The 60944-nt window shown below is 51.1% G+C and overlaps 5 protein-coding genes across 23 annotated transcripts; all 5 read left to right on the top strand.

Moving 5' to 3' along the window:
* Positions 1-1037: 1037 nt before the first annotated feature.
* Positions 1038-6587, top strand: LOC144011529 (protein fantom-like; the record flags this gene model as incomplete). Its single annotated transcript, XM_077511649.1, has 11 exons — positions 1038-1331; positions 1600-1713; positions 2344-2461; positions 2525-3132; positions 3767-4528; positions 4596-4746; positions 5213-5313; positions 5392-5578; positions 5889-5973; positions 6045-6181; positions 6334-6587. Coding segments are annotated over 11 exons (2685 nt in total), but the record flags the coding sequence as incomplete, so codon positions are not given.
* On the top strand, positions 6486-13601 carry LOC144011534 (NADPH oxidase 5-like). Of its 6 annotated transcripts, none has more exons than XM_077511670.1 (18): positions 6486-6507; positions 6632-6738; positions 7112-7270; positions 7360-7510; positions 7618-7828; positions 7903-8140; positions 8375-8528; positions 8606-8778; positions 9154-9336; positions 9458-9590; positions 9672-9799; positions 10193-10372; positions 10433-10477; positions 10553-10677; positions 10754-10838; positions 12137-12236; positions 12302-12468; positions 12681-13601. In XM_077511670.1, the coding sequence occupies exons 3-18, from the start codon at positions 7151-7153 to the stop codon at positions 12810-12812; spliced, it is 2325 nt and encodes a 774-aa protein (XP_077367796.1). In that variant the 5' UTR covers positions 6486-6507; positions 6632-6738; positions 7112-7150; the 3' UTR covers positions 12813-13601. The 6 variants fall into 6 exon arrangements, with proteins under 6 accessions (XP_077367796.1, XP_077367795.1, XP_077367793.1 ...); XM_077511669.1 differs by having other exon boundaries at positions 8234-8528; positions 9672-9847; XM_077511667.1 differs by lacking the exon at positions 6486-6507 and having other exon boundaries at positions 6645-6738; positions 9672-9847.
* Positions 13602-13980: 379 nt separating this feature from the next.
* Positions 13981-25964, top strand: LOC144011532 (activating molecule in BECN1-regulated autophagy protein 1B-like). Of its 3 annotated transcripts, none has more exons than XM_077511663.1 (19): positions 13981-14135; positions 15491-15665; positions 15732-15790; positions 16717-16900; positions 18012-18184; positions 18939-19008; positions 19088-20364; positions 20434-20520; positions 20598-20804; positions 20879-20959; positions 21507-21610; positions 21693-21803; positions 21869-22057; positions 22141-22295; positions 23879-24018; positions 24196-24306; positions 24385-24566; positions 24651-24755; positions 24941-25964. In XM_077511663.1, the coding sequence occupies exons 2-19, from the start codon at positions 15528-15530 to the stop codon at positions 25327-25329; spliced, it is 3762 nt and encodes a 1253-aa protein (XP_077367789.1). In that variant the 5' UTR covers positions 13981-14135; positions 15491-15527; the 3' UTR covers positions 25330-25964. The 3 variants fall into 3 exon arrangements, with proteins under 3 accessions (XP_077367789.1, XP_077367790.1, XP_077367788.1); XM_077511664.1 differs by lacking the exon at positions 13981-14135 and adding an exon at positions 14144-14555 and having other exon boundaries at positions 15493-15665; positions 20649-20804; XM_077511662.1 differs by lacking the exon at positions 13981-14135 and adding an exon at positions 14144-14555 and having other exon boundaries at positions 15493-15665.
* A 150-nt stretch (positions 25965-26114) lies between these two features.
* Positions 26115-28368, top strand: LOC144011535 (muscarinic acetylcholine receptor M4-like). Its single transcript, XM_077511671.1, has one exon. The coding sequence runs from the start codon at positions 26563-26565 to the stop codon at positions 27649-27651; it is 1089 nt and encodes a 362-aa protein (XP_077367797.1). The 5' UTR covers positions 26115-26562; the 3' UTR covers positions 27652-28368.
* A 1287-nt stretch (positions 28369-29655) lies between these two features.
* LOC144011530 (PHD finger protein 21A-like) lies at positions 29656-45316 on the top strand. 12 transcript variants are annotated; one of them, XM_077511657.1, is made up of 18 exons: positions 29656-30129; positions 31712-31750; positions 33090-33138; positions 33220-33309; positions 35202-35234; positions 35339-35404; positions 35938-36072; positions 36295-36534; positions 38030-38341; positions 38419-38529; positions 38596-38647; positions 38734-38813; positions 39271-39331; positions 40333-40573; positions 40659-40911; positions 41085-41160; positions 41227-41330; positions 43013-45316. In XM_077511657.1, the coding sequence occupies exons 3-18, from the start codon at positions 33097-33099 to the stop codon at positions 43586-43588; spliced, it is 2472 nt and encodes an 823-aa protein (XP_077367783.1). In that variant the 5' UTR covers positions 29656-30129; positions 31712-31750; positions 33090-33096; the 3' UTR covers positions 43589-45316. The 12 variants fall into 12 exon arrangements, with proteins under 12 accessions (XP_077367783.1, XP_077367781.1, XP_077367782.1 ...); XM_077511655.1 differs by having other exon boundaries at positions 33087-33138; XM_077511653.1 differs by lacking the exon at positions 29656-30129 and adding an exon at positions 30163-31638.
* Positions 45317-60944: the final 15628 nt, after the last annotated feature.

Raw genomic sequence — 60944 nt, 5'->3', positions numbered from 1 at the left:
TCTCTCTTTTCTCTCTTTTCTTTCTTTTCTCTCTTTTCTTTCTTTTCTCTCTTTTCTCTCTTTTCTCTCTTTTCTCTCTACTCTCTTTTCTCTCTTTTCTCTCTTTTCTCTCTTTTTTCTCTCTTTTCTCTCTTTTCTCTCTTTTCTCTCTTTTCTTTCTTTTCTCTCTTTTCTCTTTTCTTTCTTTCTCTCTTTTCTTTCTTTTCTTTCTTTTCTCTCTTTTCTCTTTTCTTTCTTTTCTCTCTTTTCTCTCTTTTCTTTCTTTTCTCTCTTTTCTTCTCTTTTCTCTTCCTCTTTATCTCTTTTCTCTCTTTTCTCTCTTTATCTCTTTTTCTTTCTTTTCTCTCTTTTATCTCTTTTCTTTCTTTTCTCTCTTTTCTCTCTTTTCTCTCTTTTCTCTCTTTTCTCTCTTTTCTTTCTTTTCTCTCTTTTTCTCTTTTTTTCTCTTTTCTCTCTTTTCTTTCTTTCTCTCTTTTATCTCTTTTATCTCTTTTATCTCTTTTATCTCTTTTCTCTCTTTTCTCTCTTTTCTTTCTTTCTCTCTTTTCTCTCTTTTCTCTTTTTTCTCTTTTCTCTCTTTTCTCTTCTTTTCTCTTTCTTTTCTCTTTTTCTCTCTTTTCTCTCTTTTCTCTCTTTTCTTTCTTTTCTCTCTTTTCTTGACCCCGCCCGCTCACAAGTGGACACTCGTGAAAATGCTGTTCACCAAATTGCGTGCGAGGATGTTCGGGACGCCACATCAGACGCAACTTCTTCAGGCCTTTTCACACTGCACTTAGCCATCTTTCAGCTTTCATCCTGACTGACCCGTCACCCAGAAAAAAACAAGTGCAGTGTGAAAATGACTCGAAAAGTTTTGCAACAACTTCCTTGTCCAAAACTTTGGGGTGTCCGTTCCTAAAACTATGGAAGGGAAAAAAAACAAAACCAAGCACGTAAAATGGATGTGACGTGAAGCCACGCCCACTTCATATTTGAGCAAAATCTTCACCTGCGACCAATCCGAACTGCTGATGTGGCGCTTTGAATGATCATCATCTTCATCATCTTCATCATCATCCTCATCATGCAAACGATGTCGAGGTCGACGTCATCGTCGACTCCAACGTGACATTTGGGAGCGCGGCGGCCATTTTGCACCGAGCCCCGCCCCCCCGGAGGCCAGGTGGTGTTTGTCAGCGTGCCCCGCCCACCTGATAAGAAGGCGTGTCCTTTGTTCAGATGCGTGCGAGAAGGTCCGGGAAGAAAAACGCGACTTGGAACGCCAGCTGGCCGATCGCGAGCGGGAACTCGATGAGCTTCGACGACGCGACGGCGACGGCGACGGCGGCCAGGTGAGCGACGGCGGCCGCCATCTCGACTTCCCCGCTTTGCCTTTTTGTGGCTCGGTCGGCACGAAGCAAATTGTCGATTTGATTGACGAGCGAGGCCGTCGATAAGGACACGTTGACGTCAAAAGAAAAGCGATTTCCACAACATGTGCCGCGCTTTCCAAAAGGTTTTTTCCGTCCGGCTCGTCGCCGCTGAAGATTTTCGGCACGTCGGACGCAAACGCATGTGCAAATGATTTGCTTTCCCGCCTTTGGCGTCGTCTTCCCGCAGGCGGGCGGAGGGCGGAGCTTCCCGACGTCGCCGGCGGACGCGGAACTCGTCTTGGAGCTGGAGAAGGTTCGCCGGCTGCTGGCCGTGGAAAGTCGCATCAGCGGCGACCTCAAGGTCAGCGACCGACCGACCGACGTTGTTGGCGGTGGGCGGGGCTGCAGCGGCGGTGCTCAGCCCCGCCCACATCTTGTGTTGACGAAGGACACGATGGAGATGCAAACGGGAAAAAAAGAAGAAAGATTTTCGACTCTTTTGGAGCCTTTCAAAGGCACCACATGTCACCAAATGTCAGCGTGTTGCGCAATCGCGACACGTTTCCTCTCTTGCCATTTTCTGTCCTCGAGCGTTGTCAATTTTTTTTTTTAGTCTAAAATGTGCTTGCAAAGGGAAATGACGAGTCGACTTCACATTTGGATGAGCAGCAAAAAGTTTCGTTCATCGGACAATCGGCTTGTTTTGGTTTGCCGTCTTTCTTTGAAAATCGGCATTTCGGACAGAGCAGAATTGCAAGAATCGGAGCGGCCGCTTTCTCCGTTGCCAGCACATTTTCACATGTTGCCTGATCGAGCGCTTCTTGTCAATTTCTTTCCCCTGACGCCATCCAAAATCGTGTTTGTGCGTTTTGCCTTTTGCGAGCAATTGTCGCGAGCGTCAGTCGGTTATTTTGGCGCTCAGTGCGGCTCCGTTTTGCCGGTGAGAAGGAAAGCGCGAAATCTGCCGGCTCTTCATTTGACGTGTTTGCAGCTGGAGCTTGAAAGCGCGCGGAAGAAAATGGAGGCTGACGAAGGATTGCGCGCGCAGCAGCTGCAAGTTCAAGCGCAGACGTTGGCCGCCAAGGACGGCAAAATGCGCAAACTGGAAGGTAGGCGTCGTCGTCGCCGTCGCGGCGCCGCCTTGGCCTCACGTCCCGGTGGCCGCTCCACAGCTCGGCTGCGAGACGCCGCCTACGGCGCCGAGGACGCCGAGGACGCCGAGGACGCGGACCCTCTGAGTCCGCTTCTGGAGGAGGGCGAGAACCTGGTGGAAGTTGAGGTGGCGGGCGCCACCCTGTCGGCGGACGCCCTGGAGGTCCTGGGCGACCCGGCGCCGGCCACCTTCTGCACGTACGCCTTCTACCGCTTCCACTTGCACGCCACGCCGCTGGCGACCGGCCCGGCGCCGCGCTACGGCTTCACCTCGCGTTACGCCGTCAAGCTGGACCGGGACTTCCTGGCCTACGTGGGCCGGCGCCCGCTGCTGGTGGAGATGCATCAGGCGCTGGGACTGCGCTGGAAGACGGTGGCCTCGGCGCGGCTGGATCTGCGCCGCCTCCTGCGGGACGGGGACGCGGCCGGGACGCTGCCGCTGCTCGGTGAGTGCTTGCCGGCGCCGCCCGCCGCGAGTCACCGCCTTGTCGTTTGGCTTTCAGGAAACGGCGAAGGCGGCGAAGGCGGCGAAGGCGCCTCCTTCGGCTGGCTGGAGTATCGGCTCAAGCTGCGGCATCCCGTCGGTGAGACGGAGCGGCTGGCGGCGCCCGATGCCCGAGACCAGCAGGTAGAAAGTCGCCTTTCGAGCCGCAAATGCAAAAGTGGCCGCCGGCGAGAAAGCGATTGAAACGCGTCGCCAAGAAAGCGGGAGACGAAAACTCCCGTGAAACCAAAACCGCGTGCCGATGAAGCGATTCCACTCGTCTGCCAGCATCGTATGAAATGAGGATGCGCCGCAAATGAGATCAATTTCGTTTGTTTGCCATTTTCAAAACGGCCCATTTGAAAAACGGGCCTGACGCGGCTTTGCCGAAAGAAAATGGACTCTTCTTCCGGTTTTGGGAGCGAGTACACGAATGCTGGACGAATCAAAACGTCGTGACAATCGTTGCAAACAATCGTTACGAAGATCAAGTTAAAGCTGGAATGTTCGTTTGTCTCGACAGTTTGTCAAACGTTAAAAAATGTTGCTTGGCTTTATTTCACTCAAATCATCATCGACCGCAATGGCTGCAAAATCATTTTTCTTTTTGTTGGCCCCAGCCCAAATTAATTGTCAATTTTCAAGCAGCTGCTGCATCCAACAATCCATTTGAGCGGAGCTTCGTTGCCGCCCTTTGTGGCCTCGATTCCGCCGATTGGGGCGGCCGGCGTGCTCGGAAGTGCCGGCGGCTGACTGTGAAAGCCGCTTGTGCTTCCAGGCGGAGTCGGAGGCGGAGCTTCTGGTGGAAGTGCGCGGCTGCGGCGGCCTGCGTTCCAGATGCTCGGCGCTTCCCAGTCCCTACGTGGTCTACAAGTTGTTCGGCTTCCCCGACCACCCCACCGCCACCGTGCACGACTGCCGCCAGCCCAGCTTCGCCGACGTCCGGACCTTCCGGATGGCCGCCGACGACGACGAGCTCCGGCGCTACCTGGCCTCGCGGGCGCTCGCCTTGTACGTCTTTGACGAAAAGGAGCCGCAGGCCGACCGCTATTTGGGCAAAGCCGCCGTCCCGCTGGCGCCGCTGCTGCGCGGCCGGCGGATCGCAGGTGAGCCTTCTTCAGGTGCGCGGCCGCGGCCGGATTCGGCTTCAGCCGCAAATGCAGCGCAACGCTTTTGCTTCCAAGGCACCTTTGACCTCCACGACTCCAGCGGGTGCCACGTCGGCCATATTGACGTCTCCCTCGAGTGGAAGTCGCCCTTCCTCCACAGCGGCAAAGCTCCGTCGCCGCCGTCGCAGCCTTTGGAGGCCGCGCCGGGCCGCGCCTTGTCCGAAAGCCACGCCGAGCCCTCCGAGTTCGCCGGCGGCGGCGTACGGGAGACGCCGGCGCCGGCCCCGACGCCCGCCATGAAGCTCGCCGGCAGCAGTGACGGCGGACGGGAGGCGGCGACGGCGCCGACGTCCGCCAAGAAGCTCGCGGGCAAAGACGAGCAGGTTGCCAAAAAAGTCACCTTCCGAGAAGCCCCGCCCCCTGGTCCGCAGGTGAGCGCAAGCGCAGCAAACAGGCGGTCTGGTGGGCGGGGCCTCCTCATCAACTTCCTGTTTGCAGGTGGCGCCCGGCAAGCCGCTGCAGCCCGTGCAAGAAGAAGAAGAAGATGATGACGACGACGAAGAGTCTTTGATCTCTGAAGGTCAGCTCCTCATACCGCACCCGCCGTTGACCTCTGACCTCGCAGAGCCTGAACGCCGCCTTCCTCCTGGTGAGCATGACCTCGTGACCTTCCGGGCCCCTCATCACGACTTGCGTGTTCCGTGGCCGAGCGGCCAATGGAAAGATTTGCGTTGCCACGCCCCCAAAAACCACAATTGGGTTTCGGCATGCGCCGATCTTTCTTTCATCGTCTTGACAAGATTTTGCAGCCGTTGTGGCCAAAACGCGTCACACTGACTGCGGAACGGACGTGGTGCGGTTTCTGCCCGGAATCGGCACCGACTGCAAGTCACACGATTGTGTTGCGTGTCCGGAAACGTGTTTTGGAAAGGTTTTATTTTGAAATCTACCTTGACTTCCTGTCCGGCTGGCGTCATTTCTTCAGCTTGATGAAAATCCGCCCAAAAATTGTAGAAAGTTACAAAACAAAAAGCAAGATATCAAATCCGTATCGATTGATTTGTCGTCAAGCGAATGTGAAGTGAGCAAATGTTGCGTTGACGTGTCCTCGCCAGCAGGTGGCGGCGGCGCGTTGGAGTCGGCGTCCGGACGCCACGCCGGCGCCTCCTCGACATCCGACAGCGACGACGACATCCTCCGCCGACGGGCCTCGCAGGTCGGCGCCGTCCAAGGTGGAGGGCGTGGGGGCGGAGCCAGGCCAGTCACGTGTGCGCGTGTGCGTGCGTGCGTTCAGGGCTCGCAGCGAGTGCGCGTGGAGGTGACGTGGCTCAGCCTGGAGGCGGAGTCTCGCTTGCGCGCAGACGGCAACGTGGTGCGACTCTTCGTGGAGTTCAACTTCCTCGACATGGCCACCGAGGAAACGCCCGTCTCGCTGCCAAAACCGCCGCCGGGCAGCAGCCTCGCCTTCAACTTCAGCAGAGGTTTTCATTTTCATTTTCATTTTCATTTTCATTTTCATTTTCATCCGCTCGTCGCACGTTTTGGAGCATCACGAGGATTTGAACAAAAACACAAAAAGCAAAGTCAAGCCAAGTGCAATTGTGCAAATTGGAGCAAAATTGTCATCAAGCGGTCGTCACGGCGACGGCCCGATTGATTTCTTGCTTTTCTTCATCATTCTTCATCTCGTCGTCACGGCAAATCTGTGGAACGCGCAAATCCATCGACGTCGTCGAGCGGTTTCGATCCATCGGCTGACGCGTCTCATTGACCTTTGTGATTGGTTGTCAGTCATCGCGGTGGACGCGGCCGGCGCCGCCGCCAGACGCCAACTCCTGAAGGACGTCCTGCGAGGACGAAAGCCCGACATGGAGAGGTGAGTCCGGACGTCGGCCTTTTCGACGCTCCGCCCACCCGCCACTCGCCGTCCTCCTTGTTGCCGGGCAGGATTCGTTTCACGGTGGTGAGCGAGCCGCCGGAGGAGGAGGAGCAAGAGCGCGAGTGCGAGGACGTGGGCGTGGCCTTCCTCAACATTCCCCACCTGTTGACGCAAACGGATGACGTCGTCCGCGTGGACCTCCCAGGTGGGACCGCCTGCTTTTCTTCTTCTTCCTTCACCTCCGTCCGTCCGTCTGTCCCGCATTTGCGCCCCTCAATGTTTTGGGTGAAAGCGGAAGCTCAAACACGCCAACCCGGCGGGCAGCTTGCTGACGCTGACGCCAAACGTGCGTTGCAGTTGTGGACGTGGAGGACGCCGCGTCGCGACTGGGCAGCCTCGCCGTTGCATTTGAAGGAGTGCGGACGCTGCGCGCCATCTTGGACGAGCGCGACGACGGCCGGCCCGGCGCGCTGCCGCCGCCGTGACGTCGCATCCTGTCGCGTGACAGCAAGATCCGAGATCCTGGTGCAGGTCTTGGACTCATGTTGGAACAATTGCACTTTTTGCTTGACTCATGATTTTATGTCAAATAAAAACATCTTTTCTATGTTTCTGGCCACGACCTTTTGTATTTGCATACACACACACACATAAGACTCCGCCTCCATCTTATTGGGTGGCTCCCTGTCACCTCCAGCTGACGATGAAGCCGCTGATGAAGATTGTCTGGCAGCTGAGGAAGACTCCCGACAGCAACAGCAGGTAAAAAGTTTGCTCGCACATCAAGCGTGCGCGCGTGCGAGTAATCTGACACGTGAGTTTGCGTCTTGTTTGCGGCGTGTCGAATTGTTTGTGCTTGTTGACGCTTGTCACTTCGGACCTGCGTTTGAAAATGGCTTTCCAGCAAAATATTTTTGCCAATTATGGTTCGGATTATTTTTGTTGGCACTTTCAGCAGTAAATTGACGGACGAGCGTTTTTTGTTTTGGATCCGTCATGTCCACTTGATGTGGCCTCGATGACACGGAGGACTGTACTTGTGTCCTCGTGAAAAGCTTTGAAAGGGTTTGTGGCTCGTCCGGCCCGCTGCTGGAGGGACTCGGTAACACTGCGCGGCTTGATTTGGACTTTGCAGACCCGAGCAGACCTGCAGGTGGTCCTCAAGCGGTCCGCGATGAGCGCCGACGAGGACGCGCGCTGGCTGGAGTGGGTGACCAAGCAGTTCGAGAGCATCGCCGGCGACGACAAAGAGATCGACCTGGACGAGTTCAAGACGGCTCTCAAGGTCAAAGAGGTCGGTCCGCTCGCTCGCTCGCTCGCCGTCCGAGGGCGTCACGTGACCCCGCCCGCCGTCCTCCGCTCTTCCTCCCTTTGCCTTGCCAGTCTTTCTTCGCCGAGCGCTTCTTTGCGCTCTTCGACTCGGACGGGAGCGGTTCCATCAGCCTGGACGAGCTGCTGGAGGCGCTCGACCTTCTCATCCACGGCGGCGAGACGGACAAGCTGCGCTTCCTCTTCCGGGTGTACGACGTGGACGGTGATGCATTCCATTTCCCCTATTTGAAAGATGCCGAGCGTGTCGTTCCTGACTGCCGTCTGCCGGGTCAGCTCATTGATGTGCTCCAGATTTGGCCGCTCCCACAGGAAGCGGTTCTATCGATCCGGATGAGCTGCGCACGGTGCTGAAGTCATGCCTGCGCGAGAGCGCCATCTCTCTGCCGGAGGAGAAACTGGACGACCTGACGTTGGCGCTGTTCGAGTCGGCCGACAAAGACAGCAGCGGCGCCATCACCTTCGAGGAGCTCAAAGCCGAGCTGGAAGACTTTCCCGAGGTGATGGAGAACCTGACCATCAGGTGGGTGCGGCCTCGCGGCCTCGCGGCCCCGTCCGGGCCCGGCCACTCCGCCGTCTTTGTGCCTCCTTCCTCAGCGCCGCAAACTGGCTCAAGCCTCCGGAGGCGGAGCGGAAGCAGCGGCAGACTCCCCGCTACCTGACGCCGACCTACTGGCAAAACAACAGTCGCAAGCTCCTGTTCCTGTGCGGGTACGCTTGCCTCAGCCTGGCGCTCTTCGTGGGCGCCGTCCTGCAGCATCGGCGCGGCAGCGCCTGCTACATGCTGGCCAAAGGATGCGGGCAGTGCCTCAATTTCAACTGCACCTTGGTCACGGTAACAGCCAATTGCGCGCCATCGTGTCCGGCGTGTGCCACCGTGCGCGGGCACGTCCGTCTGCCCCGTCGTTGACTGACGACCTCGTTTTAGGACGCCAAGCTTGGAAAAACTCCTGGCCCCGATGGTCCGCCGCTTGGAAGGGAATTTTATTCCAGGCTTGGCGTCATAAAGCGTTTGGCGGAAATGCGGGCTCTGCTGATGTGCGTGCATGCGTGCGTGTGCTCCTCCGAGGTCCTGATGCTGCGCCGCTGTCTCACATGGTTGCGGGCCACCTGGGTGGTCCGGGTTTTGCCGCTGGACCAGAACATTCTGCTACATCAGATTGTGGGCTACGCCATCCTCGGATACACGCTTGTGCACACGGCCGCGCACGTCCTCAATTTCGGTACGCTCGTCGAGGCGGACTTCCTGGAAACAACCCCCGACTGGTCCAACGACTGCTCGTGCGTGTTTGTCTTCCAGTCCAGCTGGCGGAGCGCAGCGGCTTCAGCGTTTGGGAGTACCTGCTGACCACGCGGCCCGGCATCGGCTGGGTGAAGGGCACGGCGTCGGTGACGGGCGTGGTTCTGCAGGTGCTCATCTGCCTCATGGGGCTCTGCTCCAGCACCTTCGTACGACGCGGCGGCCATTTTGAAGTAAGAGGCTTCCACGCAGCAACATCATACAGACACCGCACCAGGACATGCGCCGATTCGCTCCAAAAATGACATTCTGAAAAGAAATGAAAGATCATCTGCAAAAAACACCTTCCAAATAAATGTTTATCAGCTCATTAGCAAGCTCCACGGAGGCCTGATAATGATCCTGATCAATCATTTGAATCGGGTGTGTTGGGGGAGGGACACATTTCAAACTAGTGATAAATCCCCCACGACCGGATTTGGACCACATGCTAAAAACAGAACTGTACAAAGAACTAAAGTCATGTCGTACTTTGACAGTGTCCAATTTGTTTTGAGTGCCTGCCACTGAAGTCGCCCAGTCATATGCTCCGCCCCTTAACCTGGCAGGTGTTCTACTGGTCTCACTTGTCCTACGTGTGGGTGTGGTCACTGCTCATGGTCCACTGCGCCAACTTTTGGAAGTGGTTTGTTGTTCCGGGTCTGCTCTTCTTGCTGGAGAAGATCATCGGGATCGCCGTGTCCCGGATGGGCGGTCTCTACATCGTGGAGGTCAACCTGCTGCCGTCCAAGGTGGCCGACCGACCGACCGACCGGCGGGCGCCATCGCCAGCCGCTCCATTACGTCCGCCGTGGCCTCCCGCTACGGCCGCGCGGTGACGAGCCGCTTCAACAAGTCTCGAGTCTTCAACAGGTGACTCATCTGGTCATCAAGCGTCCGCAGTTCTTCCAGTTCAAGCCGGGAGATTACGTGTACATCAACATTCCGGCCATCGCCAAGTACGAGTGGCACCCCTTCACCATCAGCAGCGCTCCGGAGCAATCCGGTGCCACCTCCGTTCGGCATCTCCTTCCCCCGTGGTGCGGCGCTCCGGCTAACCTTCGCCCTTGTGTGTGCGTGTGCGCAGACAGCCTGTGGCTGCACATCCGTTCCATGGGCCAGTGGACCAACCGCCTGTACGAGTACTTCCGCCAGCCGCCGAGTCCCAGGAGGCTGGCGGCGAGCCTGCGGAGCGGACGGCTGAGCGAGACTCGGGTGGGAAAGGCGTCACCGAGACGTCTGCGTCTGCGTCCCTTCTTCAGGGTTGGGGCGTCGAGCTCGCACCAACAGCAGCCTCGATTTACAAAAGAACAACAAAGTCATCCGCTGCTGCGGAAACAAAAAGTGCTCCTCGTAACTAAGTAACAAGTTAGCCAAACAAACAAACGAGAGAGAACAGAAAAGAAGTGTTCTTTATTCCAAATTAAAAAAAAAAAAAATGAAAAAGGAGCCCCTCGTTAATTAGTGGATTGTCATTGGCAAGCGCGCCACCGTTTGTGCTCAGGCCAAAGCAATCAAGTTCGGAGTTGATTCGGGTTCTAACTTGATTGCTTTGGCAGTAAAGAGAAAAGAAAGCGTGGCCGACGACATCGTTGCATGCGCCCGCAGGCGGACTCGTCCGGCTCGGCGCACGCTAACGCCGCCGTGGCGTCCAACCAGGACAACGCGGTGGAGCTGACCATGTACCGACACAACGGCTCCCGGGCGGCTGCCACCCCGCCGCTTCCTCCAGACCAGGCGGGGCCCGCCGAGAGGGGCGAGGCCCCGCCCCTGAGAGAAGTCGATCACGTGAGTTTCCGCAAGCGATCGCTTCGCATCACCCGCTGACGCAAGTTGCTGTGCTTGAAGGTTTCTGGCAAATTTGGCGAGAATCACCGCTTCTGCAACATCAAGGTGAGCAAACGCTGGCTGGCTGGCCGGCAGGCAGCGCTTTGACGCGGCGGTCACGTGAGCTCCCGCACGCCGCAGTGTTACGTGGACGGACCCTACGGAACCCCCACCAGACAGATCTTTGCGTCCGAGCACGCCGTTCTGATCGGGGCGGGCATCGGCATCACGCCCTTCGCCTCCATCCTGCAAAGCATCATGTACAGGTGCCTTCCGCTAGCCGCCACGCCCGGCCGACGCCCACATCCTTCACGTCAGGCCGTGCGCTTGTGTGCCCACCAGGTACCGCCGCAGGAAGCAGAATTGTCCCAACTGCAACTACTCGTGGTGCGAGAACATTAAGGATAGCGAAATGAAGCTCCGCAAAGTAAGTCCGTCTCGAAATTTCGTCCGGGTCGCCGAAATTGGCAAAAGGTGACCCGACAGCGCTTGTTGATTGAAAGCTGTGCCAAGGGGTTTTCAAGCGTTTTGAACCATCAACACCCTCGCGACAAAATCCATCACTTGGATTCTGACCTCACTGATATCAAGTTGAACACTTGAAAGGTTCGAGTCTTGCATCTCGCTGTGGCATTTGATACGGTAGATCGTACTCTACTGTTGAACTGGTTGGAAACCTGGGTAGGACTAAATGGGGGGAAAAAATCCAAAAATGGTTCAGGTCTGACTTGGAGCAAAAGGCTTGATTTGTGAGACCATTGGAAGTTTTGAATCCGATCGAATGGCCATGACGAAGTGGCGTCCGTCAAGGTTGAGTTCTTGGAGCCCTTTCATCCATCCTGTTTGCTATCATTGTTCGAAAGCTTCACGACTCGAATGTTGGTCGTCGAGACAAAATACAGTATACACGGTTATATGCACATTGATATTGATAAACCATATTTACCATTTCATATGTTCCGTGGATGAAATGGTGCGATCGGGATTCTGTGAGCGGCATGCAAAGCTCGTCACCGGCTCTCGTTTATTTGGCCGCATCTCCGAGCCAACGGCTGGCCGTCCTCAACCGGCTGGCGTCGCAAGCCTTCTGCCGCCATCCCCGAGGGGGGAGGGAAGCGCCACCGTCGAGCCGGCGAGGATCCGGGCTGGGGCTGGAGACATCTCATTCCCGGCGTCACTTCATTGCGTGCGCTCTCAAAACGTATGACCTCAAGCTCGACCTGTTCGACCAGTGAAATGTATAAATATGTATTGTCGGTATGACGGTATGACGGTGCCGGTAGTCAGCTCTTGTCTGTCTCACTGGCTTTGAAACCAGGAAATGGACGTGTGCATGTCGGCCAATCAGAAGACGGTGATGTCACGGCCCCGGTCAGCCTGTGTTTTAGAACAACCGCCTCGGAGGGCTCCAGATGACCGAGTGGTACCGTTACTGGCCTTCGGTGCAGGTGGCGAGGGTTCGCTTCCCCGCCCGGGAGACCATGTTTGTACGCGTGCGTGATTGTGTGGGGTGAAAAAAATACAAATAAAAAGAACTGCTTCCGAGGAGGTTCTGAAAAGCGGTTCCAGCGCTTGTAACAAAAAAAAAAATCTAATGGCAACGCGACCACTCAAGGCCAAGTGAGTCCATTTCGCTGACTATCGGGTACAGAGGTAAAGACTTGGGTGCAGATGTTGGCCCTTTAAACAGAGTCCCGCCCACACAGGTTTGTGCTGGTCTTTCAGGTTGACTTCATCTGGATCAACCGCGACCAGAAGTCCTTCGAATGGTTTGTCAGCCTCCTGACCAAGTTGGAGATGGACCAGGCCGACGGGGAGCCCGAAGGTGACGCCCGGCTGCGGGTGCGGCACCGACGGCGTGTGTGACCTCAATGGCGTCTCCTGTCCTAGGTCGCTTCCTGGAGATGCACATGTACATGACGTCCGCCCTGTGCAAGAACGACATGAAGGCCATCGGCCTGCAGATGGCGCTGGACCTACTGGCCAAGAAGGAGAAGCGAGACTCCATCACAGGCCTGAGGACCAGAACGCAGCCCGGACGACCCGAGTGGGCCAAGGTGAGAACGAGAAGCCGTCAAGCGCCAACGTCGCCGCTCAGCCAAATATCAGCCTGCGCTAAAAATGGGCGGAGCTGGCGAATGCTCATTTCCACTGGCTCCTTTGTTGAAATCATTCAAATCGACATGATGTCGTGTGGTCACGCTACAACGTTGTGTGTGTTCGTTGTGTTGTGTCGTGTCGTGTCGTGTCGTGTCGTGGTCGTGGTCAGGTGTTCCAGAAAGTTTCGGAGGAGAACAAAGGAAAAGTTCACGTCTTCTACTGCGGTTCTCCAGCGTTGGCCAAAGTCATCAAAGCTCAGTGCGAACACTTTGGCTTCAACTTCTACAAGGAAAACTTCTGAAGTCAAACGTTTCCATCTCGAAGTTCTTTGTACTTGCGTGGCAGACGAGGGCGGACGGCAGCACATCAAGCGCATCTTTACAACCGCCAACGGACTTGACTGCTTTTAACACTGAAAGATGTACTGCACTCGAATAGATTGTGTTATGTAAAGCTTGACCGCCACCATTGTGGGGATGAGCTTTTTGGATCATAGATAACGTTTTGCATCCAACTTCAATAGGGCACTTTTGTTTTTCTGCTTTGGCCGTGCGGTCTGACTGAAGCCGCGTCCGGCCCTCGCCGACGCGTGTGGCACGCAATTATCAAAAGGTGTCGTTGTGACGATCCCACACAACTCTGCCCTCCATGCAGCCTCAATGAAAGCAAGCTAGCGTTAGCACTGCCAACAAGCCAACGTTAGCTAGCCACAGCTGATGCGTAGCGCTGCTAACATGACTCATTTGGAATCGTTTTCTAGCGGTGGTGGCAAAATCCCGTCCTCAAGGGCCCGAGTCCTGCATTTTTTCCACCTTTCCCACCTTCCACACAGCTGATTCATATTTAAGCTCATCAGCAAGCTTTGCAGGAGCCTGATGACGATCCTGGAATCAGGTGTGTTGGAGTCGAGAAACCTGGAAAACATGCAGGACTCGGGCCCTCGACCAGATCTTGACACCTGTTTCATACATGAGACTACATTTTGAGTTTTTGTTTTCTTTGCAATGTGCTATAGTAGGAATTCTTCATTTTTAATGTCAACAGTTGTAATCATGGCAGTTGCTAAATACACCAAAATGCTTTTGGTGAATCATTGGTGTCCATTTTGTGAGAAAATTTTGTGATAATATATGTAAATGTGTTTTTCTATTGTTATTTAGATAGTCCAACAAATTCAGGAGATTTCTCATTTACAGTCATGGATGAATTATTATTGGCACCTCGGGAATTTTTCTCCCAGAATTTGTTGCAAATGTTTTTGGTATCAATGTGTTTCTGTCTTTGATGTGCATTGGAAATACACACACACACACACAAAAAAGTCAAAGTGGACACAATTTTACACAGAATGCAAAAAAATGGGCCGAACTAAATTGTTGGTACCCTCAACTCAATATTTGCTTGCACACACTTTGGAAGAAACTCCACTTTATTTATAAAGCACTTTAAAAGAAGCATGTCTGTATACAAAGTGCTGGACGTGAAACAGAACATGATGCAGTAAAGAGCAGTCGACGTTGCAGTCATCTGACGTATCGAGCTGTCTGCGTATCCATTCGAAACGACACTTTATGTCGATCGTAAAAATTCCAACGCTTTAAAGACGGCACGATTCTCTGGACGGGTGCGTGAAATCTCTCTCTCGCTCTCTCTTTTAAATGTATTTTTATTTATTTTTTTTCAACTTTATTCAATACTCTTGTGAATGACACGCTAGTTTGGATTGCGTTGGTCGGTTCGTTCGATGAGTAGTATTCGGCGCTCTGTTGGTCAGCCTGTTTGGCGTGCGGCTAGCCGTTAGCTAGCTGGCTACGCAGGAGCCACTCGGCGCTGTGCAGCTTGTCAAACTGTGGACCAAAGTGTTGGCGAACGCCGTTTCTGTGCCTACACAAAATGCTCACGTTGTCTGTTCGGGGAAGTGGACGCCGTTGCTGAGCACAAGACGCCAGAAGATCGACTTTCCTTTTCCAACCGACGCCTTTTTCCCCGTTGTGGTTCGAGCTAGCTCCGTGGCTAACGTTAGCATCCCCAAAGATGAAGAAAGGTAGGCCTTCCTTTTAGACACCATCATCATCTTCTTTATCTTAACTAATCGTGTAAACTTAAGGCCGACGTAAAACACGTTTTCACCCATGCGATTGTCCAAATTTGAGATTTCGGCGACTTAATGGATGTAGCTGCTTGAAAGGACGAAAAAGAAAATGTCGCCGAGCGGCTTTGAACCGACCACCACATTTTGTCACTTTTCCGTTTTTCGTACGTGACTGCACCATTTAGTCGTCTTTACACGACATAAGACATAAATAGCTTATCTATCTATCTAATTTGCGTAATTTCTGTAATATGCCACTCCAGAGAGGCTGTCAAATGCCAAACCATATTTTCATGTTATTAAAATAGGCTTATTGGCAGCCGTGAAAATACGAGCAACACATTTTCGGAGAGGATGGTAGAAGGAATAGGTCGTCGCAGAGGAACATGTATAAAATAGGCAGTGGCTATTTTGCCGTGACCAGCAACTCTGCTGCTCGCGTTATTTTTACCGTGAACGGCTCTGATTGGTTAATCGTCGGACAGAGCCAAGCACCGGGCGTGCCTCTTGCCTCGCTTCAAAGTTTTCATTTGGTTTTGTCACCGGCAAGAGGCAGTTATCCGCATTACCGGCCTAACTACGGCGTAACTCTCAGAGCCAATTAATCACGACACATTTCGTCTGTTCAAAGGCAGCAATCGCGTCTGCGGAGAAGTCAGCAACACTTGAATTCTTCAATAAATACGTGAAACAAAGCTGCTCGTTTGCAACTCCCGATTGCCTCAAAGAAATTGTTCAAAAATAAATAAATAATAATGTAGTATTGGATTCGAACCCGTGACATTTCATTTTTGGGGCGATCACTGTCATCAATGACTTCCGTCATCAAGCGCATTTGTCCTCGTTGAGTTGTCTTAACGTCACCCTGTCGCCTCCCCGCCCGGAAGAGGAAGCCTAAGCCGAGCCGGAAGCCGCCACTCGGCGATGGCCATGTCGTCCGGTCCCAGGAACTCGGTGCACCTCCTGCTGCGGCGGGAGCGCGGCTGGCAGACGTGCGGCTCGCAGCGCCTCCTGCACTTGCTGGTGGAGGAGAAGGTGCGCTGGATGAAGTGGCAGAGTCAGGTGAGCGCCAAACGTCTTGTCTCGTTGTCCGCTCCGGCTCACAATTTCCTCTTTGTGCTGGCGCAGAAAGTTGAGCTGCCCGACAGCCCCAGATCCACCTTCCTGTTGGCCTTCAGCCCCGACAGGTGAGGATGGCCCGTTTCGCTCTTCTTTCCTTCCTTCCGCTCGCTCGCATGAAAGCCGTCCCAAAAAAAGAGGTTGGGCCTGTTTTGGTCCCCATGTTGACCCTTTCCCAAGCAAATTTGGATTCCTCCAGTTGGCAACCATGCGACTCCACTTGACTTGAAACATTTTCAACAGATTGAAATTTGAAGGGCAAGAAAAGCTCTTGCAAATGCTTGCCAACTGATGACAAATAAACATTTGCTGCCTTTACAAAATGTGACGCTTGAAATCCGTCCATTTATTCTTTGGCTGTCTTTCCGGAAGGAAGGCCGAAAAGCTCATCTGACGCTTGTTGGCAGTAGATGACGATGGGCTGTAAATGACGGCAATACTTGGCGTCATTTGTGGAAGAAACGAGAGCGAGAAACAAGTGACAAACGTCGTGTTGCAACTTGCAGCACACGCTTGCGCACATTGACGAGGTGACTGGCAAGATGGCGAGCTCCGGATTTTCACACTTGACTTTATTTTTTCATAATCAGATCATGCCTTTGAGATTTGCACTATTGTGTATCCAAAGAAAGACAATCCCGTTTCGGTGTTGTGATGCTTGAAGATGCAAAAAAAAAAAGTTCCTTTGAGCTTTGAATGGTGATGTCGTTTGCTTGCCGATTCTTGAGTATTCTCCGAAGACAAGTGTGTGCAAACGACTTCATCTGTTCACAAAAGAAAAAAGAAGCAGTTTGAGGCGTGTGTGTCTTGAATAAGAGGAATGAATTGGTCTGCAAAATGTGTGGCTGATGACATGACCTGGTCCAACGTAGTCTCGGGGGTGCAAGTACTGCACAGGGGACAGGACTTGGGTCTGTATAACCGTCAAGTCCAGCGGTTGTGTCTGGAGCATAACGACTTGTTTGTGTGTGTTTGTATGGCAACGCTCTTGAAGGACGCTGATGGCCTCCACGCACGTCAACCACAACATTTACATCACGGAAGTCAAGACCGGCAAGTGCCTCCATTCCCTGGTGGGCCACCGCCGGACCCCCTGGTGTGTGACCTTTCACCCCACCATTCCTGGCCTGGTGGCCTCCGGGTGCCTTGATGGCGAAGTTCGCATTTGGGACTTGCACGTGAGTTCAGCAACACGGCCCGAGACTGGCCGGGCCTCCCCGCCATCAAGTCCGACCTAACCGTACCCTTTTTTTTGTTTTTTGTTTTTTGGTAGTATCGTTATTGGGTCCCATAACCACGTTAGAGTGACGGGAGCACAAGACAAAATGAATCGGCCATGATAAACAAGAAACCGTCCGCAACGTCGTCGAATTTCTCGCTTATCTGTCGATGTCGCAGTGCAAGCAAGTCAATTTCGTGACTTTCACGCCGTCGGCGTTTGTTTGGCAGACCAATCGCCGTCACGCTTTCGTTTAGAATTGGGAAGAAGTAAATGTGCTTTTTCCATCCCATTTGAATGACTGTATCATCAATTGCATCACATCGCTAGCAAACAGCCAATCCGACAGTGGCCGATGATGATGTCATGCTACGGCAACTCCAAACATTATGAACCATAAAAAAAAAAAAAAGGTTCTGATGTGCTACTTTATTGTTTCTATTTGTTCCTTCAATTCACCTTGAACTGTTGTTTCTATGTTGGAACTAGGAATTTTTTATTTATTTATTTTTTAATTCTCTTTGAAATGAAAATCAGTGTTCTCAGTTTAGGTACTTTTGCTTTTATGACACATTCCCTAAAGTCTGTCTTGGTAGAAGAATTATCAAGTATAGTTAAGTACATTGAAAACAAAACAAAACATTGTACTGTTGATAATGGGAACGCATATTGGCAATCTAAACGTCATCTTTTCCTTGTGTAAATTCATTTGAGTATGTTGAATCATGTGACCATTTTATTTCTAGTGTACAGTAGATTTATTTACAGGGCCAAAAAATATCAGCACTAGTATTGCAATATTTCTATTTGGAAAAATCCATCTTCAGGCATGATCTCCCACAATAGAACGGAAACATGTCACGATTGCTCAAAGACCCTCGTTAGGCGATAACTTGAGCAGTTGCAAAGGTTGCGTTTGACTTTTCAAATGTTCAAATCATTCTTCAACCGAGAAAGTCACTTAGGACTCGCCGCAGACAGTAAAATTGTAGCGAAAGGAAACGTGCACGCTGGAAGTGCGTTTGCCGGCCGCTTGATCCAATGTGCTGAGTGTGTGCGCGCGTTGGCAGGGCGGCAGCGAGAGCTGGTTCACCGACAGCAACGTGGCCATCGCCTCGCTGGCCTTCCACCCGACGGCGCAGCTGCTCCTCATCGCCACCAACAACGAGCTGCACTTTTGGGACTGGAGCCGACCGGAACCCTTCGCCGCCGTCAAGACGGCCAGCGACGCCGAGCGAGTGCGGTGGGTCGCCGCCGCCTCCTTGCGCCGTGATCACGTGACTTGACACCAGCGCTCGGGCGCGACAATTCGGCCAAATGTCAACCAAATTCGCACCTTTCTCAAAAAGCTTTCTCATGGCACAAAAAGGATGGTGGTGCCGTGTGTGCAAACTGTGAAGGGACCCTGAAGGCACCACCATTGTGGTGCTTCTGCCATCCCCGTTCATCAACTTTCATCTTCTACACTTTGCATCATGCACGCATGGCACCACACTGCCCCTAAGAGGCCAACGAGTATAAACAGGAACAGCCGTTTGGCTTTTTCTTGCAATTATTTGTTGAAGAGGATCGTTGACAAGGTCCCAATAGGATTGTGACAATCCAAGTACAAGATGAAATCAATGAGATTGGAAAGATGTCATGCGATGCGGCAGATTGAAAATGCAGGAGGCTTCAATTTCACACAAATCAACGTGAGCCAAAGAATGTCATGTTGAACCCGATGATGCGAGTTTGGAGGAGTTGACGAGACTTCTGCCATAAAATAATATGCAATATTAAATCATGACTTCAACATGGGTCCAAATGCTGCTGCTGATGTAGTTTTTTCCTTTCTTTTTTTGGCACGCCATCACGTCCAGTCTCGCTTGTGATTTTCTCGATACGTGAAGTTGCTCTCGGCACTTCCTGTTGTGCGGCGCGTCAAGCGTTTGCACCGCGGGAGTGACATGCGACCCGGTCCATGACGTGCGTGCGTGCGTGTGTGCGTTCCTCAGGTTGGTGAGGTTTGACCCGCTGGGTCACAACCTGTTGACGGCCATCGTGAACCCCTCGTCCAATCAACAGGTGAGCTGCCGGCGACGGCGGGGGGCCATTCCGGGGCCCCGCCTCGGTCGGCCGGTGCCAACGTTTGTGCGCGTTTCAGAGCGAGGACGACGGCGAGGTGCCCATGGACAGCGTGGAGCTGCCCCACCCTCACTTCCGCCAGCGCTCCTTCTTGCCGCAGCCGGTCCGCCGCACGCCCATCCTGCACAACTTCCTGCACATCCTGTCGTCGCGCTCTCCCGGCGAGCAGGCGCGGCCCCCCCCGGCCGACGCGGCCGAACCGCCCGCCGCCCCCCTGGGCCACTTTGCCAGGACCGAGCGCGGCTTGTCCTTTGTGGGCTGCACCCGCTTCCTGGGCATGGCGTGCATGTGCGGCCACTGCTCGGCCAATCGCGGCCCGGCGATGCCGTCGGACGCCCCCCAGGCCCCGCCCACCTCCTCCTCTGCGGCCCGCACCGAGCCCCGCCAGCCCTCGGAACCCCGCCCCTCCGCATTCACCTCACTCTACCATGGCGGCGGCGGCGGCGGCGAGCCCAACTCGGCCTCCGGACCGGGACCGGACTGGACGCGCAGCTTGCTGAGCGTGAGGGAGGGCGAGGCGGGCCCCAACGTGGCGCCGCCCAGGACCTCGTCGTCGTCCTCGCTCAGCCTCCTGGCGGTGTTGCGTCAGCAGGACGGCTCCTCCCACTCGCCGGTGTACACCTCGGCCAGCGATGGGCGGGGCCTCCACCAGCCAGGGGACGGCTCCAATACCAGCAGCGGGCACCACCCCCTGTGGGACGGCTCCCGCTCCAACCCCGCCTCCTTTCGCAACGTGCTGCAGTGCAATCTGAGCCGCTACTTTCTGGAGATTGAGCGCATGCGGGACCCGGAGCCCCCGCCGGGGGGCGCCCAGGAGCACAGCCGAGAGCTGGTGAATAACAACGCCGACTCGGACGGAGCCGGACCCTCCTCGTCCGCTGCCGTCATCCATTACCAGCCTCCGGCCCCGCCCCCTCCCGCCTCGGACCCGGGCGCCCCCGGCGGGGGCTCTCGCGGGCACCTGAACCGCTGCCGGGCGTGTCACAACCTGCTGACCTTCAATCATGACTCTCAACGCTGGGAGCGCACCAACCAGACGTCCTCCACCTCGTCCGCCTCCGCCGCGGCATCCTCGCCCTCTCCGGCGCCCGCCCAGCCGGTCCCCAGCGCCGGGGGGGCCGCGGAGGGCGAGCGGCAGTCGGAGCAGACGGTGGGCCTGGTGTACAACCAGGACACGGCCCAGTGGGAGCGGGTGTACCGACAGGCCACCGCCGCCGCCGCCGCCGAGCCCCCCGAGGCCTTAAGCCAGGAAATGCCCGTGGATGCCACCGCCCTGGACGACGACGACCTCAGAAGGTAGGCGGGGTGGGGCGGGGGGCGAGAAGTCTTTGCCGATGCCCGTCTTCACCTCTTTTTGTCTGCCAGGAGACTTCTGGAGTCTTCGCTGATGTCTCTGTCTCGCTACGACGTGACGGGATCTCGGGACCACCCCATCTACCCCGACCCGGCGAGGTAAGCCGCTCGGTTGCGTCGGCCCCGGATGAGCCGCCGCGTGCGCTAACCCGCGCGGCTCATCCGGCGCCGTCCAGGTTGTCCCCGGCCGCGTACTATGCGCAGAGGATGATCCAGTACTTGTCCAGACGGGACAGCATCCGCCAGCGCTCGCCTCGCTACCAGCAGAACCGCCTGCGGGCCATGTCGGCATCGTCGGCGGCGTCGCCTTCTGACGGGCCGTCCGCGAGCGCGCCGGCGCCGGCGTCCGTGGACAACGCGGACGTGGACTTTGATGAGCTGGAGTGAGTCGGCCGGCGCTGGTGACGGGCGTGGCCGTCGGCGGCAGCGGCTAACCGCGCCCTTGTTGTTGTTTCAGTGATAACGGCGAGCGAGCGCGGCACAGGGCGCCGCGGAACGCCAGGATGTCGGCGCCATCGTTGGGTCGCTTTGTGCCAAGGTGAGTTTGCAGCCGTCATTTGGGAAAATGACACACGGGTGTGTTTCTGGTTCAGTCATCAAAAACTCATTTCCTCCCAGACATTTTAGAAAATGTCCAAATATTCAGTACCCACACGATATTCTGTTCAATAATTAGATGTGAACCCAATTTGCCAAATGACAGAGTAAACTCTGTCCCCTTCTTTTCTCATGGAAAATGGAGGATGCAGCAAATGACTCCCATGGACCCTCAAACTGTCTTTATTTGGTATCAAATGGGGAAAGATTGTCATCTACTGCTGATGTGCATTAGGAAAAAGATGATGATGATGATGTCGTCTGGCGAGAGTGCCGCTTATAGACGAGATATGTCGGGTCCTCGGCGCACCGCGCGGCTCATTTGCAAGAGGAAGCGGTGACCGCTGCGCAACCTCTTTGGAAACGCACCGATTGAATTTCAACATTTCCAAAGACAAGTTTGCCAAATGCGCAAGCATCTTTTAATTCTGCTCGATTGTTTTCTGGAAACGCGTCACCAGATTGATGCTGTGATTGTTTTGGCGCAGGCGCTTCCATCTTCCCGAGTACCTGCCGTACGCCGGCATCTTCCACCACGAGCGAGGCCAGCCCGGCTTGGCCACGCACTCGTCCGTCAACAGGGTGCTCGCCAGTAAGAGCGCCCGCCTCCCTTTCCATTGCAAACGCCACCGGAGACGACTCGTTTGACGTCCGCTCGCTCTCTTCCCAACCAGGCGCGTCCATCGGCGACGGCCAGTCGGCGGTGGCCAGCAACATCGCCAACACGACGTACCGCCTGCAGTGGTGGGACTTCACCAAGTTCGACCTGCCCGAGATCAGCAACGGTACCCGAGCGCTAGCTGATGCGCCATCTTGGCGAGCTGCCTGTTGACGTTTGTTTTGCGCGCAGCCTCGGTCAACGTGCTGGTGCCCAACTGCAAGATCTACAACGACGCCAGCTGCGACATCTCGGCCGACGGGCAGCTGCTGGCCGTCTTCATTCCCAGCAGTCAGCGCGGCTTTCCCGACGAGGGAATCCTCGCCATCTACTCCCTGGCGGCGCACAACCTCGGCGAGATGCTCTATACCAAACGATTCGGTAGCGTTCCCGTCCTCGCCTCCGTCCGTCCGTCCGTCGTTTTTTTCATCGCCGTCCCGACCGTGCCGCTTTTGCTCCCGCAGGTCCGAACGCCATTTCGGTCAGCTTGTCGCCGCTGGGCTGCTACGTGATGGTGGGCCTGGCCTCTCGCAGGATCCTGCTGCATCCCACCACTGACCACATGGTGGCGCAGGTCTTCCGGCTGCAGCAGCCGCACGGAGGAGAGACCTCCATCAGGGTGAGTGCCATGGAAACGGACAGACAGACGGACAAAGAGCGCTGCTGGCATCCCTGCAAAGCAGGCGTGCCGAATGACAACAAAAGCGTTCAAACAAAAAAAAGGAAGCCTGCGCGTTATGGTTAGTAGAGGATTGACAGCTGTTTGTACATGCAGGTGCGGGCTTTCCCCACCACATTTTATTAGCCCGCCGGCCCACCACGTGTTCCTCGGCCCCCAAATACTGTCAGTAATGACTGGATGTTGTGTTTTTTGTTTTGTTTTTTCTCCACGCCCACTTTGGTGAACATGATTTCTGATTTGGGCATGTGCTTCTTCCTCCCCAAAGCCCACAGCCACATTATCACGGGAGGAACTTTGTCCGTCCGTCCCCAACCACCAGGCTTAGCAAGTTTTCTGGCGGAAACCTGCAGGTGCATTTCAGTCCACACTTGCAGATGTGACGACATGTGGGGTGCCGCAGGGTCCAAAATTCTGGATACCATTTCAATGGTAGGGGGCCAAAACCTCGTACCTCCAAAAAGGTCACTTTTCACGAGAGCCCAAAATCGACGTTTTTATTAACATTGCATCATCGAAGAGAACAAGGCATGTTCAAGACTTTGGATTGGTCAAAATGATTTTTTTTCCCCCCTTCCTCTCTTCAGTCAGCTAGCAGGGTTGGCATTGGCTCATGAAACTTTTCAGCCAATGTGGCTAAACAACATAAAAATCTCCTAGCTGGCCACGACATCACCTGTTTATGTGGCAAAAAAAGTGAGCCTATTCCTCCTGTTAAAGGCAGGCGATGTTGACAAGCCACCAAGGTTTGACAAGGGTTCGTGTCCTGGACTGGTTCAATAGTTGGTCTGCCGTTTCATCTTTTTTTATTTGTTTTTTTTCTTCCCAACCTGTGAGCGGGCCCAGGGGCTCATTTACACTTGAGTTGTTTGATGCCACTTGGGGGCAATAAGTTCCGTTTTGGTGCAGAAACAAACGCATCCTTCCTCAGGTCCTAACAGAACGACTTAGACTTGACTTTAGTGATCCCTTTGGGATGGCTCCCTCTGGGAAATGTTCATGTCCAGCAGCAATAAGAACAGAGAATCAAATAAAACATAATTGAATCAATCAATAAACTTGCTTGCTAGCTTGCTAATGCTCGCTAGCATCAGCATGCTGCTACCGGCAGATGTAAACAATGCATTGCTGTCATTGGCCTTGGAGCAACGTTGATTATAATGCAACCAATCATGTGCCGCGTCGAGGATTGTGGGATTACTGTGTGCAATTTGCATACGGCCATGTTTTTTTGTTTTTTGTTTTTGCACTGCGTACAATGTATGCCTGGCATAGCAATATTTCCCCCAGTGCAATTTTGCCAAATCGGCTGCACCAAAGTGGGCAATATTTCCATCACCTTTTGACCTGGTCAGCGGCGAGGTGACGCGGCGAACGGGGAGCACGCATCCGGCGAGCTTCAAGTTCCTGTTGTTGACGTGCGTTTGACTGAAAGTTGCCAGCTTTTGGTGGAAAATTGAGCCCTTGTGCAAGAAATTCCTGCTTTGTTTGCTGGCTGGCTCGATGATCTGAATGTGTTTCAGATGGTCTTCAACGTGGTCTACCCCATGGCGCCGGACCAGCGGCGTCACGTCAGCATCAACTCGGCTCGCTGGCTTCCCGATCCCGGGATGGGTCTGGCGTACGGAACCAACAAGGGCGACCTGGTCATCTGCCGGCCCGTGTGAGTGCTCACGTGCCGCGAGCCAGCGGATGCCGTGATGCGATTACCGTTGATGCTCACCGGCGACGGGAAGTCTGCTGCCTCGCGACCTTCAATTTGCTTCGTTAACGTTAACGAGGTCGACGCTTCCTGCGTGCGCGCGCGCGCGCCTTCATTAACACGCGTGCGTCTGTTCAGGTTCTACCGCAGCGATGGCGAAAGTCCCGCCGAGTCGGGCGCGGAGCCTTTGTTCGCAGTCAACAACGGCGGAGGCGGCGGCGGGCGGACGCGGGGTTCCGACCGAGCCGGGTGAGTTACGGGCCTCGTCCGCCGGGGCAAACGCCCGCCACGCCAACGCCAACGCCAACGCGCTCGCTTCTTGTTCAGGCCCAGTCGTTCGGGATGGAGGCTGGACCGCGACATGGGATTGATGAACGCCATTGGTCTTCAGCCCAGAAACCCCGCCCCCTCGGTGACGTCGCAAGGAACGCAGACGCCCGTGGTCCAGCTGCAGAACGCCGAGACCCAAACGGAGCTTTCCGAGCCCGGCGACGCCCGGCCGCAAGCCGGTACCGATATTGTGTCTGGCGTGCGCGCTCCTCGCACTTTGACCTTTCCGCTCATCCGCTTTCCGTCTCCTTCCTTTGCTTTAGCCCCGCCTGCGCCCGCCGCTGTCGCGGCCGACGGCCAACTCGAGTCTCGGGACGCGGGAGGACAGGACGGCGGCCGAGCCTTGGCGGAGGTCGCCGCAAATGCAGGTACGTGGCATGCAACGGGAGGGCGTTGGATTTTGAGGTGCGCTCGGCACGGTTGTGTTTTTGAAACGGAATATCACGTGGCGGCGACATCTTTCGAGGACGGCGGCTCGCCTGATTTCGGGCATTAGCTCAGGTGGCCTTGAGACGGCCGTCTGAGGACGCGTTGAACGTGTTTTTGGTTGCAGGCGACCTTCCGGAGGGCGGAGGTTCCGGCGAAGACGCTCTGGCTCGAATCCGCCGCCTGATCGCGGAGGGCGGCATGACGGCGGTGGTGCAGCGCGAGCAGAGCACCACAATGGCGTCCATGGGCGGCTTCGGCAACAACATCATCGTCAGCCATCGGATCCACCGCGGCTCGCAGACGGGCGCCAGGGCCGGCAGGACCGCCGGCAGGGCCGCCGCCGCCGCCTCGGGGTCGTCGCTCGTCGGCCGCGACCGGCCCGAGCGCCCGGCGCCCTCCTGGGGGCCCCGAGCGGACGAGGACTCGCCGTCGCCATCGCCGTCGCCGTTGGGTCCCTCCTCTTCTTCCCCCTCCCCTCACAACAGTTTCCACGGCGACCCGTACAGCAGGTAGTGCCCTCGACGGACCTTCAGTGGCGTCGGCGCGCGCTTGCCGTCACTCCAAAGCGGCGCCAACATTCCTGCCACCGGGGGCGCCGGCTCGAGCGCCGCCTTCCTCTGCCGACCGTTTTTGCGTGCGGCGCCATGTGACCTTTGAACACTTGCGGAACACTGTGACTCCGCCTCTGCTGACGGTTTCTTCCGACTGAAGCTCCTCCCATTTCCGCAAGTGGCACGTGTGCGTGATTTAGCCGCAGCTCGCTGACCTAATGGATCGGAGAGGTGCGAACGGGATCATGTGCCAAACGTGCCGCTCGCGATGCCTTGGCTGTCGGTCGGGTCCCCTGAGCAGAGACTTGAGCGTAGGCCACTCCCCCCTGGCTCCTCTGACTCCTCCCCAATCAAACTAGAAAGGTTTGGCGTTTACATTTCCTCTTTGAAGTACGTGTGCGTGACCGAATGGTGATTGTCAGGTCGCAGGTGGCGTTTCCGCGGCAACCTGGCCAAGCTCCTCCTGGCTTTACTTGATTGGTTAACACTGAAGTCAGCTGGTCACAGCGCCGCTCCCGCTGCCGGCTCCCCAACGCCGCTCTCGTCAGTCTTTACCGGGACGATTAGATGTGATGTCATTAAACAAGTTGGACACTTTTCCTCTCTCGTTTTCTTGTCCGCACTTGACGGATGGATGAGTTGAGCGTTTGTCCATGTCAGCTCTTTGATCAAAAGCAGACGTGATGATGATGATGAGGAGGGAGGAGGAAGGACACGCCGCCGCCTGTTGATGTGAGGCAAGCACGCGACTGCAACTGCTTGAAGACGCGCCGCTGCTCTTCTGCGGGTAAGTTTGCTCGTTTGCCTTCTCCACTCGCTCGACGGCGTCCTCGTTTGCATCTTTGTCGCTCTCGTCCTCGCACCTGTCAAAAAGGTCAATGCAGGAAAAGTTGATTCGGGTTGCAATCATGAGTTTGGAAAAAGTCAACGTTACTTTGAGTTCACCACAAACAACGTGCAAGATTTCAATTTGGATCATTGGGACACCAAAGAAAATGGGAAATTTGAGGATGCGAAATGTTGTGGCTTGTCCTCGTCAAGTGTCTTTGGACTTGATGTGGGCGAGAGGCGCGCTCTGCATTTGGGCCCTTTTGCCAAAGTCTCTTTTGGAGCCGCTTTGTGTTCTTGCTGCTTTTGGAAAACGAAAGCAATGTGACGACGTTTGCTTCCGTCTTTTGTGCGCTTTGGAAGGAAAATGGCAAACGGGTCGGACGCGTCCGCCTGGCCCCGCCTCCCGGTCAACGCCTCCCGCCAGTCCGCCGGCCGGCTGCTTCTGCTGACCGCCGTCGCCGCGGCGCTGAGCGCCGCCACGGTGGCGGGCAACTCGCTGGTCCTCCTGTCGGTCAAGGTCAACCGCCGGCTGCGCACCGTCCACAACTGCTTCCTGCTGAGCCTGGCGACGGCCGACCTGCTGCTGGGCGCCGTCTCGGTCAACGTGTACGCGCTGTACGCGGCGCGCGGCTCCTGGCCGCTGGGCGCCGCCCTGTGCGACCTCTGGCTGGTGGTGGACCGCGGCGTGAGCGCGGCGGCCGTCTTGAACGTGCTGCTCATCAGTTTGGACCGCTTCTTGTGCCTGTGGCGGCCGCTCAGCTACCCGCCGCGGCGCACGGCCAAGATGGCCGGCCTGGCCGTCGCGCTGGCTTGGCTGCTGTCCTTCGCCCTGTGGACGCCCGCCATCCTGTGCTGGCAGAGGGCGGGGGGCCGGCGCCTGATCCCCCAACGGGAGTGTTACCCGCGCTTGCTGGCCAGCCCCGCCGTCACCCTCGCGACCACCCTGCCGACCTTCTTCCTGCCCGCTTTGGCCATGCTGGGCCTCTACGGACACGTGTCGGTCGCCGGCCGCCGGCGAGTGAGCGTGCGCCGCCGCCGCCGCCTCCTGAAACGGCGAGGTGCGGCTTCCGCGGCGAGCGATCCGTCGGAGCGGACCGCCGGCGAAGACGGTGACTCGGCCCGTTCCCGAAGGCACCGCGCGGCCTCGGCGGCGTTGTCCGCCTCCGGCCGGGCCCGGCGAGGGCGCGGGGCGGCGGTCAGGGAGAGGAGGGTGACGCGCACCATTCTGACCATCCTGCTGACCTTCGTCATCACTCGGGCGCCGCACAACGCCATGGCGCTGGTGGCGGCGTTGTGCCGCGTCCGCATCCCGCACGCGGCGTGGCAGGCGGGCCTGTGGCTGGTCTACGTCAACAGCGCGCTGGACCCCGCCTGCTACGCCCTGTGCAGCCCCGCCTTCAGGGTCACCTTCCGCCGCCTGCTGCGATGCGGCCGCCCCGGCCCGCAGCTCTAAAGGTCAGCGGGGTCGTCAAGCTGCCGTTGAAAACGCGGCAACGGGAAATGACATCATCTGCGCTTCTGTTGGGAAGTGACGTCCTCCATGTTGTCAGTTGCTTTGATGAGTGGAGGCGGGACCTCCCAAAGACGCAGATGATCTTCATTCGTTTGTGGCTTATTTCATGTCTGTCTGTTTGTTTGTTTTTAAATTCAATCCAATTTCAGCTCGAGCATGTTGCCATGAAAATGTCGTTTGGCCAGCGCCTTCAGAATCCCGAGTGGAAGTCGCGCACAATCGTTGAAGTGAACGGATCACAGTTGTCAGATCAGTTCCTACAATAAACCAATTTTTAAAAAAAAAAATAAAAAAAAAAAGGAATTGACTGTTGTGTTTCCTTGCACGTTTATTGTTTTTGTCTGTATTTGAACGCACTATGGAAATAAACAAACTGGTTGCTAGCCAATCCAATTACCGCCAGCGTTTGATGTGTATACCCGCTCATAGGGTCCAAATCCAAAATGGATGACGGGATCCGTCCTGCCTTATTGCACTTCAAAGTTGTTTCCTAAACTCAAAATGGCCATGTATGACATTTTGAGTTGAATGTGTTGAGGAAATTGGTAAAGGCTGCAACTGTCGAAGTTTTTGGGAATGATCGTCCCTCATCCCCTGCACACCTTTTAATTAAAGAGTTGAACAATAGAATGAGACCATAACACCAGAATGTTGTGCTTCATTCAAACATTTCCGATCAAAGTTTATACTTCAATCCAAGATTGTTTCGAACAAGCCAACCGGTGTCAGGAATTGGACGCGCTCTGTGATTGGAGCAATTGATCATCATCGGAGCCAAACGATCACTGGCGATTCAAGATGGCGGCTTGAAACCTCAGTAAGTGGTTGCTTGGTTGGTTATGTCAACTCAACACTGCCGCCCAGTGGCAGCGGTATGACTTGTCCGGACGCCACCGTGCAATTTGGAGTCGTTTTTCTAGTCGACAGAAAGACTCATTAAGAATGTTCATGAAAAAACTAGTTAATGATAATGGGCAGACTGTTAAATGTATAATTGCCGATGTGACATTATGAGAATTTTGCTGTGTAACTGTTAAACTACTGCTCGAGTTCCATTGACAATTCCGAACATCCGGGCCTTTCCGGTTTTTCTCCAATGAAATGCAATTTAAATGCCGAAAACAAACATCGGGTTGTTCTCGCTTTTGGCTGTGACTGTCCCACTAAAGTTTGTTGTAGCAGTCAAATGACGTTGCATCACATTTTGGAATCATCCTCACAAATCAAAGATCTCAAGTGCAATGCTTTTCAATTTCATCGAGGAGGGAGGGAGGGAGGGAGAACGGCATTTCAGGCATTTCAGCGAGTTGACCGTCCTTTTGACTTGGGACGGAAGCTCGGAAGTTTTTCCTTGAACCCCCGATGACATTCTGATGCGAAGAAAAACCTCCCTCCTTGTCCCTTCTTTTTGTTGTTTAGGTCCAAGCCTTTATTTGTGTAGGCACACTGCGCACCCATTGTATTATCTTTGTACGTTGTGGTCTTTATATTGTTCACATATACTGTTATTAATAAAGCAACTCAAAAAAGTGACTCTCCCAGCTGTTCTTTGACAGCATATAAATGCAAATTCAGCTAAATGATGAAATCATTGAAATTATTGGATTGAACCACAGCAAGCAGTTTTATTTATTGATTGATTGATTGATTATTTGTATGTTGTTGAGGCGACTCTCCCCTTCACGCCGGAGAGAGGCTGCAGCGGCCCCTCCTGGCATAGGTGAAGGATGGCAAAGGGAGTCAAGAGTGCTCGAGTTGTGTTATGAGTCGGTCAGGCTCTCGTGACGTGAGTGGCTCCGCGAATCGCGAGAATTCAAATCGGCAGCCCTCCGATTTTGATCCCCGGGTGTTGAAGCAACGACGCGCGCGCACGTGGAAAGGCGAGCGCGCTCACGAGGACTTTCTCTCGGTAGTTTCACTGAGTTTACATCCGGGTCTTTTCCCTAGGCAATGGGAGTCGCAGCACCGCCGTTCCTTAGGCAAAGTGAAATAAATTCGCCGCACCGACACAAAAAGTAGTCCGCTTGGAGAAGGCGTCTTTTTGCGGGGCCGGCGGCATCGATCGACGCCGCCGGACGAACTTTGGGAATCAGCGTCACCGATCTCGACGACTCGGCGGCGGCCAAAGTGGTTTTATGGAGAAGGACAAGTAGTTTTGCTGGGCCTTCGTGTAGCTCCGCGGCGGAGGGATACGAGCTGTGCGCAGGCAGACCTGAATGAGATTGAACAAGAGTTCTTGTTTTGTAGCTTCAGTTTGTGTCTTTTCTCACTAATTTGCCCAAACTACGTCCAAAATTGAGCAACTAAGTCAAGGGGCTTGGGAAGGAGCGAGCGGGACTCTTTCTAGGCTCTTGTTCCATCGTGGATCGCCTTGTTGGAGATATATATTTAATTAATCTGGAGGAGGACTGCTGCTGAGTAAGTGCACATCGAGCTTTTTCATTTGCTAACTTTAATGTCGTCCTCGGTGGCGAGTTGACGCGCGTCCCGTCTCCGTCTCCGTCTCCGTCTCCGCGTTCGCGTTCGGCCTCCGGGCTCTTTTCGAGGGGCCTCGTCGCGCTCTTTGCTGCCTCTTTGCTGCTTCTTGTCGGAGTTCCTGCGGTGGAGGAGGAGGAGGAGGAGGAGGAAGACGAGGAAGAGGAGGCCGACACAAGTTGGACAGCCAAAGGCGGCTCGTATCCTTCGCAGCCTCGGCGGTGGCCGGCCGCATTGGAGCAGCCTCGGAGGCGTCCTTTAGCCGCCCTTCGGCCGTCGTGGTGTTGTTGCTCGTCCGGCCTCCTCCTCCGCGCTCCCGTTCGCCTCTTCTTCATCTTTGGGAGAACTTAGCCGCGTTAGCTCGCCAAGCTAACGTGGCGCTAGCGACACGTTAGCTTAGCGAGCTAACGTTCACGTCCACTTGTTCTCCGGCTTTCGGCGCAACTGTCACTTTGGACCTTTTGGAACGGTTGAGTCTTGAAGCGGTCGCCGGAACCGCCGGCGGCGGCGGCGGCGGCTGCCCGGGATGGTTCGGAAGGAGAGCTGGAGCATCCAGCTTTTTCCAACAACAAGACAAGACGCCTATCAAACATTTATCGGAGCACTTGACTCGAGTGCTTGGAGAACAAAGTGAAACCTCCATTTTAACCTCGTCCGTGTTGGCGGCTCTTCGCCCGCTCCGTCCCCAGTCGTGTCGTCCCATCCCGGCTGCAATTGCTCCAATTCAGCCGGCGGCGCGGCGGGGCCGCCCCCTACCTGGGCTCACCTGTGTGGAGTGACGTGCGCAACTTGTCAACTTTCAAAGCTGTCATTGGGCAGCAGGTTGACTTGCAACTTCTTCTCAAAGTTGAGGACGCGTCGTCTTGTTTTTGAGTTCAAGGGAAAACATGAAGAAAATCTGCCCGTGACGTCACGGAAGTGATTCAAACTATCGTCAATAGAATAGAATTCATTTTTTACACACAGCGATACGTTTTTGTGTAAATGCGAAGGGTTTTGTTCTTTCTTCTTAGAGAGGCAAAGAGAGAATTGAAATATAATTGAAATCATTTATTGGGCTGACACAAAGGCGGTAAAACAAGATGGTGTCACACCATGGGAAGACCTTTTAGGACTTGATTGGCTCGAAACATGTCGCCTTTGCAAGTGTAATAACTGGACGAGATTTTCATGATTGCAGTTGCACAACTTGCAGCAGCCTCGTCGTGTCTGACACCAATCAAACTTGGTGAAGTTTGTGAACATCTGACGCAAAGTGAAGCACATTTATGGATTGAGATTTCTCCAAAGTATTTGAATAATATGCACTTGGAAAAGTGATATGTTGTGTAAAATCAGCTTGAATTCACACACATCATATCACTGATCAATACACTCATTGGTTGACTTGGCTTGTGGATTAACTGATGGATCACTTATTGGTCAGTCACCGATTGACTGAGTGAGCTTAATGTATGTCTTGGTTGGATTGATCTGATGCTTTCTTGATTCCACGTAGATTGTACATGTATGTTGTGTTGTGCAGGGAAGGGCGGACGGGTGGAGTCCAGTCCCACAGCCGGTGGTGAGTCCCAATTTATTCCTCAACATTGCAACAAGGACACTCCCGCCCGCACTTGATCTTGCTATTGTGTGTTGACGTGATGTATTCATCCAACCTAACCTTGAAGACAAGTGACATGAGATGACTTTGATTTCAAGATGTCACGCATCTTCCTGCACTGTGCGCTATCTGGGACTTGTTGGATTTGGGCCCCTTTGGCACACATCGTTGGAGAGGCCACTTGAGGCCAAGTGGCACACGTGCTCGTTGAATATTTTCTAATGTTAATGACTGGTTCAAATACTGCTTGTTCCTGCACGTTTTGACCTCTTAGGGGCAGTGTGGTGCCGTGAATTCTTACTCATTTTTTTTTCCCCCCCGACAAATTGGGAAGAATTTGTGCCTTTGAGTCATGTTACCTTACCTGTTGGGTGTGTGTTTCCACAGCATTTGTGTGTGAATATTTGTTATTTGAAGGACTATCACTCCTCAACGTTCTGTTAGCATTTGAGTGGGATCCGCCATCCTCTTTAGCATTAGCACAGGGCGAGCCATGTTTTAAAATAAACGTGTCGTAATTTCAAATACAAACGACGTACTTCTCCTTGTGGCGTGTTTAATGTTACCGGCGTGCCATTAAACATCTTAAAGGACGCTTAGAGACGGCAAAATGGCACTGATTGCTCCATGGTGCGTTCAGGGTACTTTCACAATGTAAGGAACTTGTAAAAACACACGTCGCGGTGTTCTGCACATGAATCGTCTTTCTTCAATCATTCAGTTTTAATGATGGAGAGAAGCCAAAGTGAACATCTGGATCAAATTTGTGTGAATCGTCAAGCACGAGTCTCATGTGGGTATTAAAAAATGTCACTTGTTCTCAAATGTCTGCCAGCGAATGAGTTTCAAGCATGAAAGAGCGGTGGGAAATTCCCTCCAAACTTTTCCGACTTGAAAGAAACCATTTTTGTGTTGATGAGTAAAAGGAGGATTGACTCATGTTGGTGCGGTCCAATTGCGTGCGAGTGGCAGAGACGGCGGTCAAATTGCCGAAGCTTGTCAAGGGCCCTGTTGGTCAGAAGTGGTCCTCCAGTACTCGTATCCGGACGCCTTTCCATGTCTCTTTCAGCAACACACCTGAGGAGAAAGCTATCGGCTTCACGCAAGCTTGCTGATTAGCTCATGCGTTGAAACATGTGTTGGCTGCGGGAGACATGGAAAACAGGCTGGATAGGAGCACGCTTGAGAAGCACAGGTCAAGGGAAAGGTTCAAAATGCTCTTGATGGGTCAACTAAATGGACTGTCGAACTACTCGAGTGTTCGAGCTTGAAGACTTTTTCATGTGTTTTGTCACAGCAGCACGTTCATGCTTCAGTTGGATGCTTTTCCCAGCGGAGACGGCGTTCAGGTACGCTAGCGGCTCACCACATCACTTTTTTTGACGGTGAGCACCTTGCGCTAAGTTTTCATTTCTGCTTTGTGTCCTCAGGCTGATCCATCGGCTAAAAGACTGACTGCATCAATGATGGAATTACAGACGTTGCAGGAGGCTCTCAAGGTGGAGATCCAGATCCATCAGGTTTGTCCCTTGACCTTCGCCACAACTGCTGCTTGACAAAGAACAAGAGTTAAGTGTGCTTAGGACCAATGGGTGCGCTTGAGGCGGTGCTTTTCAAATGGGCGGGGCAGGCGTGTGACCTCATCAAACGTTTGATTTGTTTTTTTGGAGCCATTGCAGTGTCAAGGTGAAGGTGCATGGTGCAGTTTCACATGTTAATGTTCAAAAAATGTCCATCACGCATGCCTCACTACAACGATTTCTGAACTGTAACCGCTAGGGGTGTGAATTGCCTAGTACCTGACGATTCGATTCGTATCACGATTCGATTCGATGCCGATTAATCCCGATACCAATTTATAAGTCGATTGTTGCGATTTTTTTTTCATTCAAATTTAGAAAATACTAATCAGTACGCTTGTAGAGTGTAAGATTTATATGAAAATGTATGATTTATTTATCTGAAATTTCAGTCTTATAGAGGTTGTAATCTGTTTGATGTTTGAACAGCATTAAAATAAAATATTAAGGCTTAATGTTCCGTTCATATAACATTCTTCCATGCTCAAGGTGTGAATCCTAACCCGAAGTCAGACGTTTTGTTGAATATTTTTCCATTAAAAATGAAAGTTTAAAAATCGATTCACACACACAAAAAAAAAAAAAAAAAAAAAAAGGCAATGATGATAAGACGTTGAATCGGTAAGACTACCGAATGAACAATTCTGAGCTCTTAAAAAAAAAAAAAAAAAAAAAAAACGATTTATTTTTTATTTTTTATTGAATCGATTCAAGAATCGCGTGATGTAGTATCGCGATATATCGCCGAATCGATTTTTTTTTAACACCCCTAGTAACCGCACATATCAGCTCGTATCTTCCCTTCGGCGCTATGGCTGAACGATGGATTGCATTTGCGGTTAAACCGCGGTTTGACAAACGCGATGATGTCATCGTGCTTGAAATACAAATTGAAACGGAGTGGAAGGAGGGAAAGAAAGAAAGAAAGAAAGAAAGAAAGGGGGGAGCGGGACCACCACCGCTGTAACTAAAGTCTAGCGCCGTAAGTGCATGTCATTTTGGTGATTTTTTTTTTTTTTAAATTTTTTATTTTTTTGTCTCATTAGACCTTGAGACGTGCGTCGAACATGTTTCATCTGTTTGAGCTTGCTTTTAAAACAACACTTCACTGTTGTGACTTTTCGGCTGCCGTCGCGTTGCGCGTTTTGTTAAGTGAGTGTCGTGTACACGCAAGAGTGCGGCAGCGCCTCATAAGTTTGAGTTGTCCTATATTTTGAGGCTAAATATGTGGCCATATGTTGTAGGGGTGTGCTCAAAAAATCGATACGGCAATATATCGTTGCGGGCCTCATTACAGTAAGCGTATCCATACGCAGGCATCAGAATCGATATTGCTCGTTAACTTTAAATGGGCAGTTAACGTTTGCCTTTGCAGCTTGCATTGTGCTTAACAAATCAAAACCAGCAGCGTCTTTGAAGTTGATTGCCTTCAATTAATGCAAAAATAGCTCACCAGTTATTGGACACTGCGTCTTGCTAAGATAAACGAACGCAAGGAAGAATGTCAATATTTATTTACTTGTAAATTTAACATGGCACGCGTGTCTTAATGTACCAATTTTTGTATATTTTGTTTAAAAACGAAATAGAATGTATTACATGAATAAAATGATCTTTTTTTTTTTTTCTTTCCCCCAAATATTTAAAATAAGCACATTTTAGAGCTATAATTGTAATACTTGGATATTTTTGCTCATATCAGCTCATGTCTGTTAATAAATGTTCCTGGTGTGTCTGTGAAAGCTGCTCCTTGCTCTGCAGTAAGATAAGATGAGATGACAAGTCGTGTGCTGATTGTTGTGCTGACTGTGTGTGTGTGGTGTTGCCCACAGAAACTGGTGGCCCAAATGAAGCAGGACCCTCAGGTAATAAACTGGGCAGAAACAAGTGGTCACATGACCTACTGTTTTGTTGTTGTTGTTTTTTTTCCCTTTCCTAATGTTTGTCTTTGCTCCTCCTTCCCCTCCAGAACGCAGATCTGAAGAAGCAACTTCATGAACTTCAGGCAAAGATCACGGCGCTGAGTGAGAAGCAGGTAGCGACACGTCCTCCAGGCGGCGCCGTTGTGCCGGCTTCAGACCCAACGCCAAATATGGCGGTCGTGTCTCGCAACTCCGTCGCTTGCTCGGAGTGCCTCCTTTCATGGCTAGTCCAAATTTGCGCTCCTTTGGCCACTTGGTGCTCCCGTGGGCGACAAAGCACCTTTCTTGGCTTCAAAATGCTTGATTGGCGCCACCGGGCCGCCACTACCGGGCATTCCGGTCTGGTTGCGCCAACTGTGAAGCGGCGTTGGGTCTGCATGACGAGCCATCACAGCCGCACAATTTTGTTGTTTGCGGGTTAGATCTCCAGGAGGTGGGTTGTCCTCTTCATCTGGTACTGGTTTCCATGGAGACCGGCACTCAGGAACAGGTCACAAGTCTATTGTGTTTGTTAACGTTGCGTACGGAGGTCAAAGTTCATCTTTGGTGGTGCCCCCGAGCCGACTTGTGCATGTGCTTGCGATGTGACGGATGAAAGACGATCCTGGAAAGAAGGCTGACGACGGGCGTTATTGTGTTGGGACAGAAAAAGGTGGTGGAGCAGCTGAGGAAAGAGCTGCTGGTCAAGCAAGAACCGGAAGCCAAAGTGCAGCTGCAGGTCCACGTGCCTCCTGTAGGGGGTGACGTCAAGCCCACCAATCTGGTGCAGACCCAGCAGCAGGTAGGAGAGCTGAATGACTTTGAAAACTCGTCTTGATTGTTGGGCTGTCAAATATTTGCTCTTCAGATATGCAACAGAAAATCCTCTCAATTAATGTTTGAAACTTACCAAGCCACCAAAATGGAGCAAGATTTTGAGATTAGGTAGTGGATTGGAACGTGACGACTTGTTGCGGTTGAGTGATGGTGTTTTGTTTTGTTTTGTTTTGTCGGACTTGGGCAGACGCTGACGGTGACGCCGGTCCTCACCACCAAGACGCTACCTCTGGTGCTGAAAGCCGCCGCCACGCCCTCCCTGCCCGGCTCCATCCTGCCGCAACGGCCGGCGACTGTCACCATGGTAACCACCGCCGCCATCTCCAAAGGCGACTCGCACAACGCCCCCATCAACCTGCAGGTGGCGGGCAAACTGAGCGCTCACAGCTTGGAACCGGTCCGCCTCCTTTCCAAGAACGCCATGCTGGTACGTGCCCGCGTGCGTCGGTCAAGGTGTATTCAGACCTGCATTGTTTGCTCCGCTTTAAACGGACCAGAATTTGTTTCCCACGCTTGTCCGGACCTTTTGTGCAGGTCTGAATACTTTACACACAAACGAATCCTGTTGCGGACCGAGACCCACTTTGCTGCAACAAATATGCAGCGCGTCAGAATTTTCACGTTTTCCGCTATTTCCGGGTTTGGAACGCGCACAGCCCTCGTCATTTTGTCCAACGGGAGCACGGATCGTCACGTGGGTCGACGTGATTGCGCAATATAGTCCACTTGCAAGAAGCACAGTGTGCATATGAACCGCACCAAACTTAAAAAAAAATAAAAATAAAGTCCACTTTTGGTCCAGACCAAACAAGCGGACTAAAGGACTTTTCTGGTCTGAATACACCCGCAGTGACGGCGACTAACATGCACGGTTACGATTTCCTAAGCTGACTTGAAACTTGTGAGCGTGCGTTCAGAAACATTTTGGTCCAGTCTGATCTGGTCAGCAAAAAGTCGTACGTGTTTTCAAGGTTTTAGTTCTTCACCTTATCGTCATGGAAAAATCATTTGATTGCCACCGGCGAGAAGCGCACTGATGAATGGGCAACATTTCCTCAGTTGCTTGTTATAGCGAGAGTCGGTCCACCATATGTGAAAACCGTGTTTGACTTGGACCCCAAAAGGAAGCAGGAAGTGATGTCGGGAAGTCAGCTGACTGCAGACACGCCGCGCGCTGTGCTTTTGCCTCAGCTGCAGGCCGTCAGCGTGCAGCCTATCAAAGTTGTGCGCCCTCCACCGATGACGCCGGCCGTCTTTCACATGCACAAAAACCCGCCGGCAATGCTGTGTGCGCGCGCGTCTCGTTCATTCCAGCAGAGGGCGACAAATACTCCTGCTTGGCTTCAAGGCACTAAATGTTTGAGGTGGCGTGTGCGCGTGTGTGCGTGTGTGCGTGTGTGTGCGGGGGTTGCCCAGGGTTTCCCCCAGTGCTTTACTAGCCAGCTCTTCTCCCTCACTCTTTTTCTTTTCATTTTGTGTGTCTGTGGCTCGCTAGCGTGACGACTTCCGTCTGGGCATTTCATCGCGTTTGGTCCCTGGGATAATCGACGTGCTTCCATGCAGCTAAACTTTGTTTAGCATATAGCTGATCAAGCACACGGCGATGACGACAGCAGCAGATAATGGCAAGAAATGCCAGGCAGTCTCCATGGAAACGAAGGTTGCCATTGTATGAGACTTGGTGATTGTTGTGCATCATAATACTTTCCACCTCAACAATCTCACTTGAACGCTCCACTCCAAAAACAAAGCTAGTTATTACTCTCACGGCCAGCAGGTGGCAGCAGAACAAAGGAGCTCGACCAGGGCCAATTGAATTGAACATGCATCAAGTTTTCGGTGGCAACTCGTGACGGTTTGCAAGATTCGGCAATGAGGCAGGGGTGATTTTTGTTTTCTGATGGCGCGCGCTTCATCCGCAGGTCCGACCGAAGGCCGCTTTGCCCACCAACGTCCCCATCGCCCCCGCCCCTCCCCCGCCCATGATGGCGGCGCCCCAGCTGCTGCAGAGGCCCGTCATGCTGGCCACCAAGCTGTCGCCTTCGCTCTCGTCCACCACGCCCATTCACCAGCTCCGCATCGTCAACGGACAGCCCTGCGTCAAGACGGGCTCCGCCCCTTTGACCGGCATCGTCATCACCGCGCCCACCACGGCCGCCTGCCTCGCCAGCCCGGCGCGTGCACCCGACCCCGCCTCTGTCCCCGCCCAGCCGTCTCACGCTGCCGAGCTCAAGGTAGGGAAAGCGGCGCCCGCTCCTGTCATGTGACTGTCCGGCAAGTGGCCTGACTTCCTGTTGTCCTTTCCTGGCAGACTGTTAAAGCTGGGGGCGGAGCCGAGCATAAGGTGGCGGCTACGCTCCCCTCTTCGGCGACTCCGCCCCTGTCTCCTCCTCCGAGGCCCAAGAAGGAGGAGAGTCCGGAGGTAGGTGAGGGACGGATGATGACGCTGTCAGCACGCCGCTTGTCTGATTGAACGTGTCGCTTGTAGAAACTGGCCTTCATGGTGTCCTTGGGTCTTGTAACGCACGACCACTTGGAAGGTGAGCTGCCCGCCCGCCCGCCGTCGCGCTCGCGTTGCTTGATAGTCCGTCTGCGCAACACGTTGCCTGCCTGCTGCCGTTTGCAGAGATTCAGAGCAAAAGGCAGGAGAGGAAGAGGAGAACGACGGCCAACCCGGTCTACAGCGGCGCCGTCTTTGAGCCCGAGGTGAGTTGCCGTTGAGCTGAACGCGTCGGTCCTGGTTTTCGTGCCCAGCCAAAGTGGCGCTTGTGGCGTGAGAGGGAACACAGCCCACTTGTTTGCCATCCAATGGAAAGGGCTCCCCTCCAGTCCTTGAACATTCCCGGCAGGCTTCGCCGCAATTCTTGCTGGATTTTAGCGTGTACAAAGCAAATGAGGTGAAGGTGTCCGCCTCTTAAACCGCTGGACAGGCACTAGCAAGGCCCCGGATGTGCTGGAAGACCCAATGAGGCACAACGGCGTCCGCCAAACTCCCAATAGGCAAAAAAAAAAAAAAAAAAAAATGGAAGATGCGCCAGTTTGGACGCTGATGTATGAAAATTGGCCCGTAACGGCGATCCACTATTGCAGCTTGTACTATGAATGTTGCGGTTGCAACAAATGGAGAGTTGCCCATTGATTTTGCTTGCCGTTTATGTTTCAGAGGAAAAAGAGCGCAGTGAGTTACCTGAACAGCCCTCTGCACCTGGGGACCCGAAAGAGAGGTCGGTATAATGTAGCGCAGGTGGGCCGCCTGGCCGACAGAAACGTGCCTTGACTGACTGACACTTGAGATCTTCTGACTGGGAGTAGCAGCAAAAAGTACCGGGTGGACACTAACATGGAGTCGTTGCCGAGGTGTCCCGGCTTGCGCGTCACGTCCCCGCCCGTGTGTCTCTCGCACTCTCTCGACATGTTGCTATTAACACGCTTGCTGTCCTCGCCGCCTGCCGTCAACTTTCGCTCACTTTCACCACTAACCCGCTTGGCTTGCCAGGGGTCTCCCCCAGGTTTCCTCACCCCTGATCCTTGACAGTTTTTACATGTTGCCGTCCTCCAACACTCCTTGATTCATATCATCCGATGATTTCTCAAAGACACTTCAAAATGGACCCATGAGTTACACCGGTGGCGGTAAACTACGTAGCCACAGCTTGTTCCCTGGGGCCGACTGACGGAAGCGCGGCTGCCAGCATGCGCCTCCGACCAGCCCCAAACATTCGCACCTTCCGTAGACCACAACGTATGTGAAGGGTCTTGCCCAAGGACCCGACCACACGTGACTTGGGGAGAGCGGGACTCCAACAGCTGACCTTCCGGATACTGGACGACCGGCTCTCCCCGATTCACGGCCGCCACCATAACGATCCTGACGATTAGACTCAGCTGTGTTGGAGGACGGAAACATGGAAAAGCTGCAGGGTTGCCCTCGAGGACCAGGATTGTGGAAGCCTGGCCGACTGGGTCTGGTCACCACAGAATAACAAAACCGGACCCGAACAGCAGAGAACCAAATGGCCATGAAAGAGTCGTGTCCGCGTAGCGTAAATGTTGAAGTCGCGCGTCGATTCCCGTCTCTTGAATGTCGGATCGTGCGGAGCGCAGAAAAAGTGAGCGGTGACGAGCGTCTTTCGTGTTGCCGCGGCGCCGTGCGCACTAACACTGTCTGTGCTTCTGACTCCTCCCCCTCCCCAACCCACCCCCCATCCCCCCCGCCTCACGCTAGCCAACGATGACTCCCTTTCCAAGGTATGTCACGCAGACTGTTGTTGTTCTTCCCCCCTCCATCTTTCTTTTTTTTTTTTTGTTTTTTTTTTTGTTTTGCGTCTTTGTGGTCTGTCTCATTTCACCCAGGTCGCCCACCCAAATACGGCGGCGGCGGCGTCCCGGAGCCGGGCTGCCTCACCCCGACCTCCCCCTCCAGCCCCGCCCGCCCCCTCCCCCTGCCCAGCCCCAGCTCCGGGGATGTAAGTAACCGAGGGGGGGCGGAAGGCCGCCGTCGGCTCACTCGTCTGTCAATCATCCACCGATCACATGTCAATCATCACTCAGCCTTACAAAGCGAACAGCCTGTGGGCCAAAGCGCGGGCAGCGGCCCCCGACTCCAGCCTGGTTTGGGGCGACTGATTGGTCCAATTCTTGCTCGCAGGGAGACATCCATGAGGACTTCTGCACTGTGTGCAGACGCAGTGGCCAGTTGCTCATGTGCGACACGTGTTCTCGTGTCTATCACCTGGACTGCCTGGACCCGCCCCTGAAAAGCATTCCTAAAGGCATGTGGATCTGTCCCAAATGCCAAGATCAGGTAACGGCCCGCTTGAGGACTGTTCCGCCCTTTGTAAGCAACGCTGCACACTTGTCCCGTTGGTTGTGTCACGCATCCGCCCGCTCCATTGTGCCCGCCGCGCTCGCCTAGAATGTCCCCCTGGCGCCCTCCCTCTGCGTCCGTGTGTGACCAGTGTCGTCTTCTCTTGGCAGATCCTCAAGAAAGAAGAAGCCATTCCGTGGCCCGGGACGCTGGCCATCGTCCACTCTTACATCGCCTACAAAGAAGGTGAGCGAGCGACGGTCGGTCGGGGCGCTCGGCGCAGCTCACGGACGTTGCCGCTCGTTTGCGCAGCAAAAGAAGAAGAGAAGCAGAAGCTGATCAAGTGGAGTGCAGAACTGCGGCTGGAACGCGAGCAACTGGAGCAACGAGTCAAGCAGCTCAGCAACTCCATCACGGTGAGGTCTCGGCCGATTGGTTGCTTCATTGACAGCCTCCTCCCGCCAGCTGGGCTGTTCTGGCATTTGGTGCGGCGAAGCGGAGAAGCGCCAACGCTGCTGCGTGGCACAATTGACGCCTTTAAGTTGTGGCCCAAACTTGGTATCTCGCAATCAATTGCATCCCGTCACACTAACGCTATACAGCACCGAAGTCAAGGGAGAAATATTTGGAATCAATCATCATTTCATCAACAAAACACTTGTCAGTAGCTTGATTTTACACTGCATTAGAGAAGCTCAATTGATCAAATAATCAATGGAGGGAGTTACAGATGAGTTGCGTTCCTACGCTGGCCATGCAACCCCAATTTCCACTTTAGTTGGATCTCACCATTCTACAGTAGTTGATATTTACATCAGAATAATTTGTACATTCATTTAAAAAATATATGTATACATTTGCGCGAGCCGGTAGCAGTATTTTGTGTTTCCGCACGGACGTTCATTGCTGACGGACAGCAGAGCGGCGCTAATTCAAACTTGATCACGGAAATGTGACGACGCGCCTGATGGCGAGCCGACCTGCTCGTTGGACGTCCGTTGCTGGACAGAACAACAACACAAGTTGAAAAGATTATTGTGGGAAATGAGAAGGTGCTACGGACGAGGAATGCGCGTCAAAGTCAAATCCACATCAGTCGCATGAGGAGAAACTACAGGTGCGCTGACTGCTTGATGGTGTACGTCACTCCCCCCCCGCCATTCGTTACAAAGACGGAAGTCCATTTGAATGTCGGCGCACAATTACTGCTTTCCTGGCAGAAGCTACAAAACAATTGGAACGCTTTGTCTGAGGAGACAAAAAAGAAAAATGGAAGCTCCCCGGATAAAAGGACAGTCAAGGATCAACATTGGCCCGGATTTCATTCGCTCGCTTGAGCTAAAAAATGACACAATGCGTTTTGGCGTCCATGTCTTGCGCTATTTTTTTCGAAAGTCCAAGTGTTTATGTAAATGGTGAACTTCGGTTTCAGCTGTTCTTTGTAGCTCCGCCCATCTCAGCGCGTCCTTTACTTTGACTTGACTTACTATGAGTGAGGCCGGCTGCAGAGACTGTAAAGCGGATGTCGGTCGAACACGCAAACACCCCCAAAACCGCCGTGGGCCCAGAATTTGATCCGTCCCTTTTCTGATTAGTTTCTCCTCACGAGGGTCGCGTGTGGCGGAGTCCGTCTCGGCTGTCTTGCGCCGCCTCAACAGGTTGCCAGTCAATTGCAGCTTTTTCAAGATGAAGTCCCAGGGCTAATTTAGTAGCAGGGCTCCAGAGCCGTCCGCATGCTTGTGTGAGGAGCAACTTTCATAGGAAGATTGTGCCATCTAGTGGATGCACGTGTCATTGTTTTGCCTGCCACAAACGCAGGCTTCAGGAATCCTGTCCTGCCCGTTTTGCTTGTCTCCCTCCAGCGGCACACCTGATTTCCATGAACAGGATCCTTAACGGGCTTCTGCAGAGCTTGCTGATGAGACCATCATGGGAATCAGCTGTGTTGGAGAGGGAGACATTGTCAACAGGCAGGACTCTCCAGGCCCAGGGTTCCCCACGCATGCTGCTACTTGATGAGCCTACACGAGTGATTTGTTGGACACGGCGTCATTCTGCCAGCTGACGTCCTTGCTCGTTTGTGTCTTTTGTCCATCAGAAATGCATGGAGACCAAGAACGGCATCCTGGCCCGCCAGAAGGAGATGCAGCTGTCCCTGGACAAGGTCAAACATCTGGTGCGCCTCATCCAGGCCTTCAACTTCAACCAGTTGGCGGCCCACCCCGACGGCAGGGACGTGCGGGTCCCGGACGCCGCCGCCGCCGCCGCCGCCGCCGCCGAGCCCGCCTCGCCTCGAGGCCAGCCGGCACTACCCGAGCTGGAGGCCGGCGAGGCGGGTAAGAGTGACCCAGCTGGAGAGCGGGCGCCGGAGACAAGCGCCGCCACCGCGGCTGCCGACCATCGGGGCGGCCTCACGCCCGTCCCAGACGATAGGGGCGGAGCTAAGACGCAAACGGAGACTGTGGACTCGGCGGCGGCGGCGGCTTCCTCTGAGGCGCAGGCCCACGCCAACGGTACGGCCGCACCGCCGCACCCACCGCCCGCCTCTGCCGACTCTGACAACACCATGGCCGCCGCCGGGTCCCCGGAGATGGCGGTGCCGGACAAACGGGACATCAGCGACAGCAACAGCAAAACCTCAGAACCCTCCCAGCATTGCGTGCCAGCCGAGTGAGCGTCGCCGAGAAACAAAACAAAAAGAAAAAGTTGCCAATGTGTGTAAATGTCGTTTGTTTGCGTGCGTCGTATCGTCAGCCTGTGTCGATGGTAGATAGCGGCCGTTAGCCGTAGACGTTGTCATGGAAAGGAGTCGGAATCCATCACACCGGAGTGTGCCTGTTCCGCCGGTCTGGGGTGGGCGGACGGGGGCTGGCCGGGCGTACGTGGGGGGCGGGGGCGGCGGCGGCGGCGGCCCCCGTCGGTCGAAGCCCGTGTGAAAGCCAACGAACGCCCTTCAAACAAACAAGTGCTTCAAATGGAAGACGACGACGACGACGTCGGTATCCAACATGGCGTCACTTCTTTGTTTGAAGCGTCCCGGCCCCTCCCCCACCTGCTCCAGAGACTGTATTCCCGCCCGGGGCCCGGCAAATGCAGGTCGGAGGAGGCGGAGCCAAAGCGGCGTTGTTGTTGTGAGTCGTCATTGGTGTGTCCGTGCCATGTGCTTTGTTTTGCGAGGACGCGTTCGGGTCTTCCTGGTGTTCCGCTCCGCCCGCCGCCATCTTCAACTGCCAAACGCATCAAATGCGCCAGGGGGCGGAGCCCAAGCTTCCGCTTAATGGCGGCCAAAAAAAAACAAAAAACAAAAAAGCACAAGTTGGTTTCTTCTTCTGGTTCTGTGATGTGAGCTGACTCCTCCCACTTTGGAGGAAGCACAAGAAGAGCCTGCAGGGGGCGCCGCTCACTTCTTGCTCAGCCATTGGTGATGCCTCTTTTGTGCTTTTCTTTTCTCCTCTTTTGAGTTGAGGTCACATGACTGGTGGCAGCCAATTAGCATATCTCATGGTCAAGACTCCTCCCCCCTCCCCCAGTAGGTACCTCGAGTGCCTTCAATTTTTGTCTCGACTTGCACTGTGATGCGTGGACCCGCCCCTTCACCTCATTGGCCGCTCAGTGTTTTGCCTTAAATGTTTTTTTTTTGTTTTTTTTTGTAACTGATCAACTCGCTCATTGAGGGGTCAAAGGTTGCCAAGTCTGCCAAGCAGTCGTGATGACGCAGTGATGCACTTTTTTATTTGAGCAGTATTAGAACAAAATGTGTGCCCCCCTTTTAAAAAACAAAAACAAAAAACAAACGCATGCCTTCTTATGCAAATTTTCTACACAAGTTAATGATGCATTCCTGTTTTTTGCATTTGGATTTTTGGTTTGTTTGGAATGGGCGGAGCCAGGGGGAGTTGTCATCTGAGTGGGCGGAGCAAAAAAGGCTCCCTTCATCCAAAGAAGCCAGATGACCTTTTGGCGTCGGTTTGCGGGCGTCCAGTCATGACTGTGGCCTTCTAGTGTTGTCCTCACATGACCCTGTGACCCCTATACGGTTTTGTTTTGTTTTTTTTGTTTTTTAAACTTCCATGTGCTCAGACGCATTGTAGCGCTCCGAATAAAGAACAAGTTGTACATTGGGAATATTTGTATAATTGTTTGTATTTTTTCATAATTTTTGAAAGGAATGTGTTTATTTTTTGGACTTGTGTTCCACACGTGTCTTGTGTTGGCCATGTTGGTGGGATTCTTACCTCTGTATTGAGCCTCTTCTTCTTGTGATGATGATGATGATGATGATGATGCAGTGTTTCACTAAATACTGTTGCTAGGTTACAGGTTGGCCCCAGCCACCACTAGGAGCATTTGATCAATTTCTATTTATTTATTTTATCAGTTTGCTAATAAATCCTCAAAAGCATCACTCTTGTTGAAATGGTTCCGAGCGCCACGTCGTTTTCTGAGTGATGGCACCATCTTGCGTGCTTGCTCGTCATGTTCTCGTTCTGTGTGTTTGGAGGTTTGTTTGGTTTTTGTCTGTGTCTGAGGTCCTGATTTCTTGCCTTGTCTCGTTATGTCTGACCTGCTCCACCTGTGCCTTTCTTCCCTTCCCAGTCTGTTGGACCAATCGGGGCCTTCTGCCAATTGTGTTCCCCAGGTGGGGCTCATTCTTGTTGGTGGATTTGCCCTCTTTTGTTTGTCCAGTCTGCGTGGGAGCATTGGCAGTTATGTGTGGAAGTCTTGCGTGTGTTTTGGGTCACGGCAACCCCTCGTCTCGTCTTGGTAAGTCACCTTCCACTCAGTCTAGTCAACCTCGTCTTTGTCGACTTCTCCTTGTCTGTCTGCGTCCAATCGCCCACGTCACCATTAAGTCCTCGTCGTCGCTGTTAGTTGCCCTTGCACACGCTCCGTCAAGTTGCCCGCATTCTGCCGAGTGGTCCACATTTCCTTCTCTCATTGAGTCCAGCCGAGATGACCAGTCTTCCCCTGGTCCAATCAGGTCATGGCGACCAGTCCTCTCACGTCCCATCCCATCCCATCTTGGCAACTCGTCCTCATGTCCTGTCCGGTCATGGCAACCTGCTTCCCTTCGTCCATTCCAGTCTTTGTGCCCAGTCCTCACACGTCCCGTCCCATCTTGGTTCACTGGCCTCAGCATGCCAGCATCCTCGTGAGAGTTTGCTCCCACCTCCAAAGGACCCCGCGGGCGGTCTTGGACACGTCCGACTCCTCGGAAGCCTCAAGGCAAGGTTATTGGTCGAGCACGTTTCATACAATGAGCATCAATAAACACACTCGTTAACATTCAGAGCAAAACAAAGTAGGTTACAAGACTTACTAAAAGCACATACATTGACAAGGGTAGAACATTATACAGCAAACTTTAAAAGCAGTTAAGTGTCAGGAAGTTTCAAATAAGGTCAAACACGATTGATTGTTTAAAAGTCCTTCATCAAAGGTGTGAGGAAATTTGAAAACTCGGGTTGGTTGTCATCTGTTTCACGGTCCACATGTCTAAGCACACTGCGTTGTCTGGTTCATCAAATCAACGCAATATCCACAGTTGGGATGTATTTCTGTAAGCGTGAGAAAACAAAACCAATTGGGCAGCAAGATGCGCGTTAATCCCACCGAGCTATACAAAAATTGGCCGGATGATCCCACCTCTGGCCCAATAAACGCTTCTATTTCCATTTCAAAACAAACCGACCGACATCGCTCCATTTTGCTTCCGGACAGCCCTTTTGTATCAATTTGACTTAAGTACATCAGGCAGCTCCTTGAAGTTGCAACAATGGCACTTCACCACACGGTGGCGCATCTGTGTTTTTGTTGTTACTGTGCAGCATATAGCTTCAATAAGAAGCATACTTTTGGTCTATTAATAGTTACTGTGGACTTTAAACCTTATTTTTTGGCTACTTAAAAAAAAAAAGCTGACGGTACAAAATACCAATGATGGTTATGAGAATGAAGGTAAGACAATGACTGCAAAGGCAAAGAATGAACAACATTTGTCACCAATGTTTGTGTACTTTCAACATTGTGACTGTTGGGCAGTGGTGAGCTATTTCAAGTTTTCCAACATTGGGGAAGAAAAAAAAAAAAAAAAGCTCTCTGGTAGTTGTGTGCACACTTGGAAGAAAGCGTCCAAAGGGGAAAGCGTGTTGCTTCCATCAACTGACACCTTGAACATGGTCCACATTTGAAGGTGTTTATTGAGCGTTGACTCATTTTGCACTTCATGATCACAAATGATGAATTTCTCTTGAGAGATATGGATTTCTTTTATTTTTCTTCTGGCCGTTTATATTTGGTACAATACAATTCCAATAATTGATGACTTGAAAACCAGGTATTAAATAATATACGTTTTCATAAGAGAAAAATCTGCAAAGGCATTTGGGTTCGGGTAAGAAGCAGGAGTTCGAGAAAAGTGCACGGTCCTTCCTCACTCCCGTCGTTTTCCGGAACCAGGGTGGTCGGTCCCCCCCCTCGATCAGATCGCCTTGTGTATATAAATAATATTTTGTGGTCAGTTCGCCTTTGTTATATAAATAATAGGCTTTGCGTGCGTCTTAAAATTGCGTTTGTTATAAAATATGAATTTAGATATGAAATATTGCTTCTTAATTTAGCATGAGGGATGGGGCCCTCGTCGCGACGTTTCGGAGCCTTCCTCAGGCAAGCCCCTCCCATCAATGGCACCCCCAGTTACTTTTCAACACTCCCAAATTCCTCAGCGGCGTATAAGAATGTGTGCGACCGACTTACGCTGGTACACTTGAGCGGCGTCCATGTCTGTGTCCGGCTTACGCTACTCTTTGCTTTTTGGCTCCCCCAAATATCTCAGTTCAACACTTTCCATAAATCAATATTTCAACAAATCCAATTAGTATTACAAGGCAATCCAAATGTGCCTAAGTGGATGGGTTAGGGTTTTGTGTTAGGAATCCGGGTGGCATTCCTTCCTCTATCAGGATAGGGGATTTGCTCCCCCCTGCTGGAGCGAAAGGGAAGCGCACGATCCTTCCATCCTCGGTGTCCCCCGTCGTCGTGTTCTGTCCTCTGACAGGTGGGCTGGCGTCTCCTTCCAGATCGGACAACTCTCCACTCACCATCCATTTTTTTCTTTATCGTGTCAATTTTATCAGTATTTATATTCATAATTAGTTTTTAATCTTTTATTTAATAGATATGAGTGTCTTTGCTATTTATGTAATCGCTATCTATTAGGGTTAGGGTAGGAAGCAGGATTCCTCCTTCCGTCAAAGCTGGAGGAGGTAAATGCGGTCTATCCCCCAGTGCTCTCGCCCTCCCCGGTTCCGGAGTGGCTGACCCCCCCACCCCTTTCCCGTTGCCAATTCTGCCGACCGTTGCGTTGGCGACGCCTTCCATAACGCACCACGGTCCAGTCATCATCATAGTCTTGATACACGATTATATGAATATATGTGTATATATATATATATATATATATATATATATATGAATTGAATAGTTTTTTAATGAAGTGAAAAAGTAAAAAAAAAATAATAACAAAAAAAAATGAGAAAAATTGAAAATGAAATACAAAAAAGTACAAAAAAAACTCGTGCCCGTCGCGACGTTTCGACCTTTAGGGGTCTTCTTCAGGCGTGGGCACAGTGAAATACAAAAGAAAACCAAAACAAAACTATCAAAACCGGTTTTGTAGTTTTCGCTTATTTCGGTTGTTTTTGAACTAATTCTCAGTTGACTTAACGATTCGTTCTTTAAACAGTCGCTTGTGAAATAACCTCATCCAGGGAATTTTAATGGCTTTTTTACGTCTTAGACTGGCGCGAACGGGATGAATGAATTTATCAAGCCACCCGCGACAGCAGGCGGCGCTGTCGCTGGGCGCCACGTGTCTACCTCGGGACTACAAAAATGGCGGCGGTTTTGAAGTTTTCGCTTATTTCGGTTGTTTTTGGAATAATGCTGCGCATTTGGCACGTTTTTCGGTTGTCTGTTGACTTAACGATTGATTCTTTCAACTGTCTTTTGTGAAATAAACTCATGCAGGGAATTTTAATGGCTTATTTACGTCGTAGACTGCCGCGAACGGGATGAATGATGTCATCAAGCCCAAGCCACCCGCGACAGCAGAGGGCGCTGTTGCTGGGCGTGGGGGCCACGTGTCTACCTCGGGACTACAAAAATGGCGGTGGATTTGTAGTTTTCGCTTATTTCGGTTGTTTTTGGAATAATGCTGTGCATTTGGCACGTTTTTCGGTTGTCATTTAAATTAATGATTCATTCTTTCATCTGTCTTTTGTGAAATAAACTCATCCACGGGAATTTTAATGGCTTATTTACGTCGTAGACTGCCGCGAACGGGATGAATGATTTTATCAAGCCCAAGCCACCCGCGACAGCAGAGGGCGCTGTCGCTGGACGTGGGCGCCACGTGTATTACATCTGGACTACAAAAATGGCGGCGGTTTTGTAGTTTTCGCTTATTTCGGTTGTTTTTGGAATAATGCTGTGCATTTGGCACGTTTTTCGGTTGTCAGTTGACTTAATGATTCATTCTTTCAACTGTCGTTTGTGAAATAACCTCATCCAGGGAATTTTAATGGCTTATTTACGCCGCAGACTGCCGCGAACGGGATGAATGATGTCATCAAGCCCAAGCCACCCGCGACAGCAGAGGGCGCTGTCGCTGGGCGTGGGGGCCACGTGTCTACCTCGGGACTACAAAAATGGCGGCGGTTTTGTAGTTTTCGCTTATTTCGGTTGTTTTTGGAATAATGCTGTGCATTTGGCACGTTTTTCGGTTGTCAGTTGACTTAATGATTCATTCTTTCAACTGTCGTTTGTGAAATAACCTCATCCAGGGAATTTTAATGGCTTATTTACGCCGTAGACTGCCGCGAACGGGATGAATGATGTCATCAAGCCCAAGCCACCCGCGACAGCAGAGGGCGCTGTCGCTGGGCGTGGGCGCCACGTGTCTACCTCGGGACTACTACAAAAATGGCGGCGGTTTTGTAGTTTTCGCTTATTTCGGTTGTTTTTGGAATAATGCTGTGCATTTGGCACGTTTTTCGTTTGTAAGTTAACTTAATGATTCATTCTTTCAACTGTCGTTTGTGAAATAACCTCATCCAGGGAATTTTAATGGCTTATTTACGTCTTAGACTGCTGCAAACGCGATGAATGAATTTATCAATCCACCCGCGACAGCAGAGGGCGCTGTCGCTGGGCGTGGGCGCCACGTGTCTACCTCGGGACTACAAAAATGGCGGCGGATTTGTAGTTTTCGCTTATTTCGGTTGTTTTTGGAATAATTCTGTGCATTTGGCACGTTTTTCGGTTGTCATTAAACTTAATGATTCATTCGTTCAACTGTCTTTTGTGAAATAACCTCATCCAGGGAATTTTAATGGCTTATTTACGTCGTAGAGTGCCGTGAAAGGGGATGAATGATGTCATCAAGCCCAAGCCACCCGCGACAGCAGAGGGCGCTGTTGCTGGGCGTGGGGGCCACGTGTCTACCTCGGGACTACAAAAATGGCGGTGGATTTGTAGTTTTCGCTTATTTCGGTTGTTTTTGGAATAATGCTGTGCATTTGGCACGTTTTTCGGTTGTCATTTAAATTAATGATTCATTCTTTCATCTGTCTTTTGTGAAATAAACTCATCCACGGGAATTTTAATGGCTTATTTACGTCGTAGACTGCCGCGAACGGGATGAATGATTTTATCAAGCCCAAGCCACCCGCGACAGCAGAGGGCGCTGTCGCTGGACGTGGGCGCCACGTGTATTACATCTGGACTACAAAAATGGCGGCGGTTTTGTAGTTTTCGCTTATTTCGGTTGTTTTTGGAATAATGCTGTGCATTTGGCACGTTTTTCGGTTGTCAGTTGACTTAATGATTCATTCTTTCAACTGTCGTTTGTGAAATAACCTCATCCAGGGAATTTTAATGGCTTATTTACGCCGCAGACTGCCGCGAACGGGATGAATGATGTCATCAAGCCCAAGCCACCCGCGACAGCAGAGGGCGCTGTCGCTGGGCGTGGGGGCCACGTGTCTACCTCGGGACTACAAAAATGGCGGCGGTTTTGTAGTTTTCGCTTATTTCGGTTGTTTTTGGAATAATGCTGTGCATTTGGCACGTTTTTCGGTTGTCAGTTGACTTAATGATTCATTCTTTCAACTGTCGTTTGTGAAATAACCTCATCCAGGGAATTTTAATGGCTTATTTACGCCGTAGACTGCCGCGAACGGGATGAATGATGTCATCAAGCCCAAGCCACCCGCGACAGCAGAGGGCGCTGTCGCTGGGCGTGGGCGCCACGTGTCTACCTCGGGACTACTACAAAAATGGCGGCGGTTTTGTAGTTTTCGCTTATTTCGGTTGTTTTTGGAATAATGCTGTGCATTTGGCACGTTTTTCGTTTGTAAGTTAACTTAATGATTCATTCTTTCAACTGTCGTTTGTGAAATAACCTCATCCAGGGAATTTTAATGGCTTATTTACGTCTTAGACTGCTGCAAACGCGATGAATGAATTTATCAATCCACCCGCGACAGCAGAGGGCGCTGTCGCTGGGCGTGGGCGCCACGTGTCTACCTCGGGACTACAAAAATGGCGGCGGATTTGTAGTTTTCGCTTATTTCGGTTGTTTTTGGAATAATTCTGTGCATTTGGCACGTTTTTCGGTTGTCATTAAACTTAATGATTCATTCGTTCAACTGTCTTTTGTGAAATAACCTCATCCAGGGAATTTTAATGGCTTATTTACGTCGTAGAGTGCCGTGAAAGGGGATGAATGATTTTATCAAGCCACCCGCGACAGCAGAGGGCGCTGTCGCTGGGCGTGGGCGCCACGTGTCTACCTCGGGACTACAAAAATGGCGGCGGATTTGTAGTTTTAGCTTATTTCGGTTGTTTTTGGAATAATGCTGTGCATTTGGCACGTTTTTCGGTTGTCATTTAAATTAATGATTCATTCTTTCATCTGTCTTTTGTGAAATAAACTCATCCACGGGAATTTTAATGGCTTATTTACGTCGTAGACTGCCGCGAACGGGATGAATGATGTCATCAAGCCCAAGCCACCCGCGACAGCAGAGGGCGCTGTTGCTGGGCGTGGGGGCCACGTGTCTACCTCGGGACTACAAAAATGGCGGTGGATTTGTAGTTTTCGCTTATTTCGGTTGTTTTTGGAATAATGCTGTGCATTTGGCACGTTTTCCGTTTGTCATTTAACTTAATGATTCATTCTTTCAACTGTCTTTTGTGAAATAAACTCATCCAGGAAATTTTAATGGCTTATTTACGTCTTAGACTGCCGCGAACGGGATGAATTATGTCATCAAGCCCAGGCCACCCGCGACAGCAGAGGGCGCTGTCGCTGGGTGTGGGCGCCACGTGTCTACCTCGGGACTACAAAAATGGCGGCGGATTTGTAGTTTTAGCTTATTTCGGTTGTTTTTGGAATAATGCTGTGCATTTGGCACGTTTTTCGGTTGTCATTTAAATTAATGATTCATTCTTTCATCTGTCTTTTGTGAAATAAACTCATCCACGGGAATTTTAATGGCTTATTTACGTCGTAGACTGCCGCGAACGGGATGAATGATGTCATCAAGCCCAAGCCACCCGCGACAGCAGATGGCGCTGTTGCTGGGCGTGGGGGCCACGTGTCTACCTCGGGACTACAAAAATGGCGGTGGATTTGTAGTTTTCGCTTATTTCGGTTGTTTTTGGAATAATGCTGTGCATTTGGCACGTTTTTCGTTTGTAAGTTAACTTAATGATTCATTCTTTCAACTGTCGTTTGTGAAATAACCTCATCCAGGGAATTTTAATGGCTTATTTACGTCTTAGACTGCCGCAAACGCGATGAATGAATTTATCAATCCACCCGCGACAGCAGAGGGCGCTGTCGCTGGGCGTGGGCGCCACGTGTCTACCTCGGGACTACAAAAATGGCGGCGGATTTGTAGTTTTAGCTTATTTCGGTTGTTTTTGGAATAATGCTGTGCATTTGGCACGTTTTTCGGTTGTCATTTAAATTAATGATTCATTCTTTCATCTGTCTTTTGTGAAATAAACTCATCCACGGGAATTTTAATGGCTTATTTACCTCGTAGACTGCCGCGAACGGGATGAATGATGTCATCAAGCCCAAGCCACCCGCGACAGCAGAGGGCGCTGTCGCTGGGCGTGGGCGCCACGTGTCTACCTCGGGACTACTACAAAAATGGCGGCGGTTTTGTAGTTTTCGCTTATTTCGGTTGTTTTTGGAATAATGCTGTGCATTTGGCACGTTTTTCGTTTGTAAGTTAACTTAATGATTCATTCTTTCAACTGTTGTTTGTTAAATAACCTCATCCAGGGAATTTTAATGGCTTATTTACGTCTTAGACTGCCGCAAACGCGATGAATGAATTTATCAAGCCACCCGCGACAGCAGAGGGCGCTGTCGCTGGGCGTGGGCGCCACGTGTCTACCTCGGGACTACAAAAATGGCGGCGGATTTGTAGTTTTCGCTTATTTCGGTTGTTTTTGGAATAATGCTGTGCATTTGGCACGTTTTTCGGTTGTCATTTAAATTAATGATTCATTCTTTCAACTGTCTTTTGTGAAATAAACTCATGCAGGGAATTTTAATGGCTTATTTACGTCGTAGACTGCCGCGAACGGGATGAATGATGTCATCAAGCCCAAGCCACCCGCGACAGCAGAGGGCGCTGTCGCTGGGCGTGGGCGCCACGTGTCTACCTCGGGACTACTACAAAAATGGCGGCGGTTTTGTAGTTTTCGCTTATTTCGGTTGTTTTTGGAATAATGCTGTGCATTTGGCACGTTTTTCGTTTGTAAGTTAACTTAATGATTCATTCTTTCAACTGTCGTTTGTGAAATAACCTCATCCAGGGAATTTTAATGGCTTATTTACGTCTTAGACTGCTGCAAACGCGATGAATGAATTTATCAATCCACCCGCGACAGCAGAGGGCGCTGTCGCTGGGCGTGGGCGCCACGTGTCTACCTCGGGACTACAAAAATGGCGGCGGATTTGTAGTTTTCGCTTATTTCGGTTGTTTTTGGAATAATTCTGTGCATTTGGCACGTTTTTCGGTTGTCATTAAACTTAATGATTCATTCGTTCAACTGTCTTTTGTGAAATAACCTCATCCAGGGAATTTTAATGGCTTATTTACGTCGTAGAGTGCCGTGAAAGGGGATGAATGATTTTATCAAGCCACCCGCGACAGCAGAGGGCGCTGTCGCTGGGCGTGGGCGCCACGTGTCTACCTCGGGACTACAAAAATGGCGGCGGATTTGTAGTTTTAGCTTATTTCGGTTGTTTTTGGAATAATGCTGTGCATTTGGCACGTTTTTCGGTTGTCATTTAAATTACTGATTCATTCTTTCATCTGTCTTTTGTGAAATAAACTCATCCACGGGAATTTTAATGGCTTATTTACGTCGTAGACTGCCGCGAACGGGATGAATGATTTTATCAAGCCCAAGCCACCCGCGACAGCAGAGGGCGCTGTCGCTGGACGTGGGCGCCACGTGTATTACATCTGGACTACAAAAATGGCGGCGGTTTTGTAGTTTTCGCTTATTTCGGTTGTTTTTGGAATAATGCTGTGCATTTGGCACGTTTTTCGGTTGTCAGTTGACTTAATGATTCATTCTTTCAACTGTCGTTTGTGAAATAACCTCATCCAGGGAATTTTAATGGCTTATTTACGCCGCAGACTGCCGCGAACGGGATGAATGATGTCATCAAGCCCAAGCCACCCGCGACAGCAGAGGGCGCTGTCGCTGGGCGTGGGGGCCACGTGTCTACCTCGGGACTACAAAAATGGCGGCGGTTTTGTAGTTTTCGCTTATTTCGGTTGTTTTTGGAATAATGCTGTGCATTTGGCACGTTTTTCGGTTGTCAGTTGACTTAATGATTCATTCTTTCAACTGTCGTTTGTGAAATAACCTCATCCAGGGAATTTTAATGGCTTATTTACGCCGTAGACTGCCGCGAACGGGATGAATGATGTCATCAAGCCCAAGCCACCCGCGACAGCAGAGGGCGCTGTCGCTGGGCGTGGGCGCCACGTGTCTACCTCGGGACTACTACAAAAATGGCGGCGGTTTTGTAGTTTTCGCTTATTTCGGTTGTTTTTGGAATAATGCTGTGCATTTGGCACGTTTTTCGTTTGTAAGTTAACTTAATGATTCATTCTTTCAACTGTCGTTTGTGAAATAACCTCATCCAGGGAATTTTAATGGCTTATTTACGTCTTAGACTGCTGCAAACGCGATGAATGAATTTATCAATCCACCCGCGACAGCAGAGGGCGCTGTCGCTGGGCGTGGGCGCCACGTGTCTACCTCGGGACTACAAAAATGGCGGCGGATTTGTAGTTTTCGCTTATTTCGGTTGTTTTTGGAATAATTCTGTGCATTTGGCACGTTTTTCGGTTGTCATTAAACTTAATGATTCATTCGTTCAACTGTCTTTTGTGAAATAACCTCATCCAGGGAATTTTAATGGCTTATTTACGTCGTAGAGTGCCGTGAAAGGGGATGAATGATTTTATCAAGCCACCCGCGACAGCAGAGGGCGCTGTCGCTGGGCGTGGGCGCCACGTGTCTACCTCGGGACTACAAAAATGGCGGCGGATTTGTAGTTTTAGCTTATTTCGGTTGTTTTTGGAATAATGCTGTGCATTTGGCACGTTTTTCGGTTGTCATTTAAATTAATGATTCATTCTTTCATCTGTCTTTTGTGAAATAAACTCATCCACGGGAATTTTAATGGCTTATTTACGTCGTAGACTGCCGCGAACGGGATGAATGATGTCATCAAGCCCAAGCCACCCGCGACAGCAGAGGGCGCTGTTGCTGGGCGTGGGGGCCACGTGTCTACCTCGGGACTACAAAAATGGCGGTGGATTTGTAGTTTTCGCTTATTTCGGTTGTTTTTGGAATAATGCTGTGCATTTGGCACGTTTTCCGTTTGTCATTTAACTTAATGATTCATTCTTTCAACTGTCTTTTGTGAAATAAACTCATCCAGGAAATTTTAATGGCTTATTTACGTCTTAGACTGCCGCGAACGGGATGAATTATGTCATCAAGCCCAGGCCACCCGCGACAGCAGAGGGCGCTGTCGCTGGGTGTGGGCGCCACGTGTCTACCTCGGGACTACAAAAATGGCGGCGGATTTGTAGTTTTAGCTTATTTCGGTTGTTTTTGGAATAATGCTGTGCATTTGGCACGTTTTTCGGTTGTCATTTAAATTAATGATTCATTCTTTCATCTGTCTTTTGTGAAATAAACTCATCCACGGGAATTTTAATGGCTTATTTACGTCGTAGACTGCCGCGAACGGGATGAATGATGTCATCAAGCCCAAGCCACCCGCGACAGCAGATGGCGCTGTTGCTGGGCGTGGGGGCCACGTGTCTACCTCGGGACTACAAAAATGGCGGTGGATTTGTAGTTTTCGCTTATTTCGGTTGTTTTTGGAATAATGCTGTGCATTTGGCACGTTTTTCGTTTGTAAGTTAACTTAATGATTCATTCTTTCAACTGTCGTTTGTGAAATAACCTCATCCAGGGAATTTTAATGGCTTATTTACGTCTTAGACTGCCGCAAACGCGATGAATGAATTTATCAATCCACCCGCGACAGCAGAGGGCGCTGTCGCTGGGCGTGGGCGCCACGTGTCTACCTCGGGACTACAAAAATGGCGGCGGATTTGTAGTTTTAGCTTATTTCGGTTGTTTTTGGAATAATGCTGTGCATTTGGCACGTTTTTCGGTTGTCATTTAAATTAATGATTCATTCTTTCATCTGTCTTTTGTGAAATAAACTCATCCACGGGAATTTTAATGGCTTATTTACCTCGTAGACTGCCGCGAACGGGATGAATGATGTCATCAAGCCCAAGCCACCCGCGACAGCAGAGGGCGCTGTCGCTGGGCGTGGGCGCCACGTGTCTACCTCGGGACTACTACAAAAATGGCGGCGGTTTTGTAGTTTTCGCTTATTTCGGTTGTTTTTGGAATAATGCTGTGCATTTGGCACGTTTTTCGTTTGTAAGTTAACTTAATGATTCATTCTTTCAACTGTTGTTTGTTAAATAACCTCATCCAGGGAATTTTAATGGCTTATTTACGTCTTAGACTGCCGCAAACGCGATGAATGAATTTATCAAGCCACCCGCGACAGCAGAGGGCGCTGTCGCTGGGCGTGGGCGCCACGTGTCTACCTCGGGACTACAAAAATGGCGGCGGATTTGTAGTTTTCGCTTATTTCGGTTGTTTTTGGAATAATGCTGTGCATTTGGCACGTTTTTCGGTTGTCATTTAAATTAATGATTCATTCTTTCAACTGTCTTTTGTGAAATAAACTCATGCAGGGAATTTTAATGGCTTATTTACGTCGTAGACTGCCGCGAACGGGATGAATGATGTCATCAAGCCCAAGCCACCCGCGACAGCAGAGGGCGCTGTCGCTGGGCGTGGGCGCCACGTGTCTACCTCGGGACTACTACAAAAATGGCGGCGGTTTTGTAGTTTTCGCTTATTTCGGTTGTTTTTGGAATAATGCTGTGCATTTGGCACGTTTTTCGTTTGTAAGTTAACTTAATGATTCATTCTTTCAACTGTCGTTTGTGAAATAACCTCATCCAGGGAATTTTAATGGCTTATTTACGTCTTAGACTGCTGCAAACGCGATGAATGAATTTATCAATCCACCCGCGACAGCAGAGGGCGCTGTCGCTGGGCGTGGGCGCCACGTGTCTACCTCGGGACTACAAAAATGGCGGCGGATTTGTAGTTTTCGCTTATTTCGGTTGTTTTTGGAATAATTCTGTGCATTTGGCACGTTTTTCGGTTGTCATTAAACTTAATGATTCATTCGTTCAACTGTCTTTTGTGAAATAACCTCATCCAGGGAATTTTAATGGCTTATTTACGTCGTAGAGTGCCGTGAAAGGGGATGAATGATTTTATCAAGCCACCCGCGACAGCAGAGGGCGCTGTCGCTGGGCGTGGGCGCCACGTGTCTACCTCGGGACTACAAAAATGGCGGCGGATTTGTAGTTTTAGCTTATTTCGGTTGTTTTTGGAATAATGCTGTGCATTTGGCACGTTTTTCGGTTGTCATTTAAATTACTGATTCATTCTTTCATCTGTCTTTTGTGAAATAAACTCATCCACGGGAATTTTAATGGCTTATTTACGTCGTAGACTGCCGCGAACGGGATGAATGATGTCATCAAGCCCAAGCCACCCGCGACAGCAGAGGGCGCTGTCGCTGGGCGTGGGGGCCACGTGTCTACCTCGGGACTACTACAAAAATGGCGGCGGTTTTGTAGTTTTCGCTTATTTCGGTTGTTTTTGGAATAATGCTGTGCATTTGGCACGTTTTTCGTTTGTAAGTTAACTTAATGATTCATTCTTTCAACTGTCGTTTGTGAAATAACCTCATCCAGGGAATTTTAATGGCTTATTTACGTCTTAGACTGCCGCAAACGCGATGAATGAATTTATCAAGCCACCCGCGACAGCAGAGGGCGCTGTCGCTGGGCGTGGGCGCCACGTGTCTACCTCGGGACTACAAAAATGGCGGCGGATTTGTAGTTTTCGCTTATTTCGGTTGTTTTTGGAATAATTCTGTGCATTTGGCACGTTTTTCGGTTGTCATTTAACTTAATGATTCATTCTTTCAACTGTCTTTTGTGAAATAAACTCATCCAGGAAATTTTAATGGCTTATTTACGTCTTAGACTGCCGCGAACGGGATGAATTATGTCATCAAGCCCAGGCCACCCGCGACAGCAGAGGGCGCTGTCGCTGGGCGTGGGCGCCACGTGTCTACCTCGGGACTACAAAAATGGCGGCGGATTTGTAGTTTTCGCTTATTTCGGTTGTTTTTGGAATAATGCTGTGCATTTGGCACGTTTTTCGGTTGTCATTAAACTTAATGATTCATTCGTTCAACTGTCTTTTGTGAAATAACCTCATCCAGGAAATTTTAATGGCTTATTTGGGTTAGGGTTTGGGTTTGGGTTAGGGTTAGGGTTAGGAAAGAAATAATTATTCCTTCCCCTCCTAGGATAAGGGGTTTCATCCCTCCTCCTGGAGAGAAAGGGAAGTGCACGGTCCTTCCCCCTACGGTACTCTCCATCATTTCCATATCTCCCTTTGCGTATGGGTTGGCGTCGCCATTTTCTTCCATAGCGGACCTCCGTCCACCCATCATCCATGACTGTTTATATTTGTAGATATGTATATATAATCAAGTTTTGATCTTTTATTTATTAGGTCCAATTTTGCCTTTGCTATATATGTAATGAAAAACCAAAAAAGATAAATAAAAAGGGTTAGGGTTAGGGTTAGGGTTAGGTTACAGGGGTTTTACCATGATGGCCCCGGGGCCATCCTCAAAAGGGTTAGGGTAGGAAGCAGGATTCCTCCTTCCGTCAAAGCGGGAGGAGGGAAGTGCGCGGTCCATCCCCCAGTGCCCTCGTCCGCCCCGGCTCCGGAGTGGCCGGTCCCCACCCCTCTCCCTTTGCCAATTTTGTTGACCGTTACGTTGGCGACGTCTACCGTAACGCACCACGGTCCAATCATCATCATACTGTTCATACATAGTTATATGAGTATATATATATATATGAATTGAGTTATGAATATATATATAAATATATATATATATATGAATTCTTTTGTTATATATATAATAAAACAAAAAATCAACAAAAAAAACTCAAAAAAGTAAAAAAAATATATATATAAAAAAAAGTTTTTCAAAAAAATTAAAAAAGTACAAAAAAACTTATGCCCGTCGCGACGTTTCGACCTTTAGGGGTCTTCTTCAGGCGTGGGCACAATGAAATACAAAAGAAAACAAAAACAAAACTAGTGAAACTGCTAATTAATAATGAATGGCTTCTGCAGACAGTAGGGAGATGTTGTCCCTCCGAGAGTCAGAGCAAGAATGAAGGCACGGTCTGCAAAATGCACTAAACTGACTTGTAAATGTCAGAATGTTTTTACCAAAATGATTCTACAAGAAAGCTACTATATGAACTGACTGTGATTCCATTCCATTCATAATACACTATATATACATATATGCATTCTTCATAGATTATCATTAATAGATATATTTATATGTATATTTCAATATTATTATATATATTATTATTTTTATATTTATATATATTATTGTTTTATATATGAATTTTAATATTATTGTATATGACAATACTTATTGTATATAGTAATATTTATGTATATATCTTATATCTGAAAAAGTGTTTTTTATGAAGTTATTGTTAATGAATGTTTTATATGACTTAATATTATTGTATTAATGGGATTATTAAACTTTATTAGATATGATAATATTTTTAATAAATTTATGTATTTATTTATTTATTTATTTATTTATTTATCTATTTGTAACTATATTTCACATCCAAATTTTATTATCAGTGAATATAAATATATAGATATATTTTATATTTGGGCCAAATCTGAGGTTAAATTTAAGATCTCATTATAACTAGGGTTACGTAATTGTATATACTTATTAGGGTTACATTTAACATTAAGGTTGGGTTTAGGATAACATTAGGACTAGGGTTACGTCATTCAAACAACACATATTAGGGTTAAGGTTAGGGTTAGGATAACATTAGGACTAGGGTTACATCATTCAAACAAAACACATCATTAGGGTTAAGGTTGGGTTTAGGATAACATTAGGACTAGGGTTACATCATTCAAACTACACACATTAGGGTTAGGTTTAGGAGAACATTAGGACTAGGGTTACATCATTCAAACTGGACACAATAGGGTTAAGGTTGGGTTTAGGAAAACATTAGTACTAAGGTTACTTCATTCAAATTAAACACTACCCTAGGGTTGGGATTGGGATTGACTCTTATTTAGTCCATACTTTTAATGTAATACTTTTCATTTAAACCATCAGGTTCTCTAGTATTCAAAAGATATATCCATCTACTTTCCATCTT

This window comes from Festucalex cinctus, unplaced genomic scaffold (assembly GCF_051991245.1).
Source record: "Festucalex cinctus isolate MCC-2025b unplaced genomic scaffold, RoL_Fcin_1.0 HiC_scaffold_186, whole genome shotgun sequence".
Classification (NCBI taxonomy): domain Eukaryota; kingdom Metazoa; phylum Chordata; class Actinopteri; order Syngnathiformes; family Syngnathidae; genus Festucalex; species Festucalex cinctus.
Note: the sequence above shows the minus strand (reverse complement) of the source record. Positions and strands in the feature narration are given on the sequence as shown.

Coding starts and splice junctions, on each gene's coding strand:
- LOC144011532 (XM_077511662.1), top strand. Junction 20,805..20,878: donor GTGGACTTTGATGAGCTGGA/GTGAGTCGGCCG, acceptor TTGTTGTTTCAG/TGATAACGGCGAGCGAGCGC. Junction 22,058..22,140: donor GCTCTATACCAAACGATTCG/GTAGCGTTCCCG, acceptor TTGCTCCCGCAG/GTCCGAACGCCATTTCGGTC.
- LOC144011530 (XM_077511650.1), top strand. CDS start 31,692: ATGTATGTTGTGTTGTGCAGGGAAGGGCGGACGGGTGGAGTCCAGTCC. Junction 31,751..33,086: donor GTCCAGTCCCACAGCCGGTG/GTGAGTCCCAAT, acceptor GTTTTGTCACAG/CAGCACGTTCATGCTTCAGT. Junction 36,535..38,029: donor TTTCCAAGAACGCCATGCTG/GTACGTGCCCGC, acceptor CTTCATCCGCAG/GTCCGACCGAAGGCCGCTTT.
- LOC144011534 (XM_077511669.1), top strand. CDS start 7,151: ATGAGCGCCGACGAGGACGCGCGCTGGCTGGAGTGGGTGACCAAGCAG. Junction 10,839..12,136: donor GCGAAATGAAGCTCCGCAAA/GTAAGTCCGTCT, acceptor CTGGTCTTTCAG/GTTGACTTCATCTGGATCAA. Junction 12,469..12,680: donor GACGACCCGAGTGGGCCAAG/GTGAGAACGAGA, acceptor GGTCGTGGTCAG/GTGTTCCAGAAAGTTTCGGA.
- LOC144011535 (XM_077511671.1), top strand. CDS start 26,563: ATGGCAAACGGGTCGGACGCGTCCGCCTGGCCCCGCCTCCCGGTCAAC.